Here is a 72089-nt window from a genome sequence, read left to right on the forward strand (position 1 = left end):
AGTTCTTCTCAGTCCCAGAGGAAGGAACTGATTAACCAGATCACAGTAAAGGATGAGTTAGTTTTACACTGGAAATAGCTAAAATTGCTAAGCATGTATTCATTTATTCGACAAGTATTTATTGAATGACTACTATGTGTTAGGCATTCTTCTAACCATGAGTGCAGCAGTCTTGACTATTAATCTTTACTCATGAAAGCTGTCATATCCCATGACATCCTAGGGAAAATAATGTGTTAAGGGGACTTCTCCTGTGTCCAGGACCATTGAGATAGGTGGGCCCCCTTTCTGGAAGACACTGGATCTTTTTAGACATTTGAGACAAGTGGGCCCAGGCAAGCGGAGGCAAGAGACCAAAGGCGCCCACTGATATCCCTATCCCCAGAGTGGCCCCGGCTTCAGAACCCTCATCTATACCATGGAACTCAGCTCCTTCTCATCCCCAAGGGGAAGCTGGACTTGAGAATAGTGCTGAGCAGTTGCCTTTGAGGAACTGGGAGCATTAGAGTAAGATGTCCAAATAAGCACCAGATCATCAATATTATTCCATCACCCAACAAATAGTTATTAAACTATTAAACCCTTATTATATACCAAGCACGGTTTTAGATGCTGAAAATCTAACAACACGGGTAAAATCCCCTACCCTCCTGGAGCTTATCCTTAGTGGGAATACAGACAAGAAGCAAATGAATCAGTACATTGTATGATAGGGTGTGATAAAGGTTATGAAATGGCATACAGGAGAAACTGAGATAGGAAATGCTGGGGAAGCTGGGATAGCAGAGGCAATTTTAAGTAGGAGTCAGGAGAAGTACCAAGAATTGTCATCTGAGCAGACTCCAGGGAGTGAGGGCTCCCATGGTCCCTGCAGGCATCCAGAAGGGGAGGGCCGGCAGCTGGAGCCAGGGATGGGTGGGCATCCCTAGGGAAAAAATACAGAGTGAGAGGAGAAAGGGACTGAGGATGAAACTCTGAGAAACCCAATGTTTAAGAAAAAGGCTAAAGGACACCAAGAGTTCACAGCAGGAAGAGATCAGAAGAGAAAATGGGCAATTGTGTCAATGCTTCTGGGATTGTAAGATAGGGGATTAACAGGAGCTCTGCTTGCCTGCGGGGCTGGTTACAGGACCCCATGAACTCAACACACCTAGCACTCGACACCAAAAAGAGTGAATGCTATTGTATGTAATATTTTAAGTAAACTGATGGGGGCATCTACTAAATTTGCTACTAGAAGAGCACTGGTAACTCCAAGAGGTGCAGCAGCTTCAGAGGAATGGCAGGGAGGGGGAGAAATGCCATTTTAATGGTGAGGCAGGTGTGGGGTGTGGTGAACATCCAGGCTTCTGGGCTCCCCGGCTGGAAGCTTCCCCGTGGCTTCTTATAACACTGAAACGACCCACCAGGGAAAGCCTTGGCACACCCTCTGCTCGGCTCCAGTCTCCTGCCTGCTCTGCTCAAACCCCTCTGCCCTTCTTGCTGGGTCCCAACCCGCTACTTGTGTTCCCCACACAGGATCTCATGTTCCTCCCTGCCAGCCTTTCACACGGCTCCTTGGAAGACTTCCTCAATCACTTCTAAAATGTACCCCTCCATCCATCACTCTCTACCATGTCAGGATGCTTTATTTTCATCACACCACTCTGTCACCCTGAAAATTATTTAATATTTATGCTACCATGTTTATTATTTAGCTCCCCAATAAGAGGAAAGCTCCAAGAGATTGGAAACATGTGAGTCTCGAGGCTCACCATAACCCGGTGCCTAGAACACTGCCACATATTAGGTGCTCAATAAAATTTTCTTATTTTTAGTTTTATTACTATTATAAAGTTCGAACTGTTAGATTTTGAAAATTGAACAACAGGTTTCATTTCGAGATTCCTGATGGCCATGGAAAAATGGGAAAATAAGGTGATTGATATTACCCATGAAGTAAAAACATAAAAACCCTTCAGGGTAAAGCAAGATTGTCGGAGAACTTGCTTTGGCCAGATCATCATTGTGGCCTTACTGAGCAACACAGAAGAAAATATTTTTAACATTATTTTTGCAGTCAATAAATAAATCCCATGCAATTATTTCTTCTTTAATTCTTTCAAGTAAGCTGAAGTCAAAAGACCAAAGAACAGCCACAGGGCAGGAATTATTTCTAATTCAGCCTCACATCCAACAAAAAAATTCTTGCACTGACCTCATTGACAGTGTGGATGATCCTCTCCTTTTTTATTTTAGAGGCACACATTTAATTAGTGCTTCAGAAGTGCTACATTTCACCTAACCTCTAACTCTCTGAAATATGTGCTGCATACCCATTTTACGGATGCGGAAACTGAGGTTCACAGCCTACAGTCAGAACTGATAGGTGATGGAGACAAGGCTTGAACTGAGGTGTCTGACTGTCTAGAGTAGGGGTCGGCAAACTATGCTGGAAGATCCGATCTGCTTGCTGCTTGTTTTTGTAAATAAAGTTGTGTTGGGACCCAACACACTTGTTTAGATGTATCATCTATGGCTGCTCTCACACTGCAATGGCAGACTTGAGTAGTTCCATATGGTCTGCAAAACTGAAAATGTTACAGCCTCTTATAAATTAGTTCGCCACCCCCTGCTCTAGACTTCGTGCTCATCCCTTTCATCTGTCTACCACCTTAACAAATATGTCTCAGTTTATCTGTTGCTCTGAAGGGAAAAAAAAAGGCTTTGTATAAAAATAGAAAGAAGAAAATGTAAATTGGGAGCTCTACGTGCAAAATTATTCTGTTACTGAAACATCAAAGAAGAATATTTTGTAAACACATTTTCTGGGGGAGAAGTTTTCATCTTTTTTTTTTTTTGGTCCTGGTTCCTTCCAGACCACCTAACTGAAATGGAACACATATAAAAAGGATATTAAAAAATACATTCAATAAGATCATGGCAGTGCAGTATATGCAACAAATCACACAAGCAGTTCTGGTTTTGAATTCTGTGGCTTCACAGCAAGTAGAAGTAAATGAACCTGTTGATATTTATGAGGACAACACCCATCTTCAGTGGGTAACTTAAATGTAACTCTATATTTAATTAGTCAGGTTAACTCAAGTCCAGCAAACACATCCAAATTAACTGGTATTTAAGAGGTCTTCCCAGTTAATCTAATTTTCAGTTTATGTATTTCTGGGAGAGGTTACAATAAATGAGGCATAGTACATGCATTGAAGTGACACCCCAGAACTGTACAAGGAGTTTCACTTGGAAGGAGGACCTTCACATTTACTTTCAGAATATTCTTGACAGCAAAGGGATAACGATGATGATGATGATTGTCAAGACTCATGCAGCTGGGTCTGTCCCTGTTTGTGTGCCCCTAAGAGGACAGGAAGCAGAGGAGCCCGTCGGGGGTGGCCCATCTCCAGAACAGATGCTCCCCATGCAGTCACACTCAGCAAGGATGTGTACAGAAAGTGTGAGGTTATTGATTAGAATCTGGGCTAAGGAACACGGCTTCTCCAGGGCTCCATGTAAGGGCTAAATGTGGCGCTGCCATCAGATCTGGAAGCAGCTTGGGGGGTGTGGGGCCAGTCCCACTGCATACAGTTACTGTGTATGAAACGGGATCAGCTCCGATGTCTGGTCACCTGGTGATGGAGAGCACAGGCTGTGGTGTGAGACACCCCTGGGGGGTCAGGTTCAGACTATGGGCTTCTAGGCAAGTCATCTAAACTCTGAACCTCAGTATTTCCATCTTTAAAGTGGAGTTAGTAGTTTCTTCCTCTGAGAATTATTGTGAGAATTCAGTGCTGCACTTGACTGCATGTAAAGTGTCCGGCCCAAAGGAAGCAATTAATAATTGCTCATTATTTTTATTATTACCTCAAATTACCTATTTCATTCTGTTGATGGTCTTTCTCTAATTAACATTACATTATATTAAAATATGAGCTACTTATTTGTGGAATAAATATTCCTTGGCAACTGTTACATGCCAAATTTGGAACTAGTTCCGAGTTATAGAAAAATTTATAAGACCTAAAGTCCTACCTTCAGAGAACTGGTAACATAGAAAATAAAATAGGCGCATGCAATTACCTAAAATAATGAGAACAGCAACAATTAATAACCTGGGGCCTCAAAATGTGCCCATGGTACGTGGGCTGTAGACTGTTCTATGGTGTACGGCGTACACGCTTATATTTTTAAACCTCACGACAATCACCAAGTTAACCACTGTTTTTTACAGATGAGGACACTGAGATCTGACAGGACAAATAACTTGTCCAGGGTCAACCCAGCAAGCACAGACAGAAGTGGGACCTGGATTGAGTAGAGCAGAGGCCATCTGGAAACTCTTCTGCTACCAATTTAGGAATAAAATTCCAGACCAGGGTTCTGTGATGGTTCCTGGGACCTGTGCAGCTTTATCAAAGGCTCCCCCAACCCCAGCTCCCTTGCCATCCCCCAGAATGGGAACAGGAAGAGCATCAGTCTGGCCATAGTCCAGTGATAGGAACACACAGTGAGGCTAATCTTCTGGTGTATGAGCCTTAGTCGCTGCACAGCAGCTCAGTCGGTGGGTTCCCCAAGGAGCGGAACCTCGGCCTGGAGGCCCAGGAAGGTCAGGCCAGGCCCAGAACATGCCATAGTCTCAGCTGGGCCTCCTCAGCCTGGAGGATTCCTCTGGGCTGATAGAGTGAACTCCTTATCTCCACTTAGGGAAGATGCAGTTCAGCCTCCCAAAGGTCACTTTGAGAAGTCCCATTGATTAAAGGTGTTTCGTGTCATTATCCAGGGGAAGGAGTGGATTTTGCTTCTTAAAGAGGACTAGCCTATATCCACATAGACTCCAGAGAATCATGGTGCCAGAGGTGTCTTAGTGATGGCATAGGCCTTCTTTCCTCTGCTCAGATATTCAGTACTCGCTTTACAAAGCAGGCACCCGGTTTTTGGACCTTGAGTCATTAGAATATCTTTGTATTTTAAGCCCAAGTGTTCCTTCCTGTGACTTCTGCCCCCCAGGTCTGTCTGAGCAGTTGCTTCCAGTCCTCCATGAGAGTCTTCAGAGATGGAGACCATGTCTTAGAGAGGTCTTTTCCAGGATGAATAACCCAGGCTCCTTTACAAATTCCTCCTGTGAGAAGGTGTCAGTTCCTGGCTTGTCCATGGGTCTTCAGGGTTCTTGGAGCTGAGCCAGATCAGGGTCTGCCAGCGCTGCCTGGGCTGTTTCTTTCTTTGCCACAGGACAGTCCTGGCTCCCCATGACTCACTATGTGCTAAAGTGAGGTCACAGAGTGTCTCCTTAGATGCTGCATCTGCCCAGCTACAGTTCTTCTATATTATGCTTATGAAATGGATTTCTGGAATCGAATTTTAGAATCTTCCGTGTACTCCTAAGAAGCTTCACCTTGTTGGTCTTGGCTCAATTTGCCATTTTTCAAATTTATTTCAAATCATGATTCTGTTTTCCATTGTATATGCTTTCATGTTTTAAGTTATTAGAATGTTAGATAAATGTCTTCCATGGTGTTACTCAACTCACTGATCGAATGTTAAAGAGGATAAACTCAATGACAGAGCACTGTGGCCATCCACTAGCGAAAACACCAACTTGACAAAGAGCCAATATTTAACAATCTTAGATGCAACTGTCCCCTAACCAACAATCGCTAAACTGAAAATCCAGTAGAGCAGAGATAATTTCAAAGGGACTCAGAGAGCCAGACCTACACCACTTGCCTTCATCCAGTGTTTCCTGTCCTCAGAACTGAAGCCTCTGGGTTCTCATCCTTATTTTTTGGATCCACTGCCCTAGACTAGTCCTCAGTCTGCTGATCCAGGGTCTAACTTAGACTCTCAGCCCAGCGTGTAGGCCCAGAGCCCGGCAACCCTGACCAGATGCTCCAGGCACAGCTTTCTAAAGCAGGCATTTTCACTGTTTTTGTCATGTTAATCTTGCTATAAGGGGCACACAATTTCTCTCCAGTACCCCCTGGAAGACTCTTGGGGAAAATCAGTGTGTGTGTGTGTGTGTGTGTGTGCGCGCGCGCGCACGCATGTGTGTGTGTGTGTGTGTGGTGTGTAAAGTGTGTGTGCGTAAAGTGTGTGAAGCCAGAAGGCCTGAATTCCCCCACTAAGCGGGGCTCCTCCCATCCTTCTTTTCATAGCTAATTTAGTTAAGTGTTTGAACAATGTAAATCTGGCAGCTCCCCTCTGTTAAAGCCACAAGATTGAGGACAGCTGCCGCCCAGCTACCAGCCCTCCAATCCAACCTCCACCAGCTTTCCTGAAATAGCAAGGCCGGCTTCCGTCCCTGCTTCCCTGGAATAACCCTGGGGGAAGGATACTCCATTTCCTACGCCCAGACTGCATTATTTATTACCACCTCAGGAGTCCATATTTGGAGAAAAAAATATCACCACCGTGTGGAATGAAATCATGCAGTTGCAAATAACTGATGTGTCTGAATTCAAAGGAGCTCTCAAGGAGATTGTGTATGTATGTAAATAGGCGTGCACTTCTCAGACAGAGAGTATATGATCTCAACTCCGTTCCCTCACATGCAGGGTGACCCAGGACAGAGCAAGCAGGGCTCTGGCAACCTCAGGGACCCTGGGGAGCTTTTCTTCTTGATCACTTTCAACTCACCTGGATGAGGATTCCAGGGAGTTCATCTCCTTAAAAACACAGTCACTGCTGAGTCGGTGGTTAGAATGGAGCCCACACAGCACGTTGGAGCACATGCCCATGCTTTTTCTTAATTATCTACTTACTAAAAACAATCTACTCACCTTGTACCAGGTGACTTAGTTTTAGGCACAGATCACTCCTGTCCAGACCGCACATGGTCTCTTCATTTTACACTCCAGATGGCCATGGAGAGCTTCAATGATTTTCCTTCCTAGGGGCACATTGGCTGTACCTTCTGCAATAAATGCATTCCAGAAAAGTCATGTGGAACGCTAATCTAGCTTGCAACACACTAAGAGTGTTCAGTATTTAAGGTCCCTTGAGTTAGTTTGTGCAGTGAAGAATCACTTTATAAATCACTTTATAATCACTCTATAAAGGATCACATGTGCTCCTGCAATGCTTCTCAAAATGAGACATGCCTTCCCGAGTTACACAGTTTATATTTCCAGAGCACCTTAGGCTCCATAATAAAAATCGCTTTTACCAAAACACAGCCCTTCTAGAGTGAGTTATTCTCGTTCCACGACAGCAGTCCTTTTAAGTCTGTAAGTCTGAAATCCAAGGCAGGGGAGAGAATGAGTAAAAGGTCGCTGTCCTCATGTTGGAAATGGAATCTATTTGCTCCATGGACACTAACTAGATTTTAATTCCATCATTGACCGAGGGGTCAACAGTTGCCATCTAGATGAAGAATCAGAGCTTGGGAGTCATTCACAATGGATCAAAGCCTAGTTTCTCTTCTTTTTTTTTTTTTTTTTTTTTTTTTGCGGTACGTGGGCCTCTCACTGTTGTGGCCTCTCCCATTGCGGAACACAGGCTCCAGACGCGCAGGCTCAGTGGCCATGGCTCATGGGCCCAGCCGCTCCGCGGCATGTGGGATCCTCCCAGACCGGGGCACGAACCCGTGTCCCCTACATCGGCAGGCGGACTCTCAACCACTGCGTCACCAGGGAAGCCCTCTACTTTTCCTTTTTAATGCATGGCTATGGAATCTCCTGACCTCCTGTCTATGGCAGATGCAGGGGGACGTGCTCATCACAGGCTCTCAGTGAATATTTTATGATGACAATAACCATCATCATGGGGATCTGTCAAAAGCACTGAGTGGTCTACAACACAACCAAAAACTCGTGGACTGGTGGTCCACTGGTGGAATTTTAATTGCCAGAATCTACTAAGATATTCTTTGTGATGAAATTGTAGAAATGTCCTAAGTATATTTTGAAAAGTTGTACCTTCTCCATTTTAGGGACACAAATAAGTTACATTGTTTGAACCCTCTACACACTTACTCATTTTTGTCCACTAGATTTGTCCCAACAGAGTGTGTCAACATCACCTACTACAACAGCACTTCTCTTCCTCTTGTTGTATTGCTAGAAACTTTTGTTTACTACATTTAATGTTTTTACATTCAGCATAGAAGAGTACAACCTGTTATATCTTCATTGAGGATTTTTTTCTTTTAGTGGAATAAATTAACACTATTCATCATATTGACTGTGCCAGCCTTGGGTTCCACCTTGTCTCCTATTCATGTTCCACTCTTGCCTTCTTTTTTAAGAAGAAACATCACTTGGTCAAGATTTATTTCAAGGCCTGAAAACAGTGACTAAGCGAAAATGACCCTACTGCAATTTCTTATAATATATAAATACTTAATATAAAACTCAAAAAAATGTAGACACTATTAACTAACTCCTAAACCACACACTAAAGGTTTTTCAAAAGCAATAGTTATTTAACAAAATGTAAGATGACAATATCAAAGAATTTTCACACTTAAAGAGGACACAATCAGTCGCAAGCCACTCAAACACAAATCTTTTTTACGTTTTCCATGTTTGTTTTTAACTTTGTTTCATAGAACCACTGATAATTGAGGCTTCTTTCAAGTATAGGATTTCTAACATTAAATTACATTTTCTAAGATTTCTATAAAGAAGAAAAGAAAAAGACACATACTACATTGTTTGCCATAAATTCATACACCAAAAAGTCAAAGTAAAAATCCATCTGAATTTATTCCTGCTTCCCCCTTCTCCAACATTAGCTTTAGATGTTTTTCTAAATATTATATAAACAGTTTTGTTAAAATTAGTTCTCTCATTTATGCAGATTAGGGGAAAATGGTTTTATAATGAGTTATCTTTAAAATTACCTTCTAGATAGCACTCCTTAGCCTTAAATTACATTGTGCACACACAACTACAACTGTTTGCATTTGCTCAGGAACATATAATCACATTAAAAACAAATAACTTTGTATTTCATAGTTTAGTTGGCTCTTAAATAGTTTCCTGGGGTGGGAGTAGGGGCTGGGGAACAAATATTTTGTGTTGTTTAAGAAACTGGCATATATAAATGAACTGACAGGTGTTCGTTTAAACTTTGAGGAAACCTACAGATGAAGTTTTGGGTGTTTTTCCTAAAATGCAAGAGATACGCGCTTAATCACTGTTCATACAGTGAAGGGATGGGATGGCAGATACAGACGCAGATGAAACTCTACATTTTGTAAATGTAGAGTTGGATATTCTAAATGGAAAAACTGACACTGACAATTGTATACAGGAAACAAAGGTTAAGAAAAATGTTGAAGAATAGCTACTCTTAAAAAGAGAGAAGTGTTATACGACACAAAAATGAGAAGTAGAGATTCGAAAAACACTCATTTTACTGTTTTAAAAGAAAAACAAAAAATAATAGGGAGAGAGTCTAGACCAATTAGAACTGAGGCAGCTGTAACAAAAATGGAACACAGTACAATGATTTGAGCCCTTAAAGGAAATGACTAATTAAAATGAAATTTCACAAGTCTTCATGTCTATAATAATATATAAATGCACAAAATACAAAAAATACCAAGTCTGGATTTTTCCCCTTAGGTTTGTAATAAACTGTCAACCCTCTGCTTAATATAGTTACTTTTGTAAGCCTTCTGATTAGCAGAGCATGCTATACAGGTACATGCATGCTAAAATTTTACCATGAGAATTATAGTTCTCATCTCAAACTAGTGACTTGCCTGCTACCCATATTTATATATATTTCATTTCCATTATAATACACTTAAGACCTTTCCAGTGGTCCATTTTAATCAACATATTACATAAAAAAGAAAATTTTTAAAATGAACCTTTTTAGTACTGTAATATGATGGGTTTAATTGAACAGTTGGAACATAATATGGTAACTACATTGTACTGTTTAATTCACAGCTGTAGGAAAATGTTTGATTTTTAAAGTATAACCAAGATGAGACTGTAGTTATGAGCAGTAAAATATTAGAAAACAGTGAATGAATAAATAAGATGCTTTTCCATCAGTGGCCATTATTTTACTTTTAGGAACCTGGAAGAAATTGTCTTCTCTGAGTTTCAAATGTTCTGGTAAATCTCGTCGTTTCTTAGCTTCCTCAATATCACCCTGAATTGCTGAAATAAGTGACTCTAAAGAATCAAAGTTCTTTTCTGGTCTGAGGTAGCCAACGATGGCCACATTGAGAACTTCCCCGTAGAAGTCCTCTTTGAAAGCATGCATGATATGAGTTTCCATGGACTTTTTTGTATTCTTGCAGTATGGGTTCCATCCTATCTATGCTCACCACCATCTTATGGACGTCTCCACTTCCAACACTGGCCCAACCATAATATATGCCAGTGGATGCATCAGCTGGAAGATTATCTACTACTTGTTCAGGAAGGTTAGCTGTAGGGATGCCCAGCTGCTTGGAGCCGCGACCGAAGCCCAGCACCACCTGGCCGCGGCAGAAGTACGGCAGACGCCTCATGACCCCGTCCGCTCGGGGTGCGGGCTGCGGTCCAGTCCGCGCGTCCGGCGGAGCCTTAGTCGAGGCGGTGCCCGGACCCCCCGGACCAGCCGGGGGACACGGGCGGGAGCTCCGCAGGCCGGCCGTCCGGGCGAGCGCACCGGCGTACACGGGCAGAGCGGCGCGGACGACACGCGACGCGGCGAGACCCTCACGCCGCTGACCGAACTAAAGGTGCCGAGTGACTCAGAGGCTGCGTCTGGGCTCCGGAACGCCGGAGGCAACTCAGAGGCAACTGCGGAAGTCTCTTGCCCTGCTTTTGTTTGGATTCATCTTCTTATGTCTTTGCCCATTCCCTTATTTTTATTATTTTGGGATTGACTGGGTACACTGATAAAATATTTAGTTTTAACCCAATATAAAAGTCTGTGATTCAAAGTGAGAGTTTATCCTGATCATTTTATTAACAAGATTTATATGTTTAGTTTTATGTCTACTATAAAACATGGTTTTATGGGTTTTGTTGTTTTATGGTTCTTTTTAATGGACCTTTTTTAAAAATGTTTATTGGAGTATAGTTGCTTTACAATGTTGTGTTAGTGTCTGCTGTACAGCAAAGTGAATCAGTTATACCTTTTTACAGACTACAGTTATCTTTTTTAACTTGACTTTTCCCGTGATTTTGGAAGACATATCTACTATTTTTATCCTATTAGTAATGACATTAAATTAAAATGTACTGATATCTATTTTCTCTAATTTTCATTATCAAAAATAGAGCAATGTCAATTGATTATTCCTTATGTAATATGAGGAATTTGCTTTTACTTCTTGTCAACACACATTTTAACTGACAATCCCATTTGGGTCACAATCCTTTTTTCCTCATAATTCTGTAGACAATTCTGTCTTCTTCATGTTGCAAAGGAGAAGTGGGGGGCAAGCTTTATCTGCATGGATACTCACTGAATCTGTTTTTATTCTTGAAATTAAAATATATTATCAAAATTAAGTCTAGGCATTAATTTTTTTTCATTATTTTTGTCTGATTTTCAGAAAACTCAAGACTTTCTCTAGCTCAGGAAAACTTCTCCCAAATTGTTTTTTAATAATGGCTCCATTTTTATTGGTTCTTTTTCTGAAATTCCTAGCGTTTACATATTAAACATGTCTCTTGTCCATGCTTTTTATATATTCTCCCATTCTTTTTATCTCTTTGTCTTTTTTCTCTGAGTTTTGTGATGTAAAAGTTGACTTCTGCTCCATCAAACCTGTTTGCTGCAGGATCCATTTTGCTGTTCACTTCCTCCATTTCAATCTGAAATGAACATTTTCTTTTTAAATCTCCATGCTGGCTTCCATTACCTGTTTGTTTTTCTCTTTATGGTTCCCTGCTCAAATTTCATAGAAGAAATGTCCTTTTGAAGCTTTTTGGAAACACAAATCAGGAGTGCTTCCCGCGTCTCTTGTAGAAACTATATTTCATAGAAAAATATTTTCTCTGATTCCTCAGAGTGGTCCCTTCTGTTGAACTCTGCTATCTTTTCATTTGCCTGGCAATTTTTCTCTGTGTGCTCATCATTACAAAGGGAGCACAATATTTGTCCAGGACCAGGAACTGAGATCCCAGTCTGAATTGTTCTGACCCAAGGGAAGGGAAAGGAAGAAAATATAGGTTTAGATTTACTAAATACTCAAGTTTTGCTTTGCTGATTCAGTGGCCTGGGGAGCTAGGCAGCTCAGGAGTGAACCAGCAGAGGTGGCCCCGCACAGAGCTCTTCATCTCTGCTCAGTGTCTTTGCTAAGTTTTGGAGGGTGTCAGGTGTTTTCTGGGAGTGTCCTTGTTCTTTGCTGAGTGCTGGCCAAGGGTCACTCCTGTTCTTGACCTGGGCTTATCGTCCACAACAGGTGTCATCTGGGGGTTAGAGCCACCATGGGTTTGTGAACTGACAAGATTTCCATCTACTGAGTCCCTAACTCCCCCCACCGCCCCTCCCCCACAGCGCACTGCCCCCGGCAAAACTACTACAGGGCATTGGAGGGAGTCTCCCAGCCTTTCCTCCTAGTACTTTCTGGGTAAATTCCTCCTTTACATGTGAGGAACTGCACATCCTCACAGTGCTCGTCTAAAAGAAGCTCTGGGACATTTTGGATGTGAGACTGTCATGCTCCCCTACTCTCTACAGCTGATTCACATTTCCCTGTTTTCATAATAACTGAACATGTTAGCACAAAAGTTGCTGAGGATAATTTCTCTTATTTCACAGTATATATGTTTTGCTGAATTTTCTTCCTGGAACTGAAAGAGTCCGATTTTCTTTCCTTTGGAACAAATGGTATGTAAAACGCCATATAAACCCCATTTTAACTTGGAAGCTGTTCCATGGAATATATTGTCCAGTTTAACAATGAGTCCCATTGTCAAATTTATTCTCAATATAAAAAGCAGTCACAGATTATCAAAACTTGCAAGCTGGTCAGTGTTCTTTCTATAGGTTTCTGGTGGGATGTTTTGCAGATAACATTTTGTGTAGGAAGCAATCATGGCTTCATTCCATGATAGGCAAGTTGCCAGGAAATACTAAATCAAGTGGCAATAGATTCCCTAAAGAAAGTTGTTCCTGATTTATGATGATTGTTCCAACAATACTGCTGAACTTTTTACACATGGAAATGACCACTGAGTTATGTTTTGCATTATGTCAGAGAACAGCCAACCTGCCAGATCCAACGTTGCAGCTGGAATGCAGAAAAGCCCCATTATGTTAATTTCCAAAGTCTGGGGAAAATGACTTCTTATTCCCAAAGGGTAAGTACTTTTTTTTCCCTCCAGCACATCTCATACCCTGAATCTATGGTGGCATTTAAAAGAGTGGGAAACAGCCTAAGCTGGGTTTGAGGTGGGGTATGGTGGAGGCAAAGATGGCAGGAGTGGAGGGGCTGACGACAAGGGGAAAAAAGGAAGACTGATCAATAGCAGGGGGTCGCCAAGGGCCGAGGAGGGGTCTGCATTATTTTCGAGAATTGATCACAGTTTCAAGAGAAAAGTTCAGCAGACTTATCTTCCAACTGTTGGAGTTGCCTGGAACCCTCAACAGAGTGTGTGTGTGGCTATGTGTGTGTGGCTGTGTGTTGTATCTGTGTCTGTGAGCTTGTGTGTTCCTGTATTTTGCTCCTGGAACTTTAAGAAAAGCCTAGACCAGCATTATCCAGCAGAAATGTAATACAAGCCACATATGTAATTTAAAATTTTCTAGTAGCCACATTAAAAAAAAACTAAACAACTGGTAAAATGATTTAATAATACAATTTATTTAACCTAATATGTCAAAAATGTTATCATTTCAACACGTAACATACCTAAAACTTATTAATGAGATAGGGAACACTTTTCTTTTTATAGTGGGTCTCTGAAATCTGGTGTGTATTTTACACTCACTCACAGCACATCTCCCTTTGGACCTGCCACACTTCTCAATCCCAACAGCCACACGTGCTAGCTTGTGGGATGGAGCAGGCTGGACAATGAAGAACAATCACCTTCTCAGTTCTGACTCATTCAACTTTGCTCAACTCTTTGTGTTTCCCTAAACCTGCAGTTCCCCCTCCTCTGGAGATCCCAGAACACACCTGTCAAAGGCACCCCCACTACCAGCTCCTTGAAGAATATGGTACATGAAGCATCACTCTTTGGGCTGTTCCGTCAGCCTTCCTTACTCAACAGGTCAAGAAAAACCTTATGATTAAAAACCCAAGAACCTGGGAAATACATGTGCAAAAGCACCTTGACGCATCAGCATTGCATTTGGTCTTCCAGGAGAAAGCCGTTCTTTCTCCCTTGGTCTTCGCTGCCCCCTTCCAACCTTTGTCTTGCTAACATTTCTCAATAAATGTTCTCCTTCCTTCCTCCCTGGTCTCCTTTTCCAGACTGAGCAGGATGTGGGCGAGGGGGGCTGCTGGGGGCATTTCTGTGTCCTGTCCTGGGGAGGATGCTTGCAGAGGGGAGGCAGGGAAGGTGGAGCCAGCTCTCACTTCACTGTCAGTCCTGCATCAGAAAAGTCTGAAGGTGGACCAGTGCATCTACATAAAACAAAAGGCAAGGCTGGCGGGACTCCCTGCAATGGTTCTCGAAGATCTGCAGAGGAGTGGACACATGAATGAAGCTGTCCAGATGTCAGATGAGATTGGTGGGAACTGTGGAGAACTGGAGAACACTGGCCCCACCCAGGGCATTTCAATTTACTTTTTAACCCTGTGCAGGCCGAACTACACTGGACAGAGCCCCAGAGTCATTAGTTTGTGGTACACACTGCCCTGCCAAGTCACACAGGTAATGACCTTTCCTAGTAAAGGGCCATGTCCTGGGGATTCACATCACAGCCTGACAGTGGGGATCTGGAGATCTGATGCTTTGCCTCCTGGCTCCCCTTTCTTGGGATCTGCTGTCTATCAACTGCCTGGCTTGATGTCTGGGTAACCTGCTCATCTTCATCTTCATGCATATTGACAACCACATCACTGACCTTACAACCAACCTCCTGACCTTGCAGATTCTCAGTCCTCATTTCTAATGGCCCAAAATTCCATTTAGAACCGGATCCTCAAATGGGGTGAAATGTAACATGCAATTTGGAATCATGGGGCAGTTGGTTACCTCTGAATCTATGTCAGTCACTGACTTTCTCCACAAAGATGTAGGCACACTGAAGCCCAAGTATCTGGAGGCTTAAACCCACCAGCTCTGCCCAGAAGTCCAGGTGGAAGCACTGAGCCCTGCCCAGTCCTGACCAGACCTCTTCTCAAGAGGTTAGACTCCTCCCTAAACTTCCAGCAAAGTGCCAGACAGATCAGATTGAATAAAAACGTCATTACCTTCCTATTTCACCTGCATTTACTGGAAGCTTCTGCTATTGCCCAACTACTGGAACAGATTTCCCCTTGGAAATGACACTGGCTTGATCTTGCCTGCCTCTGCCACACCTAGTCCCAGCTTCCTCTTCCTCCTGGCTCCGGCCCCAAAACACTGCCCTGCCAAGTCACACAGGTAATGACTTTTTTTTCCCCCATGTCTTTCTTCTTCTTGGGAGGAAATAAGCTAGAATGAGGAGAGGAAGGGCTTTTAAGTCTGAGAAATCTGGTTTTGAATCTCGGCCCCAAGATTTAATGATTCTGTGATCTCAGGCAAATTACTTAACATCTTTGAGCCTCAATTATTTTCACCATAAAAATGTGATCAATCCTATTTCATAAGCTTGTGGGGAAGATCAGAAAAGATAGTGCTCCTAAGATACTTAGCATATAACAGACATTTGGTACACATTGGCTAGTGTTACCACTGAACCAGCACTTTGCCCACATTGTGACTACCAGTCTCTTCTTCCCTCTTCCCTGTTCTCAATCACCATTAGGAGCCTTTTGACCCCATTGGTAGCAACCATAGCCTGGGTCCCACGGATTGCTATTTTCCACTGGTCTCCCACAGACCGCCTAGCAATACCCTACCCATCCCCAGCTCTCTTGGCATATTCTCTGCCTGTGGCCGGGACCCATTTAGTCCTTCTCAGGTCCTTCCCTGTCTTCTTCCAAGAAGCCACATCCCATGCTCTGGATGACTGGATTAGGGAGGGGCACTAGCCTCAATCATCAGGAGGCCCAGAAAGAGATGAGGAAATAGTGCAGCTCCTAGAGATTTCCAACACAGCATAAACCACTATGGGGTGAAAACAGCTTCTCTAAATGCAGGCTAGATAGATATGGTAACAGTTCACTGCCAAGACCTTTCCAGGGTTGCATCTTAATGGGTACAGTGTTTATTTAAAGTCAGCCATACCTGAGCTATCTAATAAGAGCAACAATTGAATACTGTTCTTGTCTCTACCTAGAGTCTATTCTAGAGCTCAGCCCTTTTAGGTTATAAATCAATGTCTCAGGGTGAGTGATGCTAGCTCCTACAACTAACCCTAATATCTCAGTCACTTAACACACACAGGTTTATTTCTCAGACAGTATTGATGTGGGTCAGGCAGCCCCCTCCATCTGGAGCTATATGACCTAGGACAGTGGCCTCCAAAGTCCCAGCAGGAGGGAAAGAGGACGCACACTGACCTGCTCATCCCAGAAGAGACCCTTGTCACCTCTGCTTACAGTTCGTTGTCCAGACATTTGACTCACTGCAAGGAAGCCTGGGAAATGTGGAAAGCGTATGAAATATTGTTGAGCAGGGCTCTGCTCTAGAGCGTGTGTTTGTGTGTGTGTGTGTGTGTGTGTGTGTGTGTGTGAGGGGTGTTTATGGACTGCTGATGCATGTCCCTATATGTGTGTGCTGGTGCCTTTTCTATTCCTAAAGTGTCCTCGCCCTGCTCCTCTACATCTCTCTATTCCTTTGAGGGACTTGTGAGGGACCAGCCTCCCACAGTGCTTGCAGAAAATAGGTACTTTACCATTTCAATTTAGTACAACTCACTCAACTTCTGATGAGTGTCCCTTATACTAATAATAAAAATAGAAAAAGGTGTCATTTATCAACTCCCCTCAAAGCTGTAGGTTCTACGCTAATAAGCACTTCATATTTCTTATGTCATTTAATTGGCCTATGAAATAGGTGCTGTTTTTATCATCATTTTACAAATGAAGACACAGGTTTGTGAAGATAATATAACAGCCCATGGTCGAAAGCAAATAAGAGGAGATCTTGGGACTCAGCCAGCCCATCCGACTGAGACCCTTTGGGGCTGGCCTTTACACCACACACGTCTCTAAGGAAATGCCAGCATGACAGGGTGAAGACGGGAGCTATCTGAAGGCTCATAAGTGAAATGATTCCTACGGGGTTTCTTGTTTAGATTGTAATCCCCAAAAATTCAGAAAAGTATTGGGAACATTCACAAATATTTGAAGTTCTCATTTCACAGCTTATATATTTTTTTCTTACAATGCAACACAACAATATTTCCAATGAGACAGCATCAAAAATCCTTAGCACCATGGGGCTTTGCAAACTAAGACTATAGCGTGATACAAATAAAACTGTTTTTCTTAAGATATTTATAATGTTATTGGATTTATTTAAATAAGCTTCATTTGTTATATCAGCTTTCGAATTGTCAACTTTAAAAAGGCAATCAATAATACTCCATAAAATTTGTTCCTAACTTTTTACAAATTTATTTTTCCTCACTATTTTAACGTATCGCGATTTTCTCCAAAAGCCTGAAAATTAATTTTGGGAAAAACAGATAGATATACTACATTAAAGTTGCAGAGAGCTAAGTGCTCATGAAGACTTACACCACTTTCCAAAGAGGGTTTTTGATTCAGGTCAGGCTAGATGTCAGCACCGCAAACACACAAAACCCGGCTGTTGAAGGAATATTTGACTTTTGTGCCCCCAGATCTCTCTCACTGGATTTTCAGTTTCATGTACCCGTATGAGTGTATCTGTGTCCTTTCATATTCCCACATTACCCTAATATTCTTCTTAAGTATCTGATTTTGTCTAATTTCAAATTTTTCTTTTTAATAAATAACTCTGGCCCTGGAACTACTCAATTTTCACCAGGAGAAAATAAACATCAGCACACTGATAATAAAAGTTGCTTTGAAAGTGCTCCTCAAAAGTCACGCTTGTTCAATGTCCACAATGAAGCTATATTTCTAGTTATTTCCTTCAATTGCACACAGGTAAAAGGCTCATATTTCCAGCACACTCTTGCTCCTAGAAAGCCGAATTGCAGGGGAGCAGCCTGGCCCCCTGCTCATCTTCAAGCTGGATGCAGCCCTGCAACAGTGCAAATGAGGCCAGACAGAACTCATTGTGGCAGCTAAATCCCCAAGGTTTGCTCACAGAGCCTGTTCCTGTACCACTGTCATCAACCTGTCATGAGACTCCAGCCATCATTCCCAGAAATCCATGTACCAGGCCATCTGCTCCCAAGTCAAATTGCTTACTTTGGGGCACACCTTCTACACAAAGAGAAATGAAACTTTAGGAAATTCAGACTGACTCCAAGCCAAGCTCCCAGGCTGTATAGCATGCCAGTGCTGAAAGCGTCTGGACCTTGCCCTCCTTCTCAAAGGCCTCCACCAGGAGCCTGGACCCTTGCAGCCCTTAGAATGCCCAGCCGTGCATGCAGTATATAGAGTTCATAAAGCACTTGGCCAACTTTCTATTCAAGATGATTCTGGTTACAACTTAGCTGTATCCCCATATGAGAGAGGTATAATTTTTAAAAATCGACCTGGGACATACTCCATTTCACCCTTCAGTTATCAATCCCAGGTCACCAGCTGGCACTTGGACGAATCCTGGGGACAGATTTGCATAAACAAGAGCAGTCCCTCGTTTGCTTAATTCCCAAGATATTTCTGAACACCACTGCCCTAAGCCCTAGTTGTGGCAGCTCTAATTCATTCCTCTTTCCTCTCGCAACCCTCAGCTACAAAAGAGAAAAGAAAAAAAGAAAAGAAAGAAGAAAAAGCAGTGTGACAACTAAACAGGATAATATCAAACATTTAACATTTGAATAATGCTTTACAGTTTAAAGCCCTCATTATAAAACTGCACCATTTTTTCAGGTGGAAACAAATGAATTGGCCCTTGAGAACGCTAATGCTGTAAACACAGCTTGATTGACCTTTTAGAGGCATGAAGTGCAGAGTTCTCTGATTTGAAAGCACGAATGTACTCTAGATGCAATCACAGTAGGGCCAAAAGAAAGGAGATAAATCCCGCAAGCTTTTGCTCCCCCTGGCGAAGCCGTAGCATCCGGTGGTCTGGGGCGTGCTGGGCCATTTCCTCCCAGACGAAGGGCACATTTTTGCACCTTATACCTCCCCGCCACTAAGACATGACATGGTGTTTAGTAAGCCTTATGGATTTTGGAAACAAAACAGACCACACTTGGAAGTACTGATTTGACCGACTTATCAGATGACCCAGTAGGCTGCCAATTCTGAGTGGAGCTCAGAATAAGAAAAGGCTCTGCCGCAGGTCCAGCTATGCACTCAGTGCCCTGACTCTCAGGCAATGCAGCATCTGGTGGAACAGGACTCTGCAGGGTCTCTGGAAAGTCCCAATAGCAGAGCTGGGTCACAGACCCCTAGGAGGCTGAAGCAGGGCCACCCCTTCTGTGGCAGAAAGCAACTCACTCTTTGAAAAGCAGCTCCAGGCATGTCAGTGGGCCCTGGTAAAAATGAGCTCCCAGCCCGGGGAGGGCAAGTTACCATGCAGCTGGGGCTGGATATAATCATGAGTTTGGGTGGGCACGGCAGCAATCTTTCCCACAAAGGAACTGGCATATTCAAGGTCTGGCCTATGCAGACCCAAGGGGAAGAGAACATTATGTAAACTGATGGCCCAGTCTCCTATGTCTGCCCTGCTGTTTCACTTACATCTGCCTTCAGCTCACACCTATGGACTCATGGAGTTTCCCTGTGGCCAGCTGCCAGAGGAGGGAAGAACTAGGCCTGGCCGCACACCTGAGCTGGCATCCTAAGTTGGTGCTCACAGCTGAAGCAAACTGCCGCAGTTCTCAGTCCACTCATGGGTCCCGAGAGGAGGACAAGAGTAAAGGAAAAAAAACCCTCATAGGCAGCGCTGCAAGCAACACATGTGGCTGATGAAGAACTGATTAGAAGATGGGGGAAATCAAGCAAGGTATAGAAGTAAGACTGGGCTCTCCCACCATCACCCCCTCGACCCTCTTATGGATTTTGTGCTTCCTGTCACTGCCACCTTAGGCTTTGACAGATCAGAGGCCCTGGTTCAGGGGATGGAAGAGTGATGGTCGGGGAGAGGCTTCTCTCTAAGTGAACATAATACTCTGCTCAACTTGAAGGAGGAACTCTCATCTGGTCACTTCTGGACCACTAATGCCAGTGAACCAGTGGGTTAAAAAAAAAAAAAAAAGAGGAGTTAGTGGTGGGGGTCCTGGATCCTGATTACTCTGAGGAGCTAGGGTTTCTCCTGTGTAATGGAGTCAGGGAGGGGTCTATATAGAACTCAGGTGACTTATTGGTTTATCTCTTGGGGTTTCCATACTGCTGAGAACGGTGAACAGGTAATTGCAGCAACTGCCAGCTGACACAGGCAAGACAACCAAGGACTTAGATGCTTTGGGTAAGAAGATCAAAGTTCCCACACCAAGAAAGTGACCTAGACAAGCCCAAGTGCTGGCCGAGGGTAAGAGAAATCTAGACTAGGTGGTGGAAGAATGGTCACTGAATACTAGTTATTGCCACATAGCAAGTTGCAGTAGTGACTTGTTTCACTAATAACATTTAATTAAATATTTGCAGGGATTGCAGCAGCTACGACCTTGAAGCTGACTCTGTGCCACATGGTACTGAATGGATGGCCTTAGCAGATATGACTGGTACAAGTGTGGCCTGCAGTGGACACCTGTTGGGCATCCCTTCAAATGCTCTCAGCCTCACCTGCCTCCTGTTCCAGCCACTATGGAGCATCCAGTATTCTGTAGGAGCCAACATCCTTCACGCAGGTACAACCCGGAAGTATCACTCCTGTGTGCCTCTCATTTCCTGTCAGTGTTTCTCTGTAACCTGCTTAGTAGCCAGAGATGCTCAACCCAGAAATTTTGGGGGCATGTCACCCTATTGGGGGAGTTCTTTGACTAATGGGGATGGGAGGCAATGCATAAATGTTTCCCTCTTTCTCCTCCATAGAGAAGATTCTGATATTCCTTTCACATGACTCCTTAAACTGTCCCCTGGGATCAAGCATCCAGTTGCCTGTAGCAGTGAACAACACAATGATAAATCGTGTTTTTTTCTCACTCCTTGCCTCACTCCTCCTGACCTTACTCCTACCCCCTGGAATCCAATAAAGCATTTTCACTCAAGTCTCTGTTTCAGGCTCTGTTTTCTGGGGAAATGAGGCTAAGTTACATCACCCATTTCCAGCTACTACCTTTGTCACCTTCCGGCCTTGTGATCATTCCACTGCCTCCAAGTCCTATCACTACCCTGGTGACTTTAACATTCAAGCCCTATACCTTCAGTTCTCAGTCCTTTGATCAGCTCATTTCCAGTGACCTTCACCTCCATTCCACGCTATCACCTTGCTTCCATTGCCTCCTTGAATGCTGTCATCACTGATTACTGCTGTATGCATAAGTCCAAAAGTTAGAAATCCCACTCTCTTCCTCAACCTTTCATCCTTCAGTCCCTTTCATTCAGTTACTCCCACTGCACCAATGCTGTAACATCATGAAGACTTTGCAGCCCAGGAACTGTCTATGTTCCCATTACCCAGCTGCTTTCTCTTGTCCTCCTTTTTTTTTTTAATCCAGTTAAAATTCCACAGAACACTATTTCTATCATGCTTGCCAATTTCCACAACTCCCTTGCCCTCCCAACTCTCTTCTTGAAAAACCCCTCTCAGAATTAATGCGTCTGTCCAACTTTTTTTGTACTTATATCCCAGGTGTTAATCACTGTTAGAGAAAAACCATAAAGCTGAACAATTTGGTGCCATTATAATAGCTGCCAACATTTATTGAGAGCTTAATCTTTGCCAGGCACTATTCAAAACGCATTACATAAATTAGCTCATCTTGCTTCCTACATCAGGCTGGAAAGTTGCCCAGAAATTCTGTTCTCAAACCTCTGAAATTCATTCTCATCAGAACACTTTCTCTGCTGCTGCTCAGGGAAAACAGAAGTCATCAATTAAAAACATGGTATACATCATCCTTCACATTTCAGTAGCATTCAACAGAAATGAGTCCTCCTTTCTAATCCAAACACTCTCTTTATCCTTCACACCACACTCTGCTAGGTTTTTTTTCTACCTCTTTGTCCCCATTTTGCTTATCTCCCATATTCCTTTTTCTCACATAAACTTTTTTCTTTATCTCTATCTCCATCACCATCTACCAAGCGCTCCAAAAATAGCAATGTGGGTTGCACCCATAAGGTTCCCTCTCCCTCACTGTCTACCCCCACACCTTCCAATCTCTAATTCCATAGTTCCTACTTCTTAAATATCTCCGGGGATTGTCAACTTCTCTTTCCATCTATTGCTGTAGTCTAGATCACCATATCCCACCTGCATGGCTGCAAGAAATTTCTAGCTAGTCTACTTGCCTTCAGTTATGCCTGTATCAAATGCAAATGACTTCTTCAGGCTCATGCCCACAAGTCTTTTCTCACACCTGTCAACACATATTGATATATGTTTTTAGGACTGACTCCCCACCATTGAGCTCCCTGGGAACAGGCACTATGTCTTGCTCCTATCTTGGTTTTCCCCAACTCATGCCCTGTCATGAGGCTGTTCTCTGTAAAGTTTCACTGACTGAGTGGATGACCATTAAATAAATCAGAGACTTAATTCATCAATTAACAAGTAGATAAGTAGTATCTATTTTAAACTCCTCATGACTGACTCAGTTTCCATATTTTATTTACCTCCTATCATAACACAAACCAAACTTGAAATTAGAATAATTATTAAATTTATTAAATGAGTGTATGCATCTCAGTTCCAGATAAAAATTCTAAAGCATTTAGGTATATTTTTGAACACACTGGATAATATTTTACTTCAATGGACCAGAAGGGTCTGTAAGCAAATTTGTTGGACTTCAGAAAGACAGAAATTCCACATACCTCCATCTTCATTTTATTTCCATAACTGGGGTTTTGTGACCTACAAAGGGGTGAAGGTGGTGCCTGAGTACCCTGAAACAGTGAGTGTGGACATCTGGATTCTGGGAATGCTTGGCTCAGTTGTGCCATGGATAAGATATGGGGACATGTCTAACGAGCATGGCCAAAAGCAGGGGGTATCTGTGGCAATCTTCAGACTCTTGAGCCCAGAGGCTTAGAGTGAGAATGAAGAGATATGGCAGAAATGAGAGGATCCTGGAGGGGAGGCAAGGTGCCTCAGATACAGGGGCAGGTGGACCTTAGGTCTGGGGTTCTGTCCAAAGATAACTGTGCTCCAACCCCTTCTGGCTCCTTTTTCTCCATTCAGGTTTTCATAGTCCTAAAAGGGAGAATGTGACTAGCTTGAATCAGGCTCCTCTCCCTTGAATCAATCAGCCATGGCCTGGAGCAGGATGGATGACCACCACTCACACCTTGCAGGAATTGTGAGCTAGATAACACCTACTTTCTTTACTCTGCACAGCCCAGAAGAAGTTTTTTTGAAGTTCTAATTAAAACTTGCTTAACCAATTCAGGCCTAATTCCAGTGATTAAATCTTACATCTATTACATACAAATAATTTATGGGTCTTGACGTATTTAGTCTTCAAAAACATAGGATCATGGGCCAGATCAAGCAGTAGCAAGTGGATATTAAAATTTGAGGGTCAATAAATATCTGAGAGGCAGTTATGGAAAACAAGATGAAGGCACAGACTTTGCTCTGACAGGAGCCGATGAAAGAAATGGGCTTGCTGTCTGCCATCCAGCATGGAAAGGGGCAGAGCTGGGCGACTGGGAGTCTGAGCTGTCCCTCACATGTGCATATCTACAGCAATAAAGAATCCAGGGCATTAGCAAGTGACACCAAATCAGCCTGCACCATTTAGCTCTGACATGCCTGAGTGTGAACTCTCTATAATATGTCACAGTGCAGAGAGAGCAAGAGTGATAGGGGAACTGGTGACCTCTCCAAATCACACACACACTGCCTATCCCTGAAAGCTGCTGGGAGTCATGGGCCTCTCAGCAGAGCACGGATTTAATGCACCTCATGATATCCACTCCCACACAGAAGTGGAGGAAACGTTTGGAAAAGGAGAGCTTTGTATCAAGGCCTTGCACAGATGTGTTGCATCAGTGGCAGTGCTGCCTGGGGACTTCCCTCCCCAGTCTGCACTCAGAAGGGCAGACATTGTCTGGGGCCCTGCAGTCACCCATTCCAGGAATTTGGTCACAACCACAGATGTCTAATTTGTAATATTTGTCATTGTTCTGTGGTCATGTAACAGAGCCCAAGGGCACATGGTACAATGTCTTTGCAATAAAAACTTGTAGTGTCTCAGAGAAAGTGCAGTGTTTTACCAAAATCCATTGCCCTATAACTGCTGCCTTGGCTACCTCTGAGTATCTCAGCCCAGGATTTGTAGAGTACTTAGTAATGATCAAGGTGGCTTTAATCCTTTGACCTAACTTTGCACTTTTCTATGAACAGGTCAAACAAGCATTCAGTAGTTCATCCATTCAGTGGGCAAACATTTAGTAAGCATTTGTCTCATTGGTCCTTAGGTGAAGTAGAATCGTGACTACAGATTCCTTCCTAACTCAGCATGACTTACATCCTAATATAGGATCTAACACATTCTTTTAACTTGGCCTAAGGAGACAATCCAAATGTTGTCCAGGTTAAAAAAGGGAAGAGAGTCAAGAAAATTCTACCCATGTTTTTGGTTATTAAATTTGAATAGAACTGACCCTATTCAAAGATAAACATATTTAAAACCACAGCATTCAATATTAAATAAAACTTTAACAAAAGGAGGAAGAGAGAAGCAGATACAAGATTAGTAGGAGAGAAGAAGAAGGGGGAAAAGTAGGAGAGGACAAGGGAAGGAAAGCATGCAATATGCAAAAGGTAATTGAAGAGAACACTGTAGGTGAATTACTCCAGGAAAACAGAGAAGAAAAAACAATGGTAAGAAAGACAAAGAAATGCAAGTTAGAGGGGCAAAACTAACAGAGATGAATAGGAGAGAAATGGAAACCTAACATAAAAATAGTTAGGATACCTAAAGTAGATACTAAAAAAAAAATTGTGAGGCGTGTATTCAGACACAAATAGGATCTTTCATGCAATGAAAGAAAATATAAATACAATGCAAAGTCTTAATATGTCCCAATAAAAAGAATATAGTATGAAAAACACCAAGATTTGTCCAATAAAGAATCATAGATTCATTGAGAAAGTAAAAACTGGTACCCTAAAAAGAAAACAATTCATTGACTATAATATTCTCCTCAGCATCTCTCCATAACAGAACACAATGAAACTATAGAGATTTGAAGGAACAGTGTGTCTCAGATGTATTACTTCCCAAATTATCATGTGTCTAGTCTATGGGCAACAGAAATGCATTTTAAGATAGGCAAGTCATCCAAAAGCAGATTATCATGTAACTTCCTGAAAATTATTCTTTAATTTAGCAAGAGCATATTAATCAAAATTAGGTACTAATTCATTGAGAACATAACAATTAAATGACTTACAGTGAACACTTAACCTTATACTTAAACTAAAATTAAATGTAACGGAATTTATGTTTTAAGTAACTTAACTGAGTCCAAGGACAAAGATCACAAATATTTATAGGAAGACAAAAATATTGAGCATCTAACAAGATAAAATTCATAATATCTGGCATTCAATAAAAAACATTACCAGGCATGTAAAGAAGCAAGAAAATATAACCAACAATGAAGAGAAAAATCAATGAATTGAAACTGACCAAGAAATGAAACAGATGCTAGGTTTAGTACAGCAGGACATTTTTAAAAAATGTTATGACTAATTTCCATATGCCCAAGGAAGTAGAAGATTGGAAAGATTAAGTAGCAATCTGGAAGATATAAAACTGACCAAAATAAATTTAACTTCTATAAATGAAGACTATAATGTGTAAGATAAAAAATACACTGGATGGAATTAATGGTAGATTACACAATCTTGCAAAAGATTGCAGAGATTAGTGAACTTGAACACAGAAATAGAAACAATTCAAAGTGAAACACAGAAACAAATAAGAAATTTCAAAAATGAAAAAAGCATTAGTGAACTGTGGAAATACTTCAAGAAACCAAGTATGTGTATAAGTTGAGCCCCTGAAGGAGTCAGTAGGTGACTCAAAAAATATTTGAAGAAATAACTGCCAGAAATGTTCTAAGTGTGAGAAAAATTATAAACCCACAGATTCAAGGACGTCTATTAACCCTAAAGAAAAGAAACAGGAAGAAAAACTTCACCAAAGTATATCATTATCAAATTGTTGAAAAACAATATAAAGAGAAAGTTCTAAAAGAAACCAGAGAAAAAAAGACATATTACTGCAAAGAAATATAGGGATGACAGCATATTTCTCACCCAAAAAGTACAGGCTAGAAGACAGTGGAGCAACATCTTTAAAGTACTGGAAGAAAAAAAACTTTCAGGCTAGAATTTTTTAACCAGTAAAAATATTTTTCAAAACTTCTTCCAAAATAATGGCTATTTTTTTGACATACAAGATCTGAAAGAATTCATTACAAGCAGGCTTAAGTACAAAAATGTGAAGTCTTACAAGAGAAAGGAAAATAATATCAGCTAGAAATCTTGATCTACACAAAATAATAAAGGAATAAATCAGTCACTATAATCATCATGTTAATAAACATAAAGAAAATCACAGTATCATTTCAATAGATGGAGAAAAAACATCTGAAAAAAATCTATCATCAATTTCTATTAAAAATTCTCAGAAAGAGAAAAGACTTCTGGTTCCTGCCAAAATAAAATAGACCCATTCCTCCCAAGTCCTCCCTCTTACAACTAAAAACCCTTAGCATAACACAACAAACAGGCATTGGAAGGGACTTGAAAAACAACATGGTAGTGAGTTCTCTGGGTGTCTTATTGCCTTCCATATATTCTGGACTGGGTCCTGCAGAAACCAACTGTGACCAGGCACAGAAAAGTTCCAAGAAAAGCCTATTCCCTTAGCCAAAGGACTGGGGAAAGGATGGCCTTGCAACAAGAAATCCTTCTTGTAGTACCTGCCCTGCTCTAGCAAACACCAACAGAAAATCACCTACCAACTCCTCCACCATGGTTTCAGTGGGCCAAGCAGGGATCTTTCATCTCACCCTCCCCCCATACTCACAGCCTACAGAAGCAAATGGTGGTGCTCAGATTCCCCAAACCAGTGGTATCACTGGGGCTGAGCAAGGAGCTAATTTCCCATCACTCACTTGGCAGAAGCAGGCATCACTCTGTTTCCCTGCTAAGATAGTGTCCGTGGACCTAGTGGAGAGCCATCAGAAGCAAGCAGTACCCCCAATTCACTGCCAGGGTAGTGTCAGTGGTGTCCAGCAATGAGCCCAGTCTGTACTCCCACCAGTATCAGGGAGTCAGTGTGAGTCAGGGCTGCTCGGCACTCCCCTGCTCCTTCCCCGGGTGTCCTAGAACCCAGTGGGGAGTGAAACCACCAGAAACACCCAGCATCAAGGAGACTGAACAAGGTCATATAAAGCAGGACTAGACGATACTCTGCTTCTCCCCTTCACCAATGTCAGTAGGGCCAAGTGAGAAGCTAAGACTCCACCACAACTTAGTTGACACTCTGCTCCTGTTCCTCTCTCCCCACAGTGTCAGCATAGCCTGGGGCAGGGAGGGGCGGCTGAGTCTCAGCTCCCACACAGAACCAATGAGATGGAACCAGTTGGTCAGCAAAGGGGCTAGTTGGCACTTTTCTTCCCTCACTGTCCTCCCTGGTGACAGCAGGTCCCAGCAGAGAGCTTCCACTCTCATCCTGCAGCAACAAAGCAGTAGTCAGCCCTTCACTCCTTGCCCCAGGTGTCAGGGCATGCAGCAAGGAACAGAGTTTGTACTCTCATTCAGAAGCAACAAGTTTCCCACCTGCACCAGGAGGGTGTCAGCAGCACCAAAGGGGAAGCTGAAGCCCTACCCTTGTCATTTGCAGTGAGGCAGCATGACCCGGGGCTCCATTTTTGCTGACGTAGTATCAGTGGAGCCCAGCAGGAAGCCTAATAAACTCATCTAACCAGCCCTCAGGCTACACCTCACCAGGGGGACTACCTGATAAAGCAAGATTAGATAGACTCCAGAGTCTCTAATATAATATATAAAATATCCAGAATACAATTGAAAATCAACTTATACCAAGGACAAGAAAAATCACAACTTAAATGAGAAAAGAAAACATGCAATGGCATTCAGCTAAATTCATGTTAGAATTATCTGACTAGGATATTTAAGCAATTTTATTTTATAATAAAAACTGGCAATGACCAATTCTCTTGGGAAAAAAACAAAAAATAGAAAATCTCAGCAAAGAAACAGAACTTATTAAAATAAAGAACCAAACAGAAATTATAGAACAAAAACATGCAATGTATTTGTCTGTTCAGGCTGCCGTAATGAAATACCCCGAATGGGTAGCTTAAACAACAGAAATTTATTTTCTCAGAGTTCTGGAGGCTAGAAGTCAAGGTCAAGTGATGGAACATTCAGTTTCTGGTAAAGGCTCTCTTCCTGGTTTGTAGAGAGTCACTATCTCACATGTGTATTCACATGGCCTTTCCTCTGAGCAAGCTCCAAAAGAAAGAGAGAGAGAGACAGCACTCTAGTATCCTTCACTCTTCTCCTTTTATAAGGACACCAATTCTATCAGATTAGGGCCCTACCCTTATGATCCCATTTAATTTTTTTTTTAATTAATTTATTTTATTAATTTATTTTTGGCTGCATTGGGTCTTCGTTGCTGTGTGTGGGCTTTCTCTAGTTGCAGAGGGCGGGGGCTACTCTTCTTCATTGCGGTGTATGGGCTTCTCATTGCAGTGGCTTCTCTTGTTGCTGAGCATGGGCTCTAGAGCACAGGCTCAGTAGTCATGGTGCACGGGCTTAGCAGCATGTGGGATCCGCAGCATGTGGGATCCGCAGCATGTGGGATCTTCCCGGACCAGGGCTCAAACCCATGTCCCCTGCATTGTCAGGCGGATTCTTAACCACTGCACCACCAGGGAAGGCCTCCCATTTAATTTTAATAACCTCTATAAAGGCTCTATCTCCAAATACGGTCACATTCAAGACCGGGGCATCAACCTATGAATTTGGAGAAGACACAATTCAGTCCTTAATATGCAGTAAGTGAAATTTTAAAACTGTCTGGATACATTCAATAGTAGAGAGGAGCTGACAGAGGATAGAATCAGTAGACTTGAGGACCAACAAATAGAATTTACCCAATCTGAACAACAGAGAAAAAGCAGACTGAGAAAAGTAAGTGCAGTCTCAGAGACCTGTAGGACAATAACAAAAGAGCTAATTCTTATAATGAGAATCCTAAAAGAAAGGTTAGAGAGTGGACTGAAAAAGTACTTGAAGAAATAATGGCTAAAAAGTTCCCAAAGGTGGACAAAACAAAACAAAAACAAAAGAAATCTACAGATTTAAGAAATCTAATGAAACCCAATAGAATAAAGTCAAAGAAATCCAGATTAAGACATATCATCATAATTAAATTTCTGAAATCTTTAAGACAAAGAAAAAAAAAAAACTTGAAAGCAACCAGAGGAAAATAATGTATTACTTATAACGGAACACAAATTTGAATGACAGTGGAATTCTCACCTAAAACCATGGAGACAAGAGGAAGCAGCACAACATTTTTCAAGTACTGAAAGGAAAATATTGTCAACTGTAACTTCCATATCTGGCTAAAATCTCCTTTTGGAAGGAAAAGCGCATAAAGAAATTCTCAGATGAAGGAAAACTAAGAGGATTGGTCACTAGCAAACCCTACCCTTGGAAAATGCTTAAAGGAAGTTTTCTAAACAGAAAGGAAAAAATAACAGAAGTCTTCAGGGGAAAAAATCAGAATGGGTAAAAAGAAGATCAAATATAAATATAACTTTTATAAGTTTGTTAAATCATATTCAATAGTTAAACAAAAGATTATAAGACCTTCTGATGCAGTGTATGCAGAGGAAATGCTTGAATCAACTATATTTTCAAAGAGGGGAGGGTAAAGAGACCTAATGGAGGTAAGGTTTCTACATTCATTTAAGGTGGTAAAATATTAATACTGTAAAAGCAGACTGTTACATAAGTATGTTGTCACACAGAGAGCAAACATTAAGAAAACTATTTTTTTAAAGCAGAAGTAGCTATATTCATATAGAAAATAAACTTCAGAGCAAAAAAAAATCATTATAGCCAAAGAAAGATATTACATAATGTTAAAAGAATCAATCCTCCAGGAAGACATAATGATACTAAATGTGCATGCACTAAACAACAGAGCCTCAAAATACATGAAGCAAAATGGATAGAGCTGAAAAGAGAAATAGACAAATCCACAACTATAGTTGGGAACTTCAACACTCCCTCTCAACAACTGATATAACTTGTAGGCAGAAAATCAGCAAGGACATAGAAGAATTATCGAACAACACAATCAACCAAGATGATATAATTGATATGTATAGAACACTCCACCCAAAAACAGCACATTTATTTCAAGGGTCCATAGAACACTTCACCATACCCTGAGCCATAAAATAAATCTCAACACATGTTAAATTTTTTAAAAAACTGAAATCATAAAGAATTTTTTCTGACCATAATGGAATCGAATTAGAAATCAGTACAAGAAAGACTACTGGAAAATCTCTAAACACTTGGAAATTAAATAACACATTTTTAAGCAATCCATGGAGCAATGAGTTAGTCTCAATGGAAATAAAATACATCAAACGAAATGGAAATTAAAATACAACCTAACAAAATATGTGAGATGTAGCTGAAGTAGTACTGAGATGGAAATTTATAACACTAAAATGCTCACATTATAAAACAGAAAAAGTATCAAATCAGTAATCTAAGTTCCTTCCTCAAGAAACTTGTAAAATAAGAGCAAAATAAATACAAAGCAAGCAGGAGAAAGGAAATAATAAAGGTAAGAGCAGAAACAAATAAAATGGAAAACAGAAAAACAATACCTCTAGGAAGATCCAAATCATCAGTATCAGAATTGAACCCCGACCTCTAGGAAAATACAAATCATCAGTGTCAGAACTGAAACAAGAGATAGATATCATTACAGATTCCATAGCCACTAAAAGGATAATACGGAAATACTATGAACAACTTTATACTTAGAACAATTTAGAAGAAATAGACCAATTCCTTGAAAACCAAAAACTATCAAAATTCAACCAAGATAAAAGTCTAAATAGTCCTATAACCATTATAGAAATCAAATTCATAATTTAAAAGTTCCCACAAGAAATATGCAGGCTCAGTGGGTTTCACAGGAAAATTCTATCAAACATTTAAAGAGTTAATACCAATTTTACACTACTCTTCCAGAAAATAAGAGGTAATAATACTTCTCAACAGATTTTAACAATACAATAAAAGAAAACTACTAATTAATTTATCTCAAAACTTAGACATATTAATCTAAAACAAAATATTAACAAATTGAATCCAGAAATCTATAAAAAGAATTTTACAGTATGACCAAGTAGAGTTTATTCCAGGGAATGTAAAGCTGGTTCAATATTCAAAAATCAATCAATGTAACCCACCATATCAATGCACTAAAGAAAGAAAGATAAGTGCTCATATCTACTAATACAGAAAAGGCTTTTGACAAAATCTGAAGCCATGATAAAAAGTACAATATCCAAAATTATCATAAAAATGCTCAGCAAACTAGAAGTGGAGGGGAACTACTTCAGCTTATATAGAGCATCTACAAAAAGCCTACAGGCAACATCATACATGGTAGTGAAAGACTGAATGCTTTAGTCCTAAAATCAAGAATAGGGCAAGGATGTTCACTCTCACCTCACTTAGTCAACATAGTAATGGAAGTCCTGCCCAGTGCTATAAGAAATAAAAAGATACAAAACACATACAAATTGGAAATGAAAAATTGAAACTATCTCTATTTGCAAATAACACAATTGTCTACACAGAAAATCCCAAGGAACTGGAATCTACAAAAAGAAAAAAATCCTGAAACCAATAAGTGAGTTCAGCAAAGTTACATGATACAAGATCAACACACAATAATCAATCAAATTTCTATTTACTAAAAATAAACATGTGGAAACTGACATTAAAAGCACAATACTATTTATAATTGCTTCTCCAAAAATGAAATACTTAGGTACTAATCTAACAATACATGTACAGAATCTGTATCCTAAAATTAACAAAATTCTAATGAAATAAATAAAGGAAGCCCTAGATAAGTGGAGAGACGCCCCCTATTCATGGATTGGAAGACTCAACATAGTAAAGGTATCAATTCTGCCCAAACTGATCTGTAGATTTAATATAATTTCTATCAAAATTACAGCCACATTTTAAAATGACAAGTTTATCTTAAAATGTACATGGAAAGGCAAGGACTTAGAGGATTGAAACTATTTTTTTAAAAAGATAATGAGGTAGGAGAAATCACTCTACCCAATGTTAAGGCTTACTATATAGCTAAAGTGATCAAGAAAATGTGGTATTGGCAGAAGTAGATCAATAGAACCTAAAAGTAGACCAACTCAAATATACCCAACTGATCTTTGACAAAGGTGCAAAAGCAATTCAAAGGAGAAAGCAAGGCCTTTTTAACAAATGATGCTGGAGTGACTGGACATTTATAAGCAAAATTTTTAAAAGTAGCCTAAACCTCACAGCTTGTGCAACTATTAGTTCAAAATAAATCGTGAACTTAAATGTAAAATTATAAAACTTAAATGTAAAATTATAAAACTTTTAAAATTATAAAATTTTAAATGTAAAATTATAAAACAGGAAAAAGTCTTTGGGACCTAGAGATCTTAGACTTGACACTCAAAGCACAATCCATAAAAGGAAAAATTGATAAATTGGACCTCACAAAAATTACTATCTTTTTGCTCTGCAAAAGACTGTTTAGATGATGAAAAGGCAAGTTAACAGACTGGGAGAAAATACTTGCAAACTACACATCTGATCAAGGAATAGAATCTAGACTATATAAAGGACGCTCAAAACTCAATTGTAAAAGTCAATCACACCAATTAGAAGATAGGCAAAAGACATGAAGAGACATTTCACTGAAGAGGATTATCACATGACCCAACAATTGCACTCCTGGCCATTTATCCCAGAGAAATTTACCCCAGATTTATGTGCACACAAAAAATCTGTACATTAATGTTTGTAGCATCTTTATTTGTAATAGACATAAACTGAAAACAAATCAAATGTCCTTTAATGGATGAATGGTTAAACTGTAGTACATCTATACCATGCTTGGCAATAAAGAGAAATGAACTACTGATACCAGTAACAACTTAGGTGGATCTCCAGGTTATTATGCTTAGTGAAACGGCCAATCTCAAAGGGTTAGACACTGTATGATTCCACTTATATCACATTTTTGAAAAGAGAAAATCATAGAGATAAAGAATAGATTAGTGGTTGTCAGGCCTAAGGAGGAGGAAAGGAAGGGAGGTGGCGTAGAGACAAAAGATTAGCCTGAGGAATCTTAGTGATGGAATTGTTTATATCTTAACCATGGTCACAAAGCTATACATGTGATAAAATTGCACAGAAACACACACACACACACACACAAATGAGTAAAATCACAAAACTGGTGAAATCTGAATAAGGTCAACAGTTACATCAGTGTCATTTTTCTGGTTGTGAAATTGTGCTATAGTTATGCAGTATTTTATCTTTGTGGGAAACTGGGCGAAAGCTGCATTATTTATTAAATCTGCATACCAATTATCTCAAAAACAAAATTTGAAAAAAAAACTCTCAGCAAACTAGTAATAGAAGGGACTTCCTCAATCTGATAAATGTCCTGTACAAAAACGCCAGCTAACCACATCATTAGAGACTGAATACTTTCCCCAGGAGGTCAGGAACAAGGCAAGAATGCCTGCTCTCATCATTCTTTTTTTCTTTTTTTGACAAATAAAAATTGTGTATCTTTAAGGTGTACAACCTTTCTATATATGCATACATTGTGAAATGATTAGTACAATCAAACTAATTAACATATCCATCACCTCTCATAGTTACCTTTTTTAAAAATTCTATACTGAAATCAAAGTTCTAGCTGAGGCAAGAAAAAAATATATAAGGCATCTGGATTGGAAGGTATGAAGAAAAATTATACTTAGGTGCAAATGACACATATAAAGTCCTGTAAATTCTATGAAAAGCTACTAGAACTATTACATGAGTTATCACAGTTGCAGGATGTAAGATCAATAACAAAAATCAAATTATTTCTATATACTAACAATGAAAATTCAGAAATTGAAAAATTTTAAATTAATATTAATAACAAGAGCAGCATGAAATATGAACTACATAAGGAATTGTTTTATCAAAATTTATAAGACCTATATGCTAAAATCTACAAAATGATGTTCAGAAAAAATTTTAAAGACCTAAATAGAGAAATATATTGTGCTCATGGCTCTGAAGACTCAATATTGTTAAGACAATTTTCTCCAAATTGATCTACAGATCCGATGCAATCCTAATCAAAATCCAAGGGGAACATTTTTGTAGAGATTAACAAACCTACTCTAAAATTCATGCAGAAATGCAAAAGACCTAGAAAAGCCCAAACAACCTGCGAAGATGACACTAAGAGTGCAGATCTAACATTACCTGATTTCAAGACCTATCAGGATGTAGTAATGAAGACAGTGTGCCATGGGCATAAAGACAAACTGATCAATGGCACAGAATCTAGGGTCCAAAAATAGTCCCACACATTTATGAATAATTTCAACAAAGGTGTAAAGAAAATTCAGTGGAGAACAGATAATCTTTTCAACAAATGGTGTTGAAAAAATGATAATCCAAATTTTAAAATGATCTTAAACCTATATCCTGTATCATATACAAAAATTACCTTAAATGAATCATAGACCTAAATATAAATGTTAAACTGTTGTATTTCTAGAGGAAAGTAGGAGAAAACCTCGGTGACCTTGAGTTAGGCAGACTGCTTGACTTGACAGCAAAAAAATGATCCATAAAAAATATCGATCAATTGAATTTTATCAAAATTAAGAAATTCTCCCCTTCCAAATGTACTATGAATAGAACTCATGGGAGAAAATATTTGCATATTAATAAAGAACTTGTACCCAAAGGAACTCTCAAAACTCAGTAATAACAACCAACGCAATTAAAATGGGCAAAATATTTCAACAGATATCTTACCAAAGAAGATACATGGATGACAAACAAGCACATGAAACAATACTCACATCACAGACATTTGTGAAATGTGAAATAAAATCACAGTGAGACCACTACACACCTATTAGAATCTCTGAAATTAAAAAGTCACCAAGTGCTGGCAAGGATGCTGAGCAACTGCAATTCTCAGACACTGCTGTTGGTTCTGTAAAATGGTACAACCACTCTGGAGAATAGTTTGGTGATTTCTTAAAAAGTTAAACACACACCTACAATATGATGCACCCATTCTGCTGCTACGTGTTTATCCAAAAAAAATAAAAGCATGTGTCTATACAAAGACTTGTCCAGAAATGTTCCTAGCAGCTTTATTTGTAATAGCCTAATACTGAGAAAGACAATGTCCATCAACAAGAGAGTGAGTAAATAAATTGTGGTATATCTATATGATGGAATACACTCAGAAATAAATAGAATTTAACTACTGATACACATGGAAAGGTAAAGAAATCTCAAAAATAATTATGCTGTTAATGAAGCCAGACAAAAAGCATACATACTAAATGGCTCCTTTTATATAAAATCTGGAAGATGCAAACTAACCTATACTGACAGGAAAGAGATCAGTAGCCATCTGAGGAACAGGATCAGAGAAGGGTAAGAAGGACGGTGCAAGGAAATGTTTAGGGGTGATGGACATGCTCATTACCTTGATTGTGGTGATGGTTTCACAGGCATATGTCAAAGTGTACACTTTAAATACGTACAGTTAGACATAGAGAATAGACTTGAGGACACAGGAAGAGGGAAGGGTAAGCTGGGACGAAGTGAGAGAGTCGCATGGACATATATACACTACCAAACGTAAAATAGATAGCTAGTGGGAAGCAGCCGCATAGCACAGGGAGATCAGCTCGGTGCTTTGTGACCACCTAGAGGGGTGGGATAGGGAGGGTGGGAGGGAAATGCAAGAGGGAGGAGATATGGGGATATATGTATATGTATAGCTGATTCACTTTGTTATACAGCAGAAACTAACACACCATTGTAAAGCAATTATACTCCAATAAAGATGCTAAAATAATAATAAATAAATAAATATGTGCAGTTTATTAAATAAATAAATCATTATTTCCTTAATAAGGAAAAATAAATAAATATAATTAAATATAAATAACTTAGGTAATTATAATCCCAAAACAGAATAGGGAATTATCATTCTTAAAAAAAACACCCTTAATGTAAAAATATTAATAATTTACAGTAGTACAATAGAGCTAAGCTTCCAGGATATGGAATAAAAAATTGGGAAGTGACAAGCAGTGAGTGAAAAATTACTTATTTTCTCATCTTGGGTGACAATATATAGTAATTTATTTCTAAAATTGATACAGTGAACAAAATGTTTAAGAATTTAACTAAAAATTTTAAAGGTTGACTTAAGGTTATTACTTAACATTATAAATATAGAACTAAAAAGATGCTCTATCTTCCAAAGTAAAAAATAATAATAAAACACAGGCCATACTGCAAAAATAGAAACCAAAGGAAAATCAACAAAGCATAACATAAGCACCATTAAAAAAAAGAAACAATTCCAAAACCCAAACATTGGCTGTGAACAATAAGTTCACATTTTTAAAGAAAAGTAAATACTTTTAGATATTTTCAAATTTAATTATTTTTAATCTGTAAAAAAAACAAACCCAAAACATAGGACCTCCAATAATAGGTGGAAGCGAGGATGGGTAAAAACACATGTCCCCTGGAAAGTGAGGATGGGAAATAAGGCATGCACTCAGAAGTGAGGCTGGGAAGAACACACGTACCCCCAGAAAATGATGGCACACATCTCCATTTGTTGGCCAAGAAAGTGGTTCCCAGCACATCACTGAGCTGACAAAGCAGGTCAAACAACAACTGTTCTAATGTGGTCCCACTCATATAAAAGTACTGGCAAAGTGTCAACAGTCATAAAGGAATACCTGAACAAATGCTGATCTGAGTGTTAACAATGGCCATCTTAGGCTATTGGGACTCTGGGGATTTTTAACAATGAAGCTTTATCACTTTACAATGAAACAATAAAGCTATTTTTGAAGCATTTGTCTTCAAATTAGAAATTCACGCTATTGAGTGTGTTGCATGCATTTAGACAGAAACTATTAAAATTTAAAGTATGCATATGCACTGGCCAGGGATCAGATCTTATGTCATAAAGATATAAATATGTTGGCAGGGTCACAAAGTCACCATTTGGGCTTGGATGGTACAAAGATTTTACAAGATTACTTGTATAGACCAGAAGAAAGAGGAGAAATGAGGAGCAGGGCTGGGAGGAATCATGGGATGAGTAAAAAGGACAAGAAGAGACTCAAGACTTAATCATCGTATATCCATATTATGGAGTATATGAAATAAGTTTTGAAAAATAAGCTAAGATCTATTTGAGAGATGTCCAGGATGTACCGTTTAGGAGACAGAGGTCCATTTATTTAATATTAGGTGACAGAAACAAATGAAAATAATAAGTTCTCACTTTTTTTTATTAAATAAAATATCCTATACATTTTTGCATGAGTTTTATGACCACTAAGACAAATGTGGAGAGATGCATACCAAAATATTAACATCAGTTACCTCAGTGGTGTGAGTCTGGGGGGAGGGATGGGCATTATTAGCTTTTAACTTATACACATCTGTATTGTGTAAATTGTTACACATATTACTCTTTATCATCTAAAAAATACGATTTGAGAGCAAACTGCAACTATGTGAGGCAACGATCTTTAAAATTCTCTTCAGAATGCTAACTCCTTTGTCCTTTTGCTTTGGTTTCTCATTTTCTAGTATTCGGTGCACCTTACAGTTAATTCCTTTCTTCATTCATCCATCCATCTATCTGCCTTCAGTCCATCCTTCCAGCCGTCAAACAAGCACTCTGCCAGGAGCTGGGGACTCAGAGCCTACTGGGGAGCAGCTGGAGACCTCGCAGCATAGCAGAGTAGACAGAAGTAAACAGAAGAGCCCACCACACTGTAATTAATTAGTGCTAATTAGTGCACAGAAAGGGCCCACTTAGCCACTTTCTAGTAATTGAAATGCCAGTGGAAAAATGAGTGGAGATTTTAGACAGAGTAAATCCAAGGACAGACTTTTGTTTTTGGAAATGTAAGAAATGTTTCTCAGGGAGAGCTCCAGGGACCAGCTGCATTAGAATTAACTATGGGGTGGTTAAAAGTCATCTTTTACTGTCTCAGTCACTTAGATACTGCATTTTTAAACACCCAAGATAGATGATTCTTTAATACAATCAGAGTCTAAGAACCACTTTTCTATAGACTCTGCAAAAGCCCAGGTAGAGCCAGATATTACAAAACCCTGAATGAAAGCTTCTAAAAACCCTGCAGGTACCCCGATCCCTGGGGCAGAGGGAACCAGCACAGAAGAAGTAAGAGCAGAGGGGAGTCGCTGCTCCAAGGGTGAGCCATAAAACCTGCTCCCCCCAGGAGGCTTACAGGTGCAGGAACCTTGGAGCCAGGCGTTCTGTGCAGTGCAGAGTGATAGAGCTTGGAGACCCAGAGGTGGAGAGAAACATGCAGGGCAGACAACTCGAGCTTCACTCTCCTGGAGAAGCCTAAGTTTTGAGTTTTAAGAGGCCAGTGTAAGGTGGGCAGTGAGGAAACAAGCACTGCATGTTGTGATGAAGGTACTATCGCTGTCAGCTCACCTGGGAAAGTGTCAACGTGCTGCTCAGAGAAGAAGTCACTGTTCTCCTGAGACCTGAACACCCAAGTCCCAAATTTCAGGAGGTAGGACGGCAGTCTTGAAGACTCAAGCTTTTGCGTTGGAAAGCTGGGCCATCAGGAGAAATCACGCTTTTTGTATAAGAGTGAAAGAGGGATGATGGGGCTTCCAAGACAGGGTAGATGCCCGGGCAGAAAGGGCAGGTGAGCCCTGGGTCTGGGGGCAGCCAAGGCTCCAGGGCAGGGGAGTCAGTCTTCCATGCACAGAAGCTGCAAATTCCATTCTGCTGCTTCTGAGCCCAGTGAGCGGCAAACACTCCCTCTAGCCAATGACATGTTATAAGAGGCATTTCTGTGCCCTCCGCCGAGCCCCAGTGCCCTACAGATGACAGGAGAATCATGTAGCAAGGAGGATGCAGCAGTGACAATGATGCTAACCACACAGGCTAAGAAGAAGCTCTTGCCCATTCCCCTGGACTTGTGAGCCCCAGGATATTTGTGTGATCTAACTGAAGGGGAGAGAACCCCAAGAATGGCCAGTATTGTGTTTCTTTCTAACCCTGTTAGCGAGGAGAATAGATGCTCGGAGCCAGATGTAATTTGATTTAGAAAAATAAAGAAATATGATGCTTCTTGCACCTGAATGTGGAAGGGCAATTCATAACTTACACCATCCTCTTATTAATTCCTCTCTCCACGTGTAAACGATTTTAGATCACCTTGACTTCACTGCTGAAAGCTGCATTCCCCTTATCGTTCAACATCCCGAGTATTCAAGGCACTTTTGCGGGAGCTAAAGTTTATACAAATATATTATGTCTTAAGCTCTTATCAAAAATCAGTTTTCCAGTATTTATGTTTTAGATTTCTTGCACTTTTGCGGGTAGGGCAGGGAAGGGTGGAGTGAGTTCTCATCCAGAAAATTTTAAAAGTGGCTCCCAAGAGAGTGAGGAGTTGAAAAGTAAAGAAAGCAAGCCTCGAATGTTTTTGCAGCAGCCTGAAGCAATTTAAGAAAGTAGGGTTAGAGGGCCTGCCAAAGATACAGGCATGGAAATTATTTCCCTTTTTAATGCAGATAGATGAAAATAAGAAAACTGTAACCCTAAGAGGTAATTCACACAAATAGAAAAGTCTCAGCACTGCCACAAATTGTACATTTATTTTCCAGTGAATATAAATTTAATATGTATATACATTCATATATACACATACATATATTTATATTTACTAGAAAAAATTGTAAATGTATAATTGGTGGGAATTTGAGACTATAGATATATTTTTTAATTGGTACAAAATCCAAAAGTGACCAGAGAAATACAAAGAAATAAAAATTGGTCTTTTCTCTCCTTTCAGTCTGCCAGTCATCCTCTCCAAAGGAGGATATGTTACTGATTTTGTCTCTATCTTTGCAGAAATATTCTATGGACATCTACATATATACACATCTAAATACATTTTAATATGACACCTCACTGCACAAATTGTTCTGCAATTCACTTTTTTTTTAATTAATTAATTTATTTTTAGCTGCGTTGGGTCTTTGTTGCCACGTGCGGGCTTTCTCTAGTTGCGGCGAGCGGGGCTACTCTTGGTTATGGTGCATGGGCTTCTCATTGCAGTGGCATCTCTTGCTGTGAAGCATGCACGGGCTCTAGGTGCCCAGGCTTCAGTAGTTGCAGCATGCAGGCTCAGTAGTTGTGGCTCGTGGGCTCTAGAGCGCAGGCTCAGTAGTTATGGCACACGGGCTTAGTTGCTCCATGGCATGTGGGATCTTCCCACCAGGGCTCGAACCCGTGTCCCCTGCATTGGCAGGCGGATTCTCAACCACTGTACCACCAGGGAAGCCCTACTTTTTTTAATTAAAATTTTTTGTTGTTAGGATGAACCATAACTTATTGAACCAGACCTCTGCAGGACATGAGAATGACCCCAATTACAAGCTGTGCTGAAATAAATACTGGTGATGTATTTCAAAGGCTCTTTTACATTAGTGAAGTCAGGATTTGCCTAAGACACAGGAAATATACTTAAGGGTTAGTTTTCTGGGTTTAGCTGGCTCATGGAAGAACACCTGAGAAGAGTGTTCAAGATTCCCCTGACAGCAGAACCCTGGCCTCCCCATGGCTCATACCCTTTCTCCGTGCTGTCAGGACACATTCATTCCTCAAGACTCTCTTAGGAGGAGGTCCTATTAGTTAATGTAGGAAAGATGCTTCATCGTCAAGAAGAATCCTTTTCCTTTTCACAAGGAAAGGTTTAGAAAAATGAAAAGAAAACTGAAAAAGTAGAAAACATACATCAAGATGAGGCTAAATTCAGAATAACTTCAGAACCTAAATAGGGAATCAGTTCAACAAGCTGAGAGCCTAGACCACCAAGGTGGCCAGAAACCTGAGTGAGTATCAGAGAGGAGGAGTGAACTTGTAGAAAATTCTCAAGACATTTCCTTTCCCAATAAACCTTCACATAACAAAGCTATTTTTGACAGGGTTGAGCTTTCTGTGTAAGTGATATGGACGGCTTTGCTTTGCAGGTGCAAGAGGCTCCCAAGATAGGTCTGGTGGGGTTCTCAGAGCATTTCATTTGTGGCTCAAGGTTGACATAGTTGGAGGACAAGAGAGAAAACTGGAGAAAGACTTGCCCTGGGAACACCTCCTGCAAACAAGTGAATCCACCCAAGCCCCATTCTCTTTCTTTCAGAACAAGGTCATAAAGATACAATGAGGTTACAGAGAGGGGAGAAACAAAGGGAAAGCACTTCATAATCATTACCTCATTTAATTCCTGCAGAAGGGGAGGGAGAGAGCATTGTTTCCATTATATTAACCACATTCCAGAAAAACTGGAGAATAGTGAAAGAGAGAGAAAAAAATCACCCCTAGTCCCACAGTGGAAACAAAGCTATTGTTACCACTTTGGCATTTTTTCCATCCTGACATGTTAACATATTTATTATTTTTTATATAATTATAGTCAAAGTGGTACAACTTTATTACCTCCTTAATTGTTTTTTCTTTTGGCCGCGTCGTGCAGCTTATGGGACCTTAGTTTCCCAACCAGGGATTGAACCTGGGCCCGCGTCAGTGAAAACGCCAAGTCCTAACCACTGGACCACCAGGGAACTCCCAACCTCCTTCTTAATTTTTCACTAACCATTATAGCATATCTTTTTCCCATGTTGCCAAATTCTACAAAATCACCACCTTCCTAAATATTAACCAATTATTTCAGTACCTTCAGCTTCTTTTGGACATTCCCTTTTTGTGGAACATTTACAGTGCTCTTGGGGTTTTATTTCTGCATTATTTAAAATAATCCTACAATTTCAGCTTGTTTTAGTAAGATAAAACCCCCTGATGGGCAGGGGAGAGAGAAAGGGAAGGGAAGGAGAAGTGTGTAGACAACCATCCTGAGATGCCCTCAGGAACTTGCAAATAAGATTTCCTTTGAGAGCTCCACTAAAATAACCAACCCACAGTTGGTGAGTATAGACATTTGAGATGTTACCCTGAAGGGATAGAGGCAGCAAAGAATTAATAACAGTATTAAAGGCATCGGTGTAGCTAAAGAATATGACCATCAGAAGCAGAAGTAGAGGTGGGTTGGACAGACAAGCCCAGAAAAAAGTGGCCAGACAAGTAAGAGTGTTGGGGGGTTCATGGGTGGGGTGGGGCAGAGAGCTGATCCTGGTTTACTCCTGTTTTCTCAGCATTATTATTAATACCTCCTGCTTGCCTCCATTTCGCTCGCAGAACTGTCTTGTTTTGGAAAATAAATTACATGGTCACCTTCTACGGATGATTTGACAATGACAAGGTCTGTTTTTGCTGTTATTCTTTATTTTTCTCACTAAATTTGCTTATTCCTGGAGAAATATGTATTCTAACCACCATCTTATGTATGAAAAAATTAGGGCCAAGGGAGGTTAAAAAATTGCTCAGGATGTATTGAGCAATCAAGCAGGAGAGCAGGAGTGTAAAGCAGGTGAGAATGACCTCTGACACCCTAATGAGCTGTTTTGGTTACTGTATGTTCTTTCCATGGCTCTTTTCTTTCTTTTTTTTTTTTTAACATCTTTACTGGAGTAGAATTGCTTACAATAGTGTGTTAGTTTCTGCTTTATAACAAAGTGAATCAGTTATACATATACATATGTCCCCATATCTCTTCCCTCTTGCATCTCCCTCACTCCCACACTCCCTATCCCACCCCTCTAGGTGGTCACAAAGCACCGAGCTGATCTCCCTGTGCTGTGCGGCTGCTTCCCACTCGCTATCTATTTTACGTTTGGTAGTGTATATATGTCCATGCCACGCTCTCACTTTGTCCCAGCTTACCCTTCCCCCTCCCCGTATCCTCAAGTCCATTCTCTAGTAGGTCTGTGTCTTTATTCCCGTCTTGCCCCTAGGTTCTTCAGAACTTTTTTTGTTTTATTCCATATATGTGTGTTAGTATATGGTATTTGTTTTTCTCTTTCTAACTTACTTCACTCTGTATGACAGACTCTAGGTCCATCCACCTCACTATAAATAACTCAATTTCATTTCTTTTTATGGCTGAGTAATATTCCATTGTATATATGTGCCACATCTTCTTTATCCATTCATCTGTTGATGGACACTTAGGTTGCTTCCATGTCCTGGCTATTGTAAATACAGCTGCAGTGAACATTTTGGTACATGACTCTTATTGAATTATGGCTCTCTCAGGGTATATGCCCAGTAGTGGGATTGCTGGGTCATATGGTAGTTCTATTTTCAGTTTTTTAAGGAACCTCCATACTGTTCTCCATAGTGGCTGTATCAATTTACATTCCCACCAACAGTGCAGGAGGGTTCCCTTTTCTCCACACCCTCTCCAGCATTTATTGTTTGTAGATTTTTTGATGATGGCCATTCTGACCAGTGTGAGATGATATCTCATTGTAGTTTTGATTTGCATTTCTCTAATGATTAATGATGTTGAGCATTCTTTCTTATGTTTGTTGGCAATCTGTATATCTTCTTTGGAGAAATGTCTATTTTAGGTCTTCTGCCCATTGGGTTGTTTGTATTTTTGATATTGAGCTGCATGAGCTGCTTGTAAATTTTGGAGATTAATCCTTTGTCAGTTGCTTCATTTGCAAATATTCTCTCCCATTCTGAGGGTTGTCTTTCTGTCTTGTTTATGGTTTCCTTTGCTGTGCAAAAGTTTTAAAGTTTCATTAGGTCCCATTTGTTTATTTTTGTTTTTACTTCCATTTCTCTAGGAGGTGGGTCAAATTTGTATGGAAATACAAAAGACCCCAAATAGCCAAAGCAATCTTGAGAAAGAAAAACGGATCTGGACGAATCAGGCTCCCTGATTTCAGACTATACTACAAAGCTACAGTAATCAAGACAGTATGGTACTGGCACAAAAACAGAAAATATAGATCAATGGAACAGGATAGAAAGCCCAGAGATAAACCCACACACATATGGTCACCTTATCTTTGATAAAGGAGGCAAGAATATACAGAGGAGAAAAGACATCCTCTTCAATAAGTGGTGCTGGGAAAACTGGACAGCTACATGTGAAAGAATGAAATGAGAACACTCTCTAACACCATACACAAAAATAAACTCAAAATGGATTAAAGACCTAAATGTAAGGCCAGACACTATCAAACTCTTAGAGGAAAACATAGACAGAATACTCTAGGACATAAATCGATGGCTCCTGGCAGTGGCTTCTCCAGGGCATGCAGGACTGGGGAGACTGAGACCTAGTCCCTTCACCCAGTGCCCTACACACTCGACTGCACATGGTACCTCCGGCCCCCTGGGTCTTCATCTAGATTGGATTTGCCTCTCCTCTTGGTCACACTTCCATCTCCAACCCTCTCCAAAATTCCTTCCTTTTCTGAGTAAATTTACCACTTCCTCCTTCAATAGGAAATATTAACTCTTATTTTCCTCATGACCATTTCAGAAGCCAGGTTAGTGAGCAGGCTGTTGGGTACATCATAATCAACACAAAAAGAGAGATTAGATCACAGGACACCTGAGTGACTGGGCTGCAGCAGCCTAACTGTACCCACCACCTGCTGAGCACCAGCCGGGAGGAACTCTGGAGGTGCCGAGGCGCCCAGGAGCTGATATTCTGAGGCTGCCTGGCATGGGACTGGAATTGGATGCTTCCCGTCAAGTGAGCCATCCATATCATACCTTATTTTATGTCCACCAGTCAGGTGCTTTTCATGAAAAAAAACTTAGTGGGTGAAGTGCAAACTGTCCCCAAGGAGGGTAGTGTTTTCCTCAGTCTCATGTCCCACGGCTGTGATCTGTGTTCTTAAATCAGAACTGGATCTTAACCAAATCCCAACTGGTGTTTCAATTCAGCCACAGCTTTTCATTCTGTTGCTCCAGTGAGGAAGATTGATGCATCATAATTATCCCACACTTATGAAACTCTTCTGGTTTGGGGAGATGGCTTCCTTGGGGTTTCTTAGTTAACATTCACAGTCCTCTGCAATATCTTATTGTTAACTCAGATGAATTAACTGAAGCACAGCGAAATGATAAGATTGGTCTCAGATCACACAGTAAGGCAGGGAACCGGCAACACAGATCTTATAAGCCATAGTCTGCAGTCTGTCAGGGCTACAGCTCGGCTGCCCCAGGGTTGTCTACAACCCTTGCTGGCTGTTGTGAAGGGCCTACTGCTGCATCAAGGACTGTGGGCATTGGGAAAGGTACACAGGTTTGATTCCTTACCCAAGGGGCCTAAGACCATGTTGGAAAGACAGATGCTTGTGAAGTGTGACTTGAAGAAGGTGGGAAGGGTCACAACCAACAATAAAGACCCTCAGAAATCAGAGAAGGGAGAAGTCATTAGGAGCAGAAGGCCAGTCAGGCTCAGCTCCTCAGAGGGGCTTGTAGGAAGGTACGGTTTAGGCAGGAGGGGTGTGGGGCACCCAGGTGGGGACTACTGCCCAGGCAGAGGCAAAGAGAGAATGCTATTCTTTCTTATGAAGGATCAGAGTGACTGAGCAAGCCAAACCCTGAATTATCATAGATAGGCATTCTCATCTAATTCCTCCACTGGCTCTCTTTATAACTCATCTTAAGTCACTCTTCCCCAGGGAATGCCTGCCACTTAATTCTCAGAAATGGGAGTAGGCACTTTGACATCTTCAGAATAAAGGACTCTATAAATACAAGTGATAGGAAATTCTCATCCCTTATAAAGATGTTTTTCAAAAGACCAAATCATAAAAGGGTAAATAACAAAAGCACCAATACTGCGAGGCCCAGGCATTATTTTTAGACCATTCCTCCTCATTCAAAACAGACGTGTGAGATTGGAGAGGTGATGCTGGCTGCCGGTCATGTTCCATTTTGGTCCTCACCCACCAGGAAGTGCTGAATCCTTAATTGTTTTGTTGAAAACATCCCAGAATGGATTTTGTTGTCAACTGCTCTTGATCTCTTAAAATTTCCTGCATTTGCTTTTGACCGGCATTCCTAGCCTTGATAGAAATCCAGACAAAACTATTAGCCTATGAGCTGCTGCTTTGTAATCAGCAACTTCAGCCACCCTGGCAACTGTTGTTGGCCGGAGCCCCAGGCAGCCTGGGTGGCAGGAAGCCAAGTTGCTCAGCCCAGCCTGGCCTGGGACTGGCCAGACGCCTGGGACCAGTCCTCAACTCTTGGTCTCTCCATTCCTGCTCCAGCTCAGGACAATGGATGATGTTCTAATGTCAGAAACCTGTAGAGAAACCTTGCCACAAACACAAAGCAAAGCTGTGTGTGACAAGGTATTAGAAATGCTACTAAATGTTTCGTGTAGTTGAACTCAGTGAAAATGTAAAAATGGGTACCAAGTCTTGCACTATACAGCCCCCAGGCCTGAAATGAGGGGCCTTTCAAAACGCAGAAGGATCAACTCACTGTAATTGAATTTCTCAATTTGTTATAATTTCTGCAATAGTCTAGCTGAGTCCTCCTAACTTTTAAAGAGTTAGAATTAGTGGTCCTCCTGAGGAGGAGGGGAGTTAATCTCAGGGTCCTCAGAGTCTAATCAAGGCCAGTACGTGATTGGTACTCACTGACTGGTAAAGGAGAAGGGGTGGAAGGAGGGAGGGAAGGAGGGAGGGAGGGCAGGCAAATAGGCTAGGAAACATGAAGACACAAAGGAGAAAACTGTCATTCACCCAGCTCCAATCTCTCTGTCCCCAGAGCCAGAGTACACCAGTATCCAGCAGCTTCCAGCTTATGGCAGAAAGCCACCTGAAGCACATGTGCCCATCAGAGAGGATGACCACCAGCAGATCCCAGCTTTCCAGTCAGTCAAAGAGGCCTTCTTGTTGCAGAGACTAAAAACTGGAGGAGCCACGACGTGGCAGAGACTTGGACATTGTCCTCCCATAGAGTTTAACAACCCAAATAGTTTGTGCCATTTTTTTTTTCTTAATACATGGACTCTTCAGTTCCCAACAACTAACTGCTAGGACTAAATTGTGACCTAGAGCTCTATCATTAATCCTGAAGGAAGTCAGGTGAACTTCAGAGTGAGAAGCCTTGTGTTTCTGTTTCCTCGGGTCCCTAGACATGTCTTCAACTGTCATACACTGAAACTATAAAATACGAGTTTATAACAGTCAAGGGCATGAAGGGAAAAGAGAAGGTTCCATTCTCTAGCTTCTATTTCAATTTGTTGGAGGGTTACAAGTGAGGGCGGGGGGAATTGGAGCCCGTGCCACATGATTTGCAGGGAATTGTGCCACCTTCTCACACTTCTTTGCAAGTTGCAAAGATATTGGATCTAAGAAAGCAAAATACACACACTTAGTTCATCAAGTTGTAGTTTGACTATAACTGCTGAAACAAAAGATGAGAGGAGTACCAATTTTCATGAAAGGCAGACATAAACACACCCCATCAAGGCTCATGACTTTCATTAACCTAAATATGTGTAGTGGGGTCTCCCTTGAGACGCCACACCACTGCATTTCTAATAACTAGTTGTAACATTTCTAACAACTAGTTGTGCAATTATCCATGAGACAAAAGGAGTGTTAGATGTGACCTCTGACCAGGACACAGCAGAAGTGGCCTCCATCTTATGGAAATCAGAGTTAATGAAACTAACCCTTCAGTTAGATAAGAAGAACTCTAATTAGAATGCCCTTGAACAACATTATTTTTAAAGCTCTTTTATTTTAGCTTCATCTCCCAGTGGCCATTACAGCTAAAAAAATAATGCACAGGCTAATTTTCATATCCATGGGTAGACACACAGTTTTAGAAGCACATTTTACTTAAGGATATTAAATTATTTTACTCTGAAAACCTTCCTCAACCTTAAGAATTTTAAGAGGAGCAAGTGCTATTGCCCCAATTCACAGAGGGAGAAATTGAGTCACAGAGAAACTATGGCTTAGATGAGTTCACCCAGTATTCATCTTGGAGTCAAAGTTAAACTTCAGAATTCCCGAGAACTCAAGCTCAAGAATACTACGACCTTAGGAATTCTGAGTTCTAAAGGTACGGCACCTATTTGATTAAGATGTAAAAAAATGTAAAGGAAAAAGTCCCAAGGTAGAGAACTGGGATTCCACTAGTTAAATATATGCTTTGCATGCATGTGTGCGAAGTCGGGAGTTTGGAAAAACCTCATTTCAGAAGGTATGATCTCCCTTGATGGTGTAGCACCTGTGAGAAGCATAAATAAAGTACTTGTGAATCGACTGTAAAGAACTCTTCAATCTCTTGTTAATCTAGAGTTAAGTATTCTGAAATGCAGTGCAAATTTATCCATATTCTTGTTGATAATATATGTTTGCACTAATGCCAAACTTCTAATGGCCCAGCCTATATATAAATAGTTTCAGGATATTTGTCCATGCCAGAACCTCTCCTTAAATAGAAGCTAAATCTTTACTTCCTTTATCAGTGGTTCCTGGTCACTGTGACACTAGAACTAAGAGGCACTGAACAAGAACAGGGCTGGTCATTTTTACAGAATTTCAGGGTTTGGCCATTTTTTAACATAAATCCAAAATCTGAAAATTATCCTTTCAATTAATTGGACTTGTTTTTGTCCATGCCAGCAATTTTATAAGCTGAAGACACTTTCTTGATCACAGTGGGATGACATGTAGGTCAACTCATACATTTTAATCAACCACTGGCTCATCTGATTATCTGTTTCACAATAGTTTTCAGAGGACTTAATACATTTTGGCCAAAATTTAATACCCTTGTTTCTAAAGCCCACTTTATCTTAAAAACAAAACAAAAAACTTGTAACTGATTTTTTAAAAAAAATAAACTTCCTTATTAGGCATTATTTGTAATTTCATAAAATCCAGCACATGAGAAGAACTCTCTGTGACACGTGATAGCCCTTGAGAGGTCTGCAATTCATGCACACCAGCCTGCATGTGCAGCAGCATGGCAGCTGGTCAACCACTGACCTTACATTACTAACAGCACTCTGCCACGGGCTTCATAAAACGAGCATTTAATGCTCTCTTCCTTGTGAGTTTATCAATGCTTAAGCATAGATGTAATAGATGTACAGAATCATGTCACCGTAAAATGGGGAAGGATCTTTAAAGTCATAAGTCCAAATTCCCACCTGGAATAGGAACTTTCCCACTGCCTCTCCGACATTGAAGCCCCCCTGCAGTGGAGCATCCCCGGAGGCCTGCTCCAAGGCTGAACACTTCCATGGTCAGCAACAGAAAGGGAAAAAGAAGTAACTGGTGTTGAGCTCTTTAGACGGTGTGTGTCCAGCACATGGCTTGGTTACGTGGCACAGTGACTCTGATCTTATTCTCTCCATTTCAGATATTCACAGAGGTCCAGGGATTGAGTGAGCTTCCCTGTATCATAGAGCTTTGAGTGAAAGGGCTGAAGTGAAACCCATTTTTGACAGACACCAAATCCCATGTTTTCTCTACCATATTGCTTCCTTAATGAAAAAGTACAAAATTAAAATATGCCTTCTACCAGTGTTCACCATTGGCTCCAATTTGCCTTTGTGAGTCTAATCCTCATTATATGCCAATCATATATGTAATCCATATTATATACCGAAATATACCCTTTCTTCATCTACAATGCCTCCCAGGTCAAACACAATGATCTCTGGTTCTACAACTGCCCTTTGGTCTTCCCTGTCCAGCCTTTCCCTCTGCTCCCAGTAAGTCATTCTCCATCTAGCACTCAGCATGATTCATAAACACATAAATTAAATCCTACACTCCCTGTTTAACCCTTCCTAGTGGCTTCCCATGCCCTTCGAAAGCAATCCAAATTCCTCAGTGTGACTACAGGACCCTCTACTGTAGCACATACATGATCTTACCCACTAACATTTTATATTCAATGGTTCAGATGTAAGGGGTACCTCACTTATTGTGCTCCACCCTCTTTACAGTCCTCCAATACCCCAACCTAGCTCCTGCCTTGGGATCTTTGCTCTGGTCCTTTTCCCCTGCCTCATGTCTCCTTGGGGCTGACTCTTCATGCCATTCAGTTCTCATCTGAAATGTTCTCATGTAGAGGCTTTGATATTCTGGAAGCCCCAACTCTGTGATTTTCTACCACCTTATCTTGTTTTCTTTTCTTCATTGCACTCATAGCTCTCTGGTATTACCATATTTTCCCCTTGTTTATTGTCTCCCACCACCTTCTTTTAATTAGATGTCAGGGCCTTAACAGCAAAACCTTGTTTCCCTGGACCATAGCTCTGAACCTGAACTGGGCTTGGAAAAAGCAGGGATAAAGATCATCCACTGCAGGGCTTCCCTGGTGGTGCAGTGGTTGAGAGTCTGCCTGCCAATGCAGGGGACACGGGTTCGTGCCCCAGTCCAGGAAGATCCCACATGCCACGGAGCGGTTAGGCCCGTGAGCCATGGCCGCTGAGCCTGTGCGTCCGGAGCCCGTGCTCCGCAACGGGAGAGGCCACAACAGTGAGAGGCCCGCGTACTGCAAAAAAAAAAAAAAAAAAAAAAAAAAAAGATCATCCACTGCATTTCTTGAATGCTCCATATGACAGTCCTGCACTTGTCATGTAATGGATTACATGACTCCAGGGAGAACCTTAGATACATGCAAGGACCCGAGGTTAGCAAAAGTAGGCTAGTCTGGCAGACAGCCTCCACATAGAGGCTCTCAGCTTAGGAAGCTACAGACCCCTGTCTCTGCCCCCCAACCCCGTCCTTCACTCTGGGGCATCTCTGGGGGCAGGCGGGACGGGACAGGGACTCCTGGATGGTGGGAGCTCTGTCTGCTCCAGCTGCTCCAGGCAGATCCTCCTCTTCCAGCCCCTTCCAACACAGTGGCTGGCCTCCACACACAGCTTGAATGTGGAAGACAAGACTACAGACTCAAACAAAAGCACCCACTCCTAAGGGTTGGGAAACAAAAGCTAGAACTTGTCTGCAGGAATGTGCTCTTCAGAGGGAAGGCCAGAGAGATGCAAAGAGTGCTAAGCTCATGATCAGCAGGGGCCACTAGCTCTTCACAGTTTCTCTAAACCTCTTACAGGCATCCACCACCCATTTCTGTCTTTCAAGTCAGGAGATGAGCTAATTTCATAGCTGAGGCAATGAGATAGCAAGACAAGATGGTTTGGTATACATTTGATTTGGAAACAGTGTAATTTGTCAATCCAGAAAATTCAGTCCACAATGGGACTGGTGAATTTGATTGTACTGTCTCAACAACCAGGTGTTGTAAATGCCCCTCATACTTTCTGAATTCTACTATCTAGGAAATGGAAAGGCCCATAAGGCCTCAAAATCCAACTAATATGAGAGAACTCATAAGGGGGTACCAATGGAAAAGACATGACCACACTGGGAGCCCAGACTCCTGGGTCCTAACCATGCTCTTCCTTTAACCCCCATGTGATTCTGCCCTGGTCCCAAACATCTCTGCACCTATGACGAGGTATATTTACACTCGATTACTCTCAAGGTTATTTCAGCTCTGGAATTTTGCAGTCAGGATTTATAGTTATAATCAGCTCCATTTCCTTGATGAGGTCTTCTTTGACAATCCTGGTCTAAATTAGTTCCCCAACTTATCCTCTGTCACTGCACGCTATTTGTTTCCACCAGGCACTTATCCCCACCTACCTTGAATATTTGCTTCATGCTTTCATTCTCTGCCCCCCACATCACACTCTCAGCTCCAAGGTGACAGGGACTCCGGTGTTCTCTTTCACTATTATAGCCCCAGGGACATAACGCATAGTAGGTACTCAAATTTGGTGAATTATTGAATTATAGTATCTATCTCTGATTGAAGAGTTGTGGCATAGGGCAGAATTCTTCACAAGGCTGAGACTACTCCATGTGAGCAACTACAAGCACTTCCAGATTGAGCCCAAATCTGCTTCACTGTAGTTTCTAGCTCTTGGTCCCAGTTCTAACCCTCCTCTATTCTTGTTAACAGTTGTTCAAAGCATAAAGTTTCTTTGGAATCCTGCTGTAAAACCCTTCAGGTTGATGGCCTGGAAAATAAGGGAAAGGGCAACACCTAGCAGTGCTGTCTAAACCATAACCTTTCCCCGGGGAGAAGACTTTAAATGCAGGTAGAGCTTTGTCTGCCAAGGCTCTGACTGTAGAAACAGCAGAACTGAGATGGAAGTAGGCTGCCCTTGCTGCTATTTCTGTGCTTCAGCCACTGTCCTGGGAAAATAACCTTTGAGATAAGGCTCCAGTGGAAAGCTGGCCCAGCTTGGATTTCCCCAGAGCTTCCCTTACCACTGCATCGTATACCATGGCGCAGTCTGAAGAGACCAAGAACATCTCAGGAAAGAAAGACTGTCCTGGACAAGTGCACATTTTTTATGTATTTAAGTGTTTGGTTTACATATTTCAGGTAAGTTGAAGTCATACTCCTCTCTCCTATCCTCCTAGCCTGTCATTTATAGAAACCACAATGGCCCCATAGGACCTATGTATGAAGAGATGGGGCTGTATAGGCAGGATATTGCCTACCAGCAACCCCACCTGCTTGGTGAACACAGGACCCAGTATCCACAGTGCCTTGTGGCACCACCCTCCGTGGCACTGAGTGACCATGGGGTGTTCTCCTCCTGCTACTGGGTCAACCTTGAACCTCTCTTCTCAACTGATGCCAGTAAAGGAAGGGAGTCCACTTCAGTGGGAATGCTGAGGGCGTAGCCCTTGGGGAAGTCAGGGGAGGTCAGCCGAGTGCACAGAGCAGCAAGTCTCCAGCAGGGCCATCAGGCAATTGGCAGGCTCCAGGCGACATTGGCCAAGCCCTCATCCTCTGTGATCACAAAGCACGTTCACCTCACATGGCAAGCACGGCTTCTTTTGTTCTCTTAGGTCTCCATAGGGTGCTGAGAATGCACAATAACAGGGTGCAAAGTCCTGAAGATTGTTTCTGTCAACAGCAGCTCTCGGTGTGAGCCGTGGTCCCCAACTGCATCTTCACAAAATCATTTAGATACAGACATAGATAAGCAGTCACCATGTAGTAAAAGGGCCATGAAAACAAAATGATTCAAGCTAAAACTGTCATCACCATCCACCGCCCTCTCTTGGAAGATGCTTTATGTTCCCAGTCCTTTGATGAGTCTCTGTGGAAGTCTGTCCATTTGCCTAAGTCACCCTCCTCCTGTCATGGCATGGAGGGGAGGCACAGATGGCATTATATGAAAGAAAAATCCAACTTTCAACAAATTCCTTATTTCTACCACAATGGAATCTGCCTCAGAATGCTTATGGTAGATCATGATTACAAGTCCAAATATCTGGTTCTCAATCTAAAAATGTAAGGTTAGCAATCTGGAGTAGCCTTTCCAAGCACTACCTGTAAGCAAAGAAGGTGCCTAAAACCAAGATAAAAATGCAGCAGCCATATGGGTCAAGGTCCTCACCAGCCACGGCTACATGCTAAAAGCCTGAACAGCTTTAGCAGCTCCGAAACCTAGGCCCAAGCCCAGGCCAATGAAAGCAGGATATCTCTAGAGAGGGGAGTCATCTTTATTTTTTTTGAACTCCCCAGATGATTTTAATAGGCATCCAGGGTTGAAAACCCTGGGTCAAGCCTTAAAGAGATACTTTGACTGAAGTCTGTTGCTCTTTCCATAAGCCTGTTTGCAATTCTCTCCACACAGGTAGCATTCCATCCCACAGACGTGTCACAGGATGCCATATTATCTAGTCAGTGTTTCCGGGACTTGGACGTGTTTCGGAATCACCTGGGAGATCACAGAGACCGCAGAGTCCCCAGCTCCTTGGAGAAGGCTGGGATGTGGGCCTTGGGGCTTCACAAAGCTCTCCAGGTGATTCTGATGCCCACCAGAGTTCATCAAGCACTGGCTTAGTCCTTCCTGAGCATAAGGTGGCTCATAAGCAAAAACAACTATTCCCATTCACGTCAGCGGTCGTCGGGACAGTGCTTGTTGCCTATATAATAGTAATATTAGTTATAAGTCAATTGTCCCTCCTGTGGGTCTGAGCCAACTTGAAATCTCCTCTTAAATTCCCCCTTCCCCACACACCAGATGCCATTCTGGAGAAGTATTCTTGAGCAGAAATTGGACTGTGCACCTGGGAGAGTCTTCTAGCCTCTCAACTCACCAACCCTGGAACTCTGTCATGTGGGACCCTGCCTGATTTGTCTGTGCCCCATGTGCTCATGAAATGCCGGGTCCCCAGCCCTTCTGTACATGAAACAAACAAAACAGGGTGAGTCCATGTGGTCAAACAAGAAAACCCCAGCAAGAGTCACTTTCCTGATCCCACGTGTTGGCACTTCCCCACCAGGACCACCACAGTCTCCATCATCTATGAGGAGAAGGGCTTATGGACGTCACCTCCTTCCCGGAAACCAAGCTTCTGTCCACAGCTCGCCAAGGGCTCCAAGACTGATAAGTGCCAAGGAGAGAGCCAAGAATGGCTGGTTCGCTGGAGAAAGGAAGGGGGACTAGAGTCTTTGGCCCGCTTGAAGGTGTCTTTCTTAGCTGTAGTTCCCCTGACTGAATAAACCGAGAACGGGGAGGATGCGGTGTGGAACCATCATCCACTCAGCCTATCTCAGATCCAGCCGGCAGCCTCTCCAGGCACCTGAGAGGTATTGATAGTAATGCCTGAACCCAGCCTGAATCCCAGGAGGGAGGCTAGGGGAGGAGACAAACGTGAACCAGCCCACTCTGTCCAGACAGGCACAGGTCCTTGAGGAGCCAGCCCCACCCAGGTGCTCAACCTCGGACTCTATGTCAGGGCCCATCTTCTGCATGGACCTCACTTGCCTGCCTTCCCTGTCCATTCTGTGCCACCACCCTCGGCCTGCCTCTCCTTCCCTCTGCTGGACTCCTGCCTCCGCCCCCTTCCCCTGCAGCTTTACTTTGTCTAGATGCAGTCCTTGTCTTTTATCTTCAGAACTTAGGCCACCCTGCAAACAACATCTACTTCTCTGCTTGGCTGCATACATTTATGAACTGCCCTAGAAAAGTTCTCTCCTGGCAACACCAAGCCACCAAGGGGCTGTTGGCAGGGCCATCATCTTCCCAGGGTTCTCTGCAGCTAGGAGCCCAGCACCATCTGGGCTAGGGGAGGGGCTTCTCAAGACAGAGAAGGAAGGACTACTCTCTGGCTGCCCTGAGGACTATTTTCCAGAGAGGTACTAGGTCAGCACCTACAGGGGTGGAGTTTGAAAGAAGAAGGAAGCTAAGGTCAGGTTTTTGGAAATGGAGCTCAGATCCCAAAAAGTTAACACAGAGACTGCTGTTTTCAAACCTTAGCGTGTACCTGGAAGAAACGAAAATGCAGATTTCAGGCCCCTACCCCCAGAGGCTCTGCCTCAGCACAGGAAGCTGAGGAAGCTGCATTTTAGCAAGCCCTACAGGGCCCATGGACACAGGAGGTCTGAGGAAAGATGCTGAGAGACACTACTATAAAGCAAAAGCAGAATCCAAGGATGGTCTGAGGCCAAATGACCAGAGCCAGAGCGCAGCACAGCAACCTGAGAGAAGCTGAGGTTCAAGCCTGCAGGATGGCAGGGAGAAGCAAGAAGTGTGTGGGTTCAACTCCTGGAGCATAACTTCCTTTTATTCTGGAAGCCCCTGGTGTCTTAGTCCAACCCTGGTGCAACACGTGAAATATGAGCAGGTCGTAGGGAATCTCGGGGACTATGAAATCTTCCTCCTTAGAAATAGACTCCTAATTTATAGAGTTAAGAATCCACTCGAGAGCAAAGAGCTGGATTTATTGCTGGTAAAATATGAAGGATGTAACATGATAGCTCTTCAAATCTCCTTATATATTTTCACGGCCCAGGCGGTAATTGCCTCCAGAGGTGTGCCCCTGATGGGTCAGGGGAAGAACTCCCACCGGGAGGGGTTTTGAGGCCAGGCAGGGCTGCAGGAGGGCTGAAGAGAAGAACAGAATACAGTAGCACAGGCAGAAGACAGACATGGGTGGGTCCACCCAAGGGTGAGGGATCAGAAAATAAGGAAACCACAGGGACAGACAGAAGGTAGTAGGCAGAGTAGAAAAGAGCCAGGAACTTGCTCACTACAAACGCAGGACCCCTGCTCCCCTTTCAGATGGTGCTGAAATCGCTCTGGAGGATAACTGTTCATGCACAGCTTCCTCTGGGTGAAACAGGCACAATGAGGGGCCACCGGATGAGTCACCCTTGCCCCCATCTCGCCTTTTGTCCTCCTGGGCTTTGCTTAGACAAAAAAACTGTAGCCGAATTAGGACACTGGAAGCACCTAAAGGCTTGGCAGCCCTGCTGACTTGGAATGCAAAGCCTCCAGACTTTCTACCTAATTTGTGATGCTCCTTAAATCATTGAGCCTCATTTTCTTCATCCATTAAGGATGTTTATCAAAGACATGGTGGCTTGTGCAGGGGACCACTAAATGGTGTCTATATGATGCCAGAGCTGGGCTGGAAAAAGAAAATGTTATTCTCTTACTAGTGGTTGAGGAGAAAGAAGCATGATTCCCACAGCACTGGGAAGACCTCTATTTATCAGGCGTCATGCAAGCGAACACTATACGGCAGCTGTAGGAGGTGTGGGAAGACAACTCAGTGCACGATGAGGTTACAGGACCTGCTGCTCCAAGACTCAGCCAAAGCTTCTCTAAGAAGCCACACTGGACTGAGATCTGGAGGACAAGTGTGTGTGAACGGGCCAAAGGGCGGGAAGCAAACAAAGTAACACAAGGAAGCCCAAAAAACGAGTGGCTGAGCCAAGAGCACAGGGGCCCTGGTGTGAAAGCATCCTCAAGAGAGAAGCAGAGACCAGCTAGAGAGAGCTTTGGGTCCAGTTAAGGATTCTGCTCTTTGTTCTGAAAGAAAAAGAATGTAGAGCCACTGAAGGGTTTAGGCAGGGAAGTATCATGATGAGCTTTGAAAAAGATCACACTGTCCAGATGCAGCTGTTGGAAATGGATTGCAAGTAACAGGAGCAGATGCAGAAAATGTTTCTAGGCTATTTCAGTGATGCAAGAAAGAGACGCTGCAGCTTGGACTAAGGTGCTGACTATGGGTAAAGGTGGATGTGACTATGGGTAAAGGTGGTAAAGGCAAAATCAACAGGGGGAAGACTGCATTTGGGATGGTTGGGAGGACAGTGTCAGCCTGGTGACTTCCTAGCATGAAGGACACAGGAACAAGGGGTGACTTGGAGCTCAAGATTCGGATTCTGTTTTTATTATGTCAAGACCGAGGTGCCATCGACACAGAAGCTTCAAGAAGGCAGTTGGATATGTATTTCTGGAGCTGAGAAGAAAGTTCTAGAAGATTTCAATGTCCATGTCAGCTGCCCACAGGAGCTCACTGAAGCATGGTCCTGAGTAAGGGCCCAGGACTGAGCCTAGTGGAATGCTACTATTTAATGCCTCAGGCAATGAGCCTGCAAAACACATGCCCAGAGAGATAGGAAGGAAACCAGGAAAGAGTGGATCTGGGTTATATTTAGGTAGCTTGAAATAGGGAAAAAACATAGCTAGATACTCCAAGAGCTGGATAATGCTACAGTCTGGTAAGAACTAAGGAGGTCCCGAATGAGGAAGCAGGGGCCATGGGGAATGGACAGGTGATCAAGTCGTGGTCATTGAGTTCATGGTAACTGAATTAAGGGATGACCACACAGAGTTGGAAAAGAGAGACTTAGTGGAACTTACTGGTTACATGGGCCGCTACGAGGTGAAGGTACAAAAATAACTAGGAGATTAACAGGAAAGAGAAGCACATTCCCCACTCTCCACGTCAGAGCCTAGACCACCAGGAATTCTATGCCGAACACTGTAGTTGGCTGCTGTTTTCGATCCGAATAGAATGTCACATGGAGATGTTCACCAGTCATTGTGACTTTCAGAACTGGCTCTCGGGAGGACTCAGAGCAAGCAAATATGGGGTCACCAGCAGGGACTGAAGAAGGTGGAACCTTAGGAAGGGAGGGAAGTGGACGGCAAGGAGTCGTTAGGAGCGGGGCACAGATGAGGCCCAGGAGTGTCCCTGCAAAAGGACGGAGAGCCTGGTCAGCACTGTGGGACACAAGGGTCAGGGTGCAGGGTGAGGCTCCAAGATCCTCTGGGCGTGGAGGGCATAGTTTCCACATGTTTGTAGGAGCAGGAGCCAGAGGGAAGGGGCAGGAGACAGAAGGGGGAGGTCAGAAGAAGCAGCAGCTGGTATAGGACCATCTGAAGGGGAATGGTGCCAAGAGGGTGTGGGAAGATAAATAGCCTGAGGGTTCAGTAGAGTTCGAGGGAGGGAATTTTGCACTTGTCTTGGTTGCCGGTCCCAAGGAAGGAAATTTTTGCAATTGTTTTGTCCTTTACTATGTTTTTAATAAAGAAGACTTGGGTATGAAGAAACAGAAATAGCCAAAATTCTATTAAGAAAAAAAGATCAATCACACTAGTTAACCAAGATGCTAATTAAGACAATAAGACATTTTCCATCTCTCAAAGTAATGAATATAACCAGTTTCTCCAGACACATCACTGGGGATTTAAAATAGGGTCCGATGTCACAGGACAGCAGTTTTTCTTTGTGCCGTTTGACCTCCTGGCCCTCGTTCTCAGCACATCTGGATGCGTTCTTTGGGCCCCAGGCACAGCCTGGTCTTCTGGTTTCCCCTGCAGGGGTGGCCATTTCCCCAGGCTGGGCTGCAGTTGCATTTGTGCAGTGATCTGCCACAGAGACCCCTGAGGGCCCCCGGAGGTCCAAGATGCTATGTCAGCACCTGTTCTCATGCCAGGCAGGAGGACAGGCACTCCGTGGCGTGCCTCTAGTGTCACAAAAAGAAAAGAGACCAACAGAGCCTTCAAGGTGAAAAACCAAAGCAAAGTGAGCAGAGGAAGTTAGCATCTGGCTGAACTGACCTGACCCACTAACACATAGCTGGTAAGCGGCAGAACCAGGAGGTGACCCAGGCTGTCAGAACTCAGACCCAGGCCGTATTCACCACGCTCTCCTCCCTCCTTAAGTCCGTCAGTACCCACTCCCATTCCAAAGCCAGGAGACGGTGGGAGGAAGTCAGCTGAGGGAGGGAGAAGGGACCCACCTGTCACAGCCATGACACAGACCTGTCACACTTGATTCCATCAGGTGTAACACATCCTGAGCATTGCCTCGCGTGTCAGCAATTGGATGTCCAGAGCATGCCACGGGCAGCCGGTCATCAGAGTAAGGATGGATGGGCAAGATGAGTTGCAGCTAAGGAGCCTACCCAGGGTCAAGGGCTTGCCACCAGCCAGGCCTCGCAGGGGAGACCTCCTCAACCTTCCTGGCCTCACTCTCCTCCTTTGTACACTGGGGCAGGGGGGGTTAGAAGGGATGAGATTTTTAGTCCTCTCTGGCTCTACAGGCTCCAAATCCAAGTTATTGGGTGACAGTAAATTCCAACTAGCATCATTTATGCTACATTACAGGTGTCCTTAGAGGCTCTGTTGCTCAAGAGTAAAATGTGAAAATGAGCACAGGTCCCTCAAACCACAGACCATGAAAAAAATACAAATAACAAGCAAAACAACATCTGCCTAGCTCAGAATGAGCCAGATTTTCAAATGGGGAGATGAGGGAACAATTCCTAAGCCTTCGCCTTACTATACACAGGCTCTGAGTCTGAGGGTCACACCTATGAAGGGAATAAGTTATAAAAGCCGCCTGTTGGGGCCGTGATTAGGACCTCCCAGATAAAGCAGGTGAACGTGCTTCACCTCACCCGTACCGAAGGCATGTCACTACAGCGACCCCAGAGTTGTTGTTCTGCATGACACTGAATAGGCCAGCAGATAGGAACTCCCTTCTACCCAGAATTGGCTTATTTCCAGGGATCTAGTTTTTTTTAAGCAAAAACAATGACAACTTTCTGTCTGTTGTCATTTCCTAAGAACGCTTATGAGACAAAGTCCGTGCTGTAGTAAACAGGCTGGGAAGCCAAATGTCTCTGGCTCCAGCTCAGCGTGATTCATCTGGTGAAAATTCTCTCTCTAAAGAGGGAAAACCAGGTTAAACAAGGGCCTGCACAAAGTTGTCTTTCCATGAAAAACAAAAGCCTTGGCCAGCCAGCCTGTCAAGCATGCTCAGGAGAGTTCATCAACCAAGCCCACGTGTGGCTTACACACAACTCTCCCTGATCAGACTCTTGGGGGTGATAAGATGGTGGTGGTGGTAAAGGTGATGGTGGTGGTGAGTGATGATGGTGGTGATGGTAGTGGTGGTGGTGGTGGTGGTGATGGTAGTGGTGGTGGTAGTAATGGTGGTGGTGGTGGTGATGGTGGTGGTGGTGGTGGTAATGGTGGTGGTGATGGTGATGATGCTGGTGGTGGTGGTGATGGTGATGATGCTGGTGGTGGTGGTGATGGTGATGATAGTGGTGGTGGTGATGGTAGTAGTGGTGGTGGTAGTAATGGTGGTGGTGGTGGTGATGCTGGTGGTGGTGGTGGTGGTGGTGATGATGCTGGTGGTGGTAGTGATGGTGATGATAGTGGTGGTGGTAATGGTAGTGGTGGTGGTGGTGGTGATGATGCTGGTGGTGGTGGTGATGGTGATGATAGTGGTGGTGGTGATGGTAGTGGTGGTGGCGGTGGTGATGGTGATGGTGATGATGCTGGTGGTGGTGGTGATGGTGGTGATGATGATGATGATGGTAATGATGATGACATAGCATTCCTCCAGAAGAGTCCAAACCTTCCCAGTGCAAAGTCTTCTCTGGGAAGCAATATCATCCTGGCAAAGCGATGGGACCAGGAGACCTCTAAGTCCCTCTAGGGCTGGGGGAGAAGGAGAAGGTGCCTTTAAAGAGATGAATGAAGTATGGTGAGCTCCAGAGAGAGCTGAACTTGAAACCATGGCTTGAGGAAGAACCTGAGGGGGTGGGAGGGTCCAGAACCACCTAGAGGACACAGAGAGCAAACAGTGGAGGGGTGCGCAGCCCCATGGTTTGGGCATCCAGGGCAGCAATGTCAGGCAGTGTGCAGTAGATCTTCTGAGCATGACAGTTTCACTCAGGGCCAAGATCAGTGCTGAGCAAATAGTTTACTAGGTGTGTGGGGTCTGCAGAAGCTGTCATTATCCTGCCTGCTCTCATGAACCAGGCCTACCTGCCCTGACCATCCCACCCAAAACCACAATCACACCCTTCCCAGGGCACTGCAAACCCCCTTAGTCCACTTAACACTTTCTTTGCCACGGTCCATATCACTTTCTGACTTGCTCTGTGATTTATGGATTACGTTAGTTATCACCTAGAGCACGGGCTCTAGGCGTGCGGGCTTCAGTAGTTGTAGTACACGGGCTCAGTAGTTATGGCTCACGGGCTCCATAGCGCAGGTTCAGCAGCTGTGGCACATGGGCCCAGCTGCTCTGCAGCATGTGGGATCTTCCCAGACCAGGGCTCGAACCCACGTCTCCTGCATTGGCAGGCGGGCTCTCAACCACTGCACCACCAGGGAAGCCAGTTACAATCAATATGCATCAGCTCTGGGAGGACAGGGAACTTTGTCTTGCTCACTGATTTACCCCAAGCACCTAGAACAGTGCCCGGCACATAATAGATATTGACGGTATTTGTGAACAAATGGCATCTATAGAGTTACCTGCCTTACAGGGACCTGAACTGGCCCAGCTGGTGGTCCACACCATCAACCACACCATTGCCTGTTGGGTAATTGTTCAGCTGCAGCTCTGCATGCAGCTATTCCTGCATAGATACAGACTCAGCCCTTCTGTCTAGGCATGGTGCTCCCTCTGCCATTGATTGGAACCAGATGGAGTCTCGCCTGTAACATGACTGAGCACTGATTTCAGTAAAGTAAGTGAATTACCAAAAGGTAGTCATTACAATCTATCTTCATCTTGGTTGGTGACACATTTGGCGAGCTCTTATAAACCAAGACTTGAAAAGTAAATGCAAATTTATAGACCTCTCAACTCTGCCCACAGGACCCAAATCTGGCAGAATCGTCATCTCTATTGAGCTATTACAACAGGATAAGAGCATTCTGCCCATGGATTTTTCTCTGAATACAAGGGTAACCCAGCTAATGATCAACCCTGCCTGATCATTCATCCTAGGACCTCAGTTTTGGAAAGACCTTTAACATCACCTAAACAAATTCCATCTGCTTAAACCAATGGCAGTTAATCACCACTACTACTCTTTTGCACCATGACAAGACCCTGCACAAAGAACTCACCACATTCCAACAATGGTCCCACAAACAAAACAGGTCATCCGCTTCTCAAAGCTGAGTCAGCCTTAAAAAGTCTGAGAGGTTGGGCAACTTAGTGCCCAGGCAGGACAAGTAACTGGCAGAACCAATACTTGAACCCAAGTGTTTCTGACTGCAACCTGTTGCCCCTGAATCCTGGAGCAAATTAACAATAGAAATGTAGGCAACTGGTGATTCCTAGGTCCACAACACCTGAACTCATCAATCAATCTTAACAACATAAAAGTGACATGAACAGACATTATTCCTTCCCAATATGATGCACTAGGAAGTACATACCATTCATATAAAGCATTCTTGATGAAAAAGAAAAAAAGCCTGAGTTTAATTGAGCCTTAGATATAACCACCAACATGCAGGAAGCATAGAAGATAAAAAGCTTGTTCAATGAGAGGGCAGTAGCTAAATCCAGAACATAATACACTCTATAGGACACTGACTCATGACCCAGCTTCTTCAACAAATAAATGCATGATAAAGGGAGGGAGAACTATTACAGATTAAAGGAGACCTGAAAGACCCATCACTGAAGTGAAATGTGGGGACTTTGCCTGGATCCTGAATCCAGCAAAGCAACTGAAAAAGACAGTTTGATGTAAATTTTTATGTGAATACCTATTAAAGCATTAATGACTGCTTTATTAGGTATGAAAATAACACAATGATTGTGTTCTTTAAAAAACTCTTCTGTTAGAGAGATATACTGAAGTATTTATGGACGAAATTACAGGATATATAGAATTTGTTTCAAAGGAAAAAAAAGAGTAAGGGATAGACGAAGTAAGAATGGCTAAGTCGATCATTATTGAAGCTGGGAGATGAATAAATCAGGTTTCATTATACTATTTGTTCTGCTTCTCTGTATGTTTAATATTTTCCACAATAAAGTTAAATTTAAAAAGAAGTGATAATATTGGGGAATCGAATTTTTAATCCAAAAACAGCATCATGCTCCATGAGAAAATGGTCACGATATTCCTTGGAAAAGCCTCCCCATTATAGGAGATGAAGTTACCGACTTAGAAAAAACCCCAAGAGTTTTCAACATAGTGAGGGACTCCCCAGGAATGTACCACAGAAACCAAACGAAAAATGATTAAGAGATAAAACCATGTAAAACTTAAGAAAATATGTATGTTTAAAATTATTAGTTAAAACATTTAAATGCATGTGATGAACTGGAAAATATTTGTAAAGTACATGTCAGAAAAAAGCTTAGCATTATCATTAAATTAAGAATCTCTTATAAATCTATAAGAAAAAAAGAAAATACTCCACCCAAATGGGCAAAAGATATGAGCAGAAAGTTTGAGGGAAAAAAGGAAAGAAAGGTATACAGATGGTCAACTTGTAAAAGGGAAAAACAAGAGCACAGGTTCACTTGTAATAAAATCAGCACATATTTTAAAAGCACACCAAGGTCTACACATTACCGACACAATTAACCTGTTAAAGAACATCCCACAACCCCCTTGTGAACAATGAGCTCAGGGAGACCGTCCTTCCTCTTCACTGCTGGCGGGCCTGGAAATTGGCTCACACTTCCTATTTATATGTAGCAAAAGCTGCATTAATGCCCTCTGTCCCAGCAATTTCTCTTGCAGGTATTAATTCATCAAAATCAGAAAGAGGTGTTAGGTACAGTTTTCTCGGGTACCGTATGAAAATTATTAGTGCATGACTCAGAACTTCAAATCATGGCCAGAAGGCTTGAATCCTAGTGCTCATCCTACTCTTACAGTTGGTTTTCTTTTAATCCCATGGGCTAAAAGTCTGCACTGAAGTTCACAGCTACTGAAAAACTGGAATGAATCTAGGAGACAAAGTGTGTATTTTTGCTAGTATATATAAGAAGTCACCTATTATAAACCTACTTATCCACTGGATATCATTTTGTGCATAACAAAAATAAATAAGAAAATAAAAAATAAGAAAATTTAAAAATGAAATAAATATATAAAAGATTTTAAAAGAAAAATAGTTTTCTTTGGTCACATCACCTCTTGAGTCTCAGAATCTTAATCCGTTCTGTTTGGTGAGCGCACTGGGGTTAGTTTAGAAAATATACCCACCCAACTGGTCAGTGTTCCAGTTCTAGACCCGAATAGAAAATGTTCCCTGGTATGATCCCAGACCCAAAGGTAGAGCTAAATTCCCTAAGATGTGCTCTTGGACTTCTCCAGAAAACTGATTTTCTTGAGCCTTAGATTGCTACTGGATTGACCTCATAGGTTAACAGCCATAAGAGGGAAATTTACCAGTAGCTGAGAACCCTGAACTGAGGGGCACACTGCCCAGCTGGCTTCATTTGCATTTCCCCTGAGAAGAGTGAGTCTGTGTGGGAGGGAGTTGCTGAAGGCTGCAGTTCTAGAGTGCCAGTGCCCTTCTGAGAGCAGTTAGAGGCCAGCTACAGTGGAAAGAAGGTCAGTCCCACACCTCCATGGAAACCACAGCCTGAAAACCTAAAGCTCTTGGTGTCTGGAGAAGCAGATCCATGGACAGAACAACAGGCTGAACAGCCCATCCCATAAAACCAAAGAGACGTGTGAAACAGATTAAGGAAGAGCGGCAGTAAGCAGAATGGGTGAGTCCTTGAGCTGATCCCAATGGTGATTGTGAGGAAACGCGTTGACTTATCCAAACCCAAATCTGAATGGAATGCTGCAATACTTCCAGAAACATGAGGTAGTGATTCGTCACCAGAAGAGAAAAAACCTATGTTGACTTTTATGATGGGAACAGAGATTCCTGCCCCCACCCCACCCTCCTTTCTTAGAATGACACTTAGAAAATCTGGCATTAGAACAAAGCCAAACCAAAGAAGAAATGGAGGGTGACAGCTAGAGAAAATATCTTGTCAATAAAATCTTGGATGCAGTTCTGAGCCCTATTCCTCAGGATGCATTCCCAATTTGGCACAATCAGTAATATCGGGGATGAATTAACTAATCAATGAATATTTAGGGAAAGGAGGTACTTGATCCAGAGAGCCAGTTCTCAATCTGAACTACACGGTGGGCTCGCTGGGGAGGTCTAACCAATACTGATCCTGATTGCACCCCCCAGAAATTCTGATTTATTTGGACTGATGTGCAGCCTGGGCATTGGTATATTTAATACTCCAGGTTATTCTCATAGGCATCCTGGGCTGAGGCTCACTGATCCAATGTGACAGCCAGATGAGTGTGATGAGAGGGAGAGCTATTGGCTATTACACTATTCAATTTCTCCATTCGTGTTTCTCATTGGTATAAATGAGGATATTGACAAGTAGTAGCTCACATCATTGTCACCAAGGTGAAACAGGATTATCTGTGTGAAAGCACTTTGAAAATTTCAAAGCACTACACAAGTAGTTAGGATGTAGAAATAGTTCTAGTCCACATCTACTGAATTGTCACCAGCCAAATTATAGTAAGAGGAATGAGGCCAAACTTGTAGGTCTAAACACATACTGCTTTACAAAATTGATAATTAGGGGAAAGTCATGTAAAATATATGCTGAAAATCATATAAAATATCCTCCAAATTGTGTGAAGTTTTTTTCCAAAAGCATAAGAGTGAGGTGCGTCTAAAGGAATGTCCTGGGTGTGTGACTGAGCATCTATTAAGAAGCTGTTCTCAAGGGCAGATAAGGACGCTGAGGGAAGGTAAGAAGAGGGCGAGGGGAGAAGAGGGGAGAAAAAGGGAGAGACAGGACTGGAACTGAAGTCTTGATTACATTTGCTTACCTGGGTTATCCTTCTTCAGGTTAATAAGTACCTGGTACAATGCTGAAGGTTTTTTTTCCTAATTTTCAATTCAGAGGCCAATTTAAAAAATATATGCTCTTTACTGGTTTATGCACACAATTGATTTTATTAATGTATGCATGCATCTATGCCTAAAAGAGCTAAAAGTTTGCACTGAAGTATATAACTACTGTAGAACAGGAATATATATGGCATAAACCTTATTTCAAATATGGGAATATATCATGTTTAAAACCCTGTTATGTTCACTGAGCACCATTCTACACACAAAAAAATCTTAAAAATAGCCATCAATTAATATTAAAAGATCAGACTTATAGCCAGTGAATGGAGAAATATCAGAACCTATTTTCCAGAACTAACTAGACAATCATTCTTTAAAAGATTCTGCCAGGGGAAAGAAAAGAAATATTATATATATATATATATTTATATATATGTATATTTATATAAAGATTCTATAAAGATTCCTTCCTGAGAAATTTCTCAGAAATGTGGTCCTCATCACTGAACACAATGCTGTGTGTGCTGCCTGATTTGACTCTGACTCTCCCCAACCACACTAGTGCTTTGGGGTTTTGCTCTCATGATACAGAAAAGTCCTTATTTATTAAATGTGTTCAAAATAAAATACAAACAGCAAAGTTTGATTCTTTTCCTTCAAACTGATTGCCATGTTTCTCAGTTTCTGTCTAAGCTAGTTTAACAAAATCTTTCAAAGTCATCTGCAAAGAATTGAAATGATCCCTTCAAAGTTTGTTTTTCAAAATCTCTGCTTCGTTTTCTCTTTGAAATTGAAAATTACCATTACCATACTGCAGATATATAGTGCCTTTCTCCAGAAAGCTCTAGTGGCCAAGTAGAAATGTTTCTCTTCAGATCCAGGAAATGGTGTTTTACGATTAAATTATTTTGAGCACCACTGCTCTGCGTGTTTTATGTTGCAGAGCAGTGATTTTGTAGTACTGTAGATGGCTTTGACATTCTTATACTGAGACCAGTCTTAGTTTTCCAACTTCAGTTAAAATCTTTAAAATGTTTGCTTTGGAAGGAATTGCTATACAAGGGAGAAAGAACCATATGCAATACCTTATCATATAGGCAAAATATTCCATAAAGAAACTGGATTTCATTATGGCCTGTTTTGCATAACCAGGCTACAGGTTTGGTTGCTACACACGTTGTTAGGATATTACAAGTGTCTGCTTTTCATTACCTTGGCTGCACAGCCCAGCCTTCTGCATCTGTGTGCATTCATGCTGTGATTCATTACAATAACAGGAATTTGCTGCTGTTATGATTGAGATAAATCAACTTTGTGGTCTGGGCAGCCTTTTTGATAACCATGGCTCCACCTCAAGTTTGCTGCCTGGTCTTAAGTCATCTGCAATATAGTCTGAGTGAAGAAGCAAACACATACTATACTATCTTAGAAATTTTTTTTAAGTAGTTACTGTGGGCCAGGAATTTAACTAATGCCTTTCCCTGTATTAATTCATTTAATCCTCACAACTGCCTTAGGGTATTTGGCCTTCTCTTATCTGCTTTAGGTAGATTAAGGGATTGCTATCCTCAATTCAATAACTTGCCCAAGGCACCACAGCTAGCATGAAGCTCAGGTTGGCCCCAGGGTCTTGTCTCTGAACAGCTTTTCTTATACACTGCCCTCCAGCCCTGCTGGATCCAGGGAGAGCGCGGGGATCTCCCACTGTTCATTTCTGTAGCGGGTCCTAAAAGGCGGAAGGACCAGGCTTGGTCATCCACACTTTCCCCCACTCAGCCACCTGTCTGCACTTTGGACTGGGTTCATCACTGGCCATGGGATAGACTGGTCTCTTCAAAGCTGAGGGGAGGCCAGCCAACCCAGAGGTTTCTACCTAGTCACCTCCCTCTAAGTAGGAATGGTATCTGCGACTTCTCTCTCTTCTTTCTTCTATCCTTTTTTGTATTTACTTCCACAACAGAGAATTTTAGTATTTTCTGTGGGACATACTTATACTAAAAAATTATTTTTTGTTTATCTGAAATTCAAATTTAAGTGGGTGTCCTATATTTTTATTTGCTAAGTCTGGTCCTCCTCACTAGATGCTAACCAATAAAGAATGCCATTGGACTCCTCAGGTAACCAGAAAAGGGCACAAATGCAGAGGGTCTAGAGACTGCTGTTCTTTCTCTCCCTCTTGGTGCACTTTTCCTTGGAGTCCAGCATCATGGCCAGCTCATCACCCCTGTTTATGACCTTGGACTGTGCTGGTCCCCTTGCTGTCACTCGGTCTCACCTCAGATGTCACCTCTTCATGAGCCTTTCCCCAACCATATAATGGTACTTTGTGGTCTCCAAGGCCTCACCATATTTATTTAATTTCTGTGTCTGTTTATGCTCAATCCCGCCCCATTAGAAAGCAGGGATCTAGACTGTTGGGCATTGGGACAATGCACCAAGTGGAGTTCCTATTAGCAACTGAATGAACGAATGAATGAATCCCCCAAGGGGAGCTTGCGCATTCTTTGACACATTAATGACTCTCTGACGCACATTGCCTAGTAAGGCTACGTGCTAGTGGTCTTACCAACTACCCCTTCTGGTGTGAAATGCCTCTAGCCATGACAAGGACAGCAGGCTAACACTGCACACGCTTCCTTCCACTCCAGGGCCAATTTGCAACACTCCTCCATCACCACAACTGTCTTGGGATTCCTTGTGTATCTACATTATCTTCCTAGCCAGACGGAGTTCACACTGAGCAGAGACTACTTCCCACTTGCCCTAGCAGCGTGGATGGCGCAACCAGAAGTTGCCAACTCCAGAGCCTTGGGATGTGTTGTACAGGCGCTCAAGCATTCAGATGCTCCCTAGAGTCTCTGTCTAGGCCAGGCTGATTGGGATCAGGCCATGGGACAGGGGCTTCTTAGGCAGACACTACACAGACACATGTGCAGACATGGCCAATCAGGATAGAGTACTAACGCCTTATAATGCTTGAATGTTGTAAGCCAGCTGTGACAGCAGGAAGCAGGAGCTCTAGTTGCCATGCAAGGTGACACAGAAAGTCCAGAGTTGGACGTGGGACCTAATAACCAGAAAAAAGAAGGTAGTTAATGTGTCTATCAACTCTTTCAAATATATCTAAGGAGTGCCTACTTTGGTGCCAGCTGCTCTACCAGTCACTAAAAATACAGATGAATAAGATGTGCTCCTAACCTTGGGTAGTTTGTGGTTTTCTCCCTCTCTCTGCTCAATTATGATGTTTTTGAGGACAAGAAAATGTACTTATCACTTTGGATGCCTGGAGCCTAAGAGATAGTTGGCCTTAGTAAGGAACATTCGGCTTGCTTCATGTTTCTCTAAGAGAACAAACTAGAACAAAAGGGAGAAAGACTCAGAGCAAAGGAATTTGTCACAATAATATAAGCAAGATACTTTTAATAGCCTCAATTCTCCAGAGAGGGAATGGGCTTCCCTTTGAGAGGTTACATTTCCTTTTTCTGAACATGGTCAAGTATAGCTTGGGCTACCCCATAATAAGAAACCTTTGGAGGAAGGTCAGCCTCGTTTGACATGACTGTCAGCTCTCTTTTGTCCTAGGATTTGCAATGTTCACTTGGTGATGATAGTGTTGTTTTAAGATACCCTTTACAGGGACTGCTACGGTCATACTAGGTGATTCTCTTAACATTTATCAATTAATTTGCAAAAGAGGGCAGGATCATGGAATTGTTCTTTCTGGGTGATCAAAGTCTTTATTCATTGATGCTGTACCTGGCAAGGAAACATCATCCAGCCATCTTTCCCTCCACTGCCTCAACTTTTCGCCCTTCCCTGCTCTCCCTTTGCATTTGGCATCTATACAGTGGGACTCCATCACCTTATAAATCACAGTCATGCAATGGAAAACTCCACAGGAGTAGAAGACAGGGCTAGAACTTCTAGGAAGCAGACCCTCGTCACAGGCTGTGGTCACATTCCATGCTGGTGACACGTGTATTTGGAAGGACATGTTCTTTTAGGCACAATAAAATTGAATCTCATCTCCACATCTGGAGCTGAGAAGGAAAATTACCTTAATTAAACACAGCAGAATCCAGATTTATTGCTCAACACATGGAGTCCTCTTAGTCTCTGAGGACCAAACCTGACATTCCAAAAAAGCCATTTTCCACTGGCACTTGTACACTTGTCCATCAATGGCCTTCAGATGCATGGAACCAAAGAGAAGAAATGTGTTCCTCAATTTTCAATATGGTAAAGAGATTTACAGTGTAATGAAAAACATAAGGCCAATACAACTAGTTGAAAAATGAATACAAAGTCAAATAGCTGTTTAGGCCACATTTCCTTCCAAGCAAGTAGGTGGACTATTTGTTCCCACTCCTCCCACTGGAAGCATAGATGATTTTCTTTAACTTGTGCTTTAGTATCCTGTACGTTGTTTTTAGTTCCAGGTAGTAAAAACTATTGGCTGTGGGAAAGAGATTAGAGAAATAAAGTAATAGATCAACAGTACATAAAACTGAAGCCCTGAGAAATGAATTGTTTTCCCTAGCAAATAGGTCTAATCCGGAAAGAAGGAAATAAACAGAGTGCCCGGAACAAGGTGAATGGCCCAATTGTACCACAAGCAATTCAGAAAAGCAGGCAACAAGGCTTGCCCATCTAGCAGTTCTCATGTTGAGCTAGAATTCCCTCTGAGTCATTTCTTTTAAACACCACTAATAATAAAATGCTGGAATTTTCATTGAAAGTGAAATAAAAGGCCCTTTATAGATAAAGAAATACTTCAAGTACACATTAGATCTTTACCGCACTCACTGGCCTTGACCATGATCTTCCTTGGCTTGTTTCCTTTGTTTCAACCGCAGCAATCTCACAGATTCCCATCATCACCATAACCATCTCTCAGGCAAGGACTCAATTCCTGACTCCTCTTCAAGGCTCCAGAGCCCCATTCCAGTGCTTGACTGGATCTTCCCACTTATCTACTGGACATCCCTAATGGGGGTCCTACAGGCACCTCAAATTCCACATGCCCCCAACTCAACTCAGTATCTTTTCTCCTAAGTGTGCCCCTCCTCCTCTCTTCTCCATTCTGGTCAACTCTCCCCATGACGTCAGACAGAGAACTCAGCCATCGCCATCATGCTGGGCCCTGAATCACCATGGCACCAGAGCTGTGATGCTCCCTGTCACTGACCGCCCTACCAGCGGTGTTCCTGGCTTCCCCACACAGTGCTTCACCCTGCTTCTCCGCTCATCCAGCCCACATCCTCATGAGCACAGTGAGCTCCTTTGACTGGGATTCTGACCAGGCTCATCCAGGCTGGAGCCCATCTTGCCCTGCAGTGCTCTCCCAGCCTAAGCCCAGCTCTGAGAAAGGGGTCCAACATGCTCTGCTCTCATGCCGAGACCCACGGCAACTCACAGGATGCCTCCTGTCAGTCAGCTTGTTTGAGTAGTGTCACCTAGCCAGCACTGTCTTTGCCCCTGAGGT

The 72089-nt window shown here is 42.2% G+C and overlaps 1 pseudogene; it reads right to left on the reverse strand.

The window, feature by feature from the left end:
* Positions 1–9942: 9942 nt before the first annotated feature.
* On the reverse strand, positions 9943–39900 carry LOC132506921 (riboflavin kinase-like; annotated as a pseudogene).
* Positions 39901–72089: the final 32189 nt, after the last annotated feature.

Source organism: Lagenorhynchus albirostris, chromosome 16 (genome assembly GCF_949774975.1).
Source record: "Lagenorhynchus albirostris chromosome 16, mLagAlb1.1, whole genome shotgun sequence".
Classification (NCBI taxonomy): domain Eukaryota; kingdom Metazoa; phylum Chordata; class Mammalia; order Artiodactyla; family Delphinidae; genus Lagenorhynchus; species Lagenorhynchus albirostris.